Here is a 72,089-nt window from a genome sequence, read left to right on the forward strand (position 1 = left end):
TTTCTGCTCCTTCCACTATATGCGATATCACTCCCCCTAAACCGTAATTACAGGCGTCGCTAACCACAACAATGGGTTTGTATGGATCATAAAACTCTAAAATATTTGCATTGATCAACTCAGTTTTACTGTTTTCGAAGGCTCTGTTGCATTTATCATCCCATACAAATTGTGTTTCTTTTTTTAACAATTTGTATAGCCAGTATAATTTGCTGGACAAATTTGGAACAAATTTCCCATAGTAATTAATAAGCCCTAAAAACGATTTCAATTCTGAAACATTTTTGGGAACCTGCGCATCACGTATTGTTGCTATTTTATCTGGAGATGGCAGTATGCCTTTGTCTGAAATAATATGACCCAAATATGGTAGAGATGAAACGAAGAATTTGCATTTGTTCCAGTTTACCTTGATATTCGCTTTTTCTAATCTATCTAATACTTGAAAAAGTTTTTCCTTACATTCATTCACATTACGTCCTGCGACTAACACATCATCTAAATAGCATGAAACATTTTCCAAACCCACTAAAACTTGGTCCATCACTTGCTGGAAAATTGCAGCGCTAGATGAGGCCCCCTGGGGTAATCGGTTGTAAGTATAGAGACCTTTTATTGTATTTATCACCATGTATTTACGAGATTTCTCTGACAAGGATAGTTGAGTATACGCTCCTTCCAAATCGAGGGCGCAGAAAACTGTGCAGCCCGATAACCCCGCAAAAATATCTTGCGCGACAGGCAAGGGGTAAGTGTTTGGAATTATTATTTTATTGATTGTTACCTTGCAATCAATCACCAATCTAATCTCTTGATTTTTTTTTATCACCGCTATAACAGGTGAGGCCCATTCACTTGTTTTAATTGGTGTGATAATGCCTTCATACTCTAATTTGTTCAAATGTTGGAGAACTTTTTCTCGCAATCTATAGGGAACATCATAATTTTTTTTTAAAATTGGAGTTTCGTCTTTAAGCACTAGGTCGGCCTCAAAACCAATTATTGGCGAGGATAAATTGTCATTAAATACGTTTACATATTTTTGCTTGATATCACTTAAAAGTTCGTCGTTATATATTGAAACACTTAAATTATTGATCGAATTAAAACCAGTAAAATACTGTTTCCAGTCCGGATAAAACACATCAATCCATTTTCTGCCCATGAGTGGAATAAAATTTGAATCATAATCTAACACAACCAAACTCAAAACTTTTTCTATTCCTTTGAATAGCACATGCACTTTAACCTTTCCTAAAACATTCAGTCGGGAACCATTTACAACAACTAATCTCTTTTTGCAATTCACCAGCGACAAATTAAATAACCTGCAGAACATAGTTTTTCCCATTACTGTTACCGAGGAACCACAGTCAATTTCCATTTTAATATATTTTCCCTCTATTTGTAATTTTAGATATAAAGGTTCACTTATTTTATTTATAGAATGTATCTGCATGCATTCAAATTCACCTGAGTCATTTTCGCTGGATGAATCCCTTTTCTGCATTGCCAGTTTGTTGAACATGTTCGTTACTTTGTCATCGCCAAAACTGACGTCCTTCAATTCATCTACAAATTTAACTGAATTACGCTTAATATTTTTCCGTTTAAAACAAGTACGAGTAATATGGCCCTTTATGCCGCAAAAATCGCATATCAAGTTTGCATAACGATTTCTGTGCGATTTTTGTGTGTGATAAGCGCGGTTGAAACTTTCACTTCTGCTTCTACTTCGGAACCTTTTGTTTTCATTATTTTTCCACTGTTCATACTTTTTTTGTACAGCATCTTGTACCTCGTTCACCTCAAATAGATAGCTCAATCTTTCAATGTAGTTAGTGAACGACATGCCGCTTATAAATTGCTCTATAGAGCCAACTAATATTTTATTCGCCATCTATACGGTGTGGATAAATAATACCAAACAAAACGTATATATATACACAATGGAGCAATACAAATTATTCAACACAAAGATGAACAAATGGTGTTGTGAGAAATAGTGTGTGTGTAATTGTAAAAAGAGATTACACTTACCACTTATTACTTTTGATCCAAAAGCAGGGAAACGCTCTCTCTTTCTTCAAATCTGTTTTGCCAGTCTTTGCTAGTGAACTCTCACCGATTGGCAAATGATCGCACACACACAGCTCGAATGACTCGAAACACTGCTCTATATGCTCACTGTTAGAACTTTCAACGTATTGTGTGATTACACCACCACGTTTAAATAATATTATTTAGCCACACGCGGGTCGGCGTCCAAAATGGAGGAAATGGCGTCACTTAGACTTTCTGTCAGCCACTCACTTTTTTTTCTAGATTTCTAGATTTTTTTTTTAACTCAATATATATATATATATATATATATATATATATATATATATATATATATATATATATATATATATATATATATATATATATATATATATATATATATATATATATATATATATATATATATAGATAATTTTTTTTATTGAAGATTCCTTTTTTTTCAGTTGAATTCACTTTTATCAATAACCTTTATTAAACACCACTGATCACTACCTTGTTAAACACCACGGTATCACTTGTTCGGCGAAGACAATTTTTTTTTGCGCACTATTTCATTTGTGCCCATAAAATAATGTTGCGCAAATATTAATCACTAGATCACTAATGACTTTGTCTTTACTTTTAATTTTATACTCGTCGCCAGTTTTTATATATCTATAATACTTTAAAAGGGTTTTCGGATTACTAATAAACACGCGTACAAGTTTAGAGATACAAAATACGAATGAGCCTGCTCATCGTTGTCGAATGCTTTATTCGCACGAATCGAACGCGCTCTCAATTTAGCATTGAGAAAGAGTTCCTCCTCTCAGTCTGGTATGCACCATCTAATTGGTCATTTCAACTGGGTACATTCTTCGCTGCTGGTATACATCGTGCATGTTCGTTTTATACATTGTCATTCGTTCATTTACTTTACTTTTCGAACTGGTTCGAATAGCGTCACTGCGATGATCGTTGGATTCCATTCTTCGCGAAGCATTCTTCATCTAACAAATTCATCATATCTCGTGAGGTAACAGCAATGGGGGAGTGCTGTTTATGTGCAAACTATGGTACTAATGCAGGGGGAAACGGCTTAACTTTCTTGTTTCAAAGACAGCACTAACGATCATCGCGAATTAGGTTTTGACGATGATCGCTGCATGAATATTCGCGTTAAGCTTTTGGGGGTATGTTCAATGCGAATAAGAACTGCAAGGAATAGATCTTCGTGCGAGCGACGAAGCAGCATCGGCTTCGTTCGCACCCGAATATACGGACAAGTCCGAATATCAGAGCGATAATCGAACAAAGGCGAAGGAAAGCGAACGATGATCATTGGCGTTTGTTGCATTTTTGATAGTAGAGCAACATTATTACTATTTCAATAAACTATCGAAAAATCGAATGAAAATTTTTGTGATATTCTCCATTTTCTATCGCTCAAATCGCGTACTTTCGGTTAACTTGTTTTGTGGAAATTTATATGGCTGCAAATATGAATGCCATGCAGGAAATATTTAATGAAATTGACGCTGAAACGGTAAAAAAATTGCGAGGTAAGGGTAAGGAAATAATTTTGAAATCTACTCTTAAATAGAGTTATTCCACTTTTTCTGTAGATGAGTGGAATCTTACCTAGCGTGAAGCGCTAGGCAGACGTAAAAAGTTAATGCTACTTGCTTAACGCCCCGTTTACACTTCTCGGTTGATTTTTCATTAGGGCGTATAAGCAAGTGACAGTTTCTCTTTGTTTGCTTTCACTTCTATTAATTGCCAAGCTACCACCATAATGTAAACGCTTGGCAGCCAGCATGAACATATCTGAATGTTCTAAATTTCATGCTAGCAAGCGATGCTGGTGAAGAAATTCAAGCTGGCGTCGGAATGAAAATATTGTATTTTTCGTACGTACTTCATGTTTTTGTAAGTTAAAAGCAGTGCGGATATACTTATTTTAGTGAAATAGTAACGCAATTCGTTATAATTTAATAATAACTCGACACGAATTTATTTACCATCCTGTGAGCATGGACTGTAAATATAGGTAAATAGCTTTTTTGTGCAGTGTAATATGGAATTCTTATGAAAATATCTGGCATCTCTGCCAAGGCCGACAGAATTCGACGTGAACATTTCGCAAGGTCACATAATCGAATGAGAGATTCTCTTTGTTTACTTTCTCTTCTGTTAATAACTTATTGATTTTTACGTTCAATTACAAAATATTCATGTAGAATAAAAGAAAATATTTCCAGCTTTGTAACAGTATCAGACATGTAACTAACAATTGCAAAATAACACAAGTTGAAAGAGAAAGTAAACAAAGAGAATCTGTTAATTGTGTTTTGCCCTTTTGAAATGTTCATGTCGAATTATTATAATATATTGATGTAGTAATAATTTGTACTGACAATAATATTCACGGTGAAATGGATGAATGGTTTTTTTATAAGTATTGAAGCGTTTACGTGCAACTGTCAGACCAGCTTTAATGAATGGTGAATACACTATTCCTAAAAAGTTTGTTTTAGAGCAAAATACTGTATAAAGTCACGTATATTTGATCTGAATAATAACAATAAAACAACTTTTGGAATGAATGCAGCGATTGAGAGCAGTATGAAACCGTGAGAACATGTTTATATCGACAAAAGCCTTTGTTTTTTAACCATTTTGTATTCCAGGCCGAACAAAAAACCAGAAACATACTGTCGCCTGTGTTTTACATTGAAGAACATAAAACCACTATCTCTGGAAGAAAATTCATTATCACAACATGTTAGCTGGCTTGTGTGGAAACATCTTAGTATACAGCTGAGACCAAACGATTTTCCCTGCGGTCTGTGTTCAATCTGCCTAGAAAAACTTGAGGAATTGCAAATATGTAACAACGATGGACTTTTAGATGAATGGGAGGACGAAGACCTAATGGAATTCAAAAGAACCTGTCGTCGGGCTGATAAAGAAATCCGTAATCAAAGACGTAAGATTAATAAACGTGCGATTTCTGAACAGAGTAAAAAAGTAGATTCGTCGAAGGCTAAGCGAGTTGTCTTGCCATTCCATCAGCTAGATAATGGTCAATACCAATGCAATTTATGTCCACAACAGTTGTTTGATCATATATCGGATTGCATCAAGCATTATCATGAGATACACCCTGATTCCACGTTAAGCAAGGCATCATCTGGAAACGACAATTCGGCAATTAAGGGAAAGCAACTTCCCAAGCACCCATTTGTATGTGTAACTTGTTCGGCTGGTTTCGATCAGATTGACGATCTGATAAAGCATAGGGAATTGCATAAAGGAACTAAACGAGCGGCAGACCAAACGGAGCAATCGCCTGATGCAAGTTTGGTCAGTACTGTTGATTTGGAAAACCCAGTAATGAACGGGGCAAACAATCAGACATTCAAATGTTCTGCTTGTGCATTTTCATTCTATGATATTGATGCTCTAATCGAGCACAGACATACAGCGCATGCTGTTGCAAAGAAGAAATCGAAATCCGCAGAAGATGTTATAGTGAATGAAAATAATTCTGTGGTTGATGATTATAAATGTCCTTATTGTGAACAGCAGTTTACACAATCCAAAGCTTACTACTTTCATATGAATGTGGTGCACGATAAGAACATCTGCGACTGCTGCGGGGAGTCATTTCAATCTGCTTCCACCCTGGTCAAGCATCAGGCTCAACATCGGTCCGTAGAATTCCCATGTGATCTTTGTCCGTATTCTAGATTTTCCACCAGGATGGCTCTTGAGAGTCACATAAATCGTAAGCATAGAGGAAATACTTTCGAAAATGTGGAAACGGACACCTTTGCGTTTGCAGGAACTAGTGACAGCAATAATGTTGGTCTTTATTCCGAATTGTTGGTAACTTGCAGTGGATGCTTTCTAGCCTTTCGATCCGATGAAGAGTTGAGTGCTCATTATGCCGATTGTCCAGCTCAATTATTTTTGGAGGATACATCGAATGTCATGATGGACGATGAGTCTAAAGTTGTTGAAATAAGTGACGATGAATAATGAAGTAAAAAAAAACTTTCGTCTTAAATATTGCCTTTGATGTCATGTCCTTCCCAAAATGTATAGTTCTAAATCTAAGTAAAAATTACATGGACATTAGGTTAAAGTAGTAGATGAACATACTGCAGCATGATTTTCGAACTATTTCCATTTATTGAACCTTTACGTACAATATATTTCACGTCAATCGTCATCCTCAAATTTGATGTGGGTATTCACTTTTTTCATTAGTTTTGTGCGGCCGCGTAGTTTTTCTACCTTGACTTTCTTGTTGAGCTTTTCCTCTCGATCTCGCTTGATTTTATCCCAATAAGTTTTCTCATTTTCGCCACTCAATATCTGAGCACTGTACTCTGCCATGCCGTATTCTTTTACCAGCTGGTTGGCCGAGCTAGGTTTGTCAACTCGTACGAATGTTTCCATATCACCTTCCTTCAGGTCGATATATTTGACATATGTGAACTGTTTCAGTTCCGCTTTGAAATCTTTAATATTGGCGCAAGGAACTCGAAACTTTATGTTCACTATAAGTCCAGGTTCGAACGAGAATAGTGGTTGTTTGTTTTGCTGGTCCTGTTCTTCTAATTTGATAGCTTCTGCTGCTGCCTCTTCGTCCGTCAAAGCACCGTAGAAGTTGACTCGCGGTGAAGACTTGACTGTTTTCGTAATTGATGTCGAATGACTCGGCGTACGACTTTGGCTAGGTTTGCTAAATTTTGTACTGTTACTAAACAATTTTTTCAGCTTCTTTGCTTCCGCTCTTTGTAGATTCAAATATTTATTTCGCAGTCGTCGCCAATCTTTCCTGGAATGAAAATTTAAAATGCACGATTCTAACAAATGTATTATTAGTGTAATTTCAATAACTTACTTTGCCATGATCTTGAGTTCATACACCTTGTCATCCTGTTGGATTTCCTTCTTTATACCACTGGGTCCTCTTCGACGTCTTCGCTTTTTCTTGTTAGTTTCTTCACTCGTCTTATTCTCATCCTTGCCAACAACACTACTTTCATTTTCACTGTGAAATTCTTCGTTACCACTATCTTTGTTGGTATCGGTATCTGAACTATCGCCATCATCTCTTTTGATTCTTTTCGGTGGAGGCTCAAGGAACTCTTTGTTTTCTTTTGTATCGAATTTTTCCTTCTTATCATCTTCCTCATTGTTGTTCGTGTTCGGATCGATGGGTTCCTGCTGTGTTTCTTCTTCTTCTTTTTCCTTATTAAAACTGAGAATACTAACTAGCTTATCTGGTTCTGTGCCTTCGTAAGTTAGAACTCCCCCGAATGCTTGAAATGTTTTCAATGCTTTCTGTACACTGGATTCTTGCTCAAATTCGACAAATCCAAACTCTTTGATTTTTTTCGAAAATCTGAATTTTGGCAAAGACACATACGCCACTTTGCCATAGGCGGAAAAAACATTCCGCACCCAGTCATGATCGGCTTTTGGGGGTAGACATTCCACATAGATGGTGCATTCTTCGCAATTCGGACGTTCCGAGGGTTGAGTTACCCTACGAACCTTACTATGGTCTTCCGACAGTTGTAACAGTTCGGAACATTTCAGAGCTGTTACAATATCCTCCACATTATCGGTAAGTTTCTTGATGCGATTGAATTTAAGAAATTCGGATAAAGCAACAACTGAAATACTAACATAAATTTCAAAATTCCACGGTTAAGAAATTGTACTCACATGGATCATTTTTGATACATTGGCCGAGATATCGATCTTTGGACAAATTGGCATCCGAAAAGTAGAATTCCATCTGTAACCGAATTGCATTATACTTATGTTTCCTTCGATGACGGCCTTTTTTACTGGGCGAATCATTTTTGGTGTCTTGAGTCAACTTTTCAGTGCTGTTAGACGCCGGTTCCATAATTATTTTTTACGTTCCAAATTTTTTGAAAAAAAGCCGCTTCAAACGTTTTGTTTACTATTAAATATAGTCACTGTATTCATAGCTCTGCGGAAACAATGAAAATAGCAGCTTTACAGCTGTCAAAATTTGACATATTATAATGCCGAAGCCAATAGGCGAACGCAGCCAACTTTCCTGCGTTTTCCCTAGTACAGGACCTAACCGACGACACGACCAGGCACTCCGAAGGAAAATCTGAATAAAAAGTGTTCGTGAGCGATTTACCGCCAGTTACCAAAAATATAGCGACCCCTTGATAATGATAAAAATAATTTTCTTGAGCAACACTGTTTAAATTGCTACGAACTTGTTACCAAGGAGCCCCATAATAAATAAACAAACCATTTGAGAAAGTTATATTATTTTAAATTGTGTGCCATTAGTGCCAAATTAATAAAAACGAAAGATTATTCTAAAGAAATCGAGAATGTACGTAGCTGTACAAGGTGCCGCGAGCCATCGGCCGGCGACTCGTCCCTCTGAGGACGTTCAACGTAACTGGTGACTGATTCAGAAACTCTCACATTCTACAAGTTTAACTTTTTGGATTTGCACCATCCGAACTGGGACTGGAACTGGGTGCCCAATATCTAAATCTGACATGACAGACATGCGTCATCTTATATCATCATCATTGCTATCCAGTAGCTCTACCTGTAATGCAGTGTTATTAAACTCATTTATGATGCTGGTCATTCTTTTCAGGAATATCCAATCGAGTTTCGGAAACATCACTATAGCTTAATATATTGTCATCAAACTAGGAATTTCGTGCCAGTTTGCACGGAACGAACGAAAAAATTTATTGTTTCAATGTATCTGAAATGACATTTGACTACTTCAACAGGTTCCAGACGCCTTACGGGAAATCGTAGTTACGTAGACTATTTTCAGCTTGAGAATAAATTATCAAATTATTTGAAGGAAACTTGTCTTTATGGGTGGTTTACAATGTGCACTTAAGAACCTATAATTTTGATCAGATCCTAAGAAGCTTGATTCCCGCACTTTTCAAGTGTCTTTCATGTTCATCAAATTTTACATATGTTTTGCGAAGGTCTCCAAATAACAGAGCAGAAGTAGAGGAGTTTCTCGAATGTCTAAAATATGACAGCGTATTGTTTTACAACATGTACGCTGATCAGCAACGAGGGTTGAACGATTTGGAACAAACTCAGAAGTGCAAATATACAAAGATTTGTGGAACAATTGAAATAGTTTTACCTTCAAAAGTCGTTAGAAAAAGCAAATATGAATTCAGATTATATGTGTATTCGTACCTGTTAACGAAGTACGATTCTGGAATGGATTAAAAAATAAAGCTCAAATATTTAAGTATCTTTGATTTGCTGCACTCGAGTTTCATGCATCTCGTAGAATAGTACGAATATACCGGATCGACTCAGTTTGATCGTTCATATTTCAATACTGAATTTCGATGATTGGACTGATAAAAAGTTTCGGAACAGAGGTACTGCATACAAAAGATCTTGGTCACATACAGCAACCTGATTGCGCTAGTCTTACAACAAATTTTTCATATGTTCGAGCCCCAGCTGAACTAATCGATCCACTACGTCTAGTGATGCTGCAGAACTTGCAACTTGCCGCGAAATAAGGATTTTCCCCTCGAGGCAATTAGTTTTGTTTACATTCCTCAAGTCATCAATAAACGGCTACCAAGGTGTCGTTAATTGTTATTTAAAATCAATAATTCATCAACTTGTGTTTCCAGTTTTAATAATTTTTCAGGTGCTTTCGTTTTGACATTACCAGTTACTGAGGGGTACTTAAATTTGCGATACAGTTTCGATAGACGAGTGGCAGGTCGTGTCGTCGACCTGACGATTGTTAATCCACTTTTAGGACCAATTTCGGACCAGCTCGTGATTGGTTGAAATTGACATTAGCAAGTACAAGTTGTTGAAATCAATATTATTGCAGGGTGATAGAAAAAGTGTTATCAGTATCGTCGGTAACAATGTAGCTTGATATTGGATATTTCATTTTTCGGGTCATCTTTTCAAAATTATTAATTTCAATCGGATTTAAGTTCATTTTGTTTTCAAGTCTTGTCAATGCGGAAAGTATACGAGTACATTTAACAATCACTGGATGATACAAAGAGAAAGCCTGAAATCACGAAGTGTGATATGGACGAGAATATTGATTATGTTGGTTGAGAATAGCACCGAATCTTTGGATACTTCTGTATGTTATTATTTTTCTCAAATAGAATACGTTGAATACTTTAGTTAATAAAGCTGCAAGAATTAATTACCCAAAATTGAGTGTTTTAGAAAAAAATTATTAAGCTGTTTCAACTAAACGTTTTCTTCAAAACAAACATCTGATCAAAATGAATCCAGAGCTATATTTTTGACCGATATAACATTTGTCTAAGTGTTTTCAAATGATAAATAGTTGCATGTTATAAGGGCATATTCAGGAGTGTTTTAGTTCTAGATGCATAATTTATGTCAGTTACAAAATTTAATTCTATATTTTTAACAAGAAAAACTGGCAGCCCCAGCAGTGTTTTACTCGTGTTTCAAATATACAAAAAAATAGAACGGCATCGTAGACCAGTTTTAAATTTGACAGAAGAACTGGTCGAATAAACAAAACTAAAACGGATTACTGGGGATACGTTTGTTTCAGTTTCATTTACAATATAGACCACCCATATGAATCTTGCAGCTGCTGAAAGTTTTCAGAATGAATAATTATCTCTACTGGCAACAGTGATCGCGATGCATTTATTATTTACAGCAGGATAGGTCCTAGGACAGGACCAGACAACTGGCTTCTTTTTCCAGAAAAATATTTCTCTTCTTATTCCGGTTGCTCCCTGCTGTAAATAATAAATGCCTCGCGATCACTGTTGCCAGTAGAGATAATTATTCATTCTGAAAACTTTCTCCCCTTAGGGCATATTCAGGAGTGTTCTAGTTCTAGATGCATAATATATGTCAGTTTTAAAATTTAAATCTAGAAATTATAACAAAATAAACTGGCAGCCCCAGCAGCGTTTTATCTGTGTTTCAAATATAGAAAAAATAGAACGGCAGTGTACACCAGTTTTCAATTCGACAGTAGAACTGGTAGAATAAATAAAATTAAAACGGATTGCTGGGGATACGTTTGTTTCAGTTTGATTTACATTATAGACCACCCATATGAATCTTGCAGCTGCTGAATTTGCTCTTAGAGCAAATTCAGCAGCTGCGAGATTCATATGGGTGGTCTATAATATAACTACACTAAGGTCTCTTTTTACACGGGGGTTACGTACCGTGTTAATAAAATCCGTGTAAAAGTGTTAATTGCGGAAACCGTGCAAAAAAAAAACCGCGTGGAAAATTTGACGTAATAATTCCAAAAACCGTAGATTTGATTATTTATTTGTTTTGTTTTGGATAAAATGTGAAAATGTAACTGTTGTTTCACAAAAAACGGAAATCAAAAAAACAGCCAGAGATTACGAGAAGGGTCCAGTCATACTTGATAAAACACATAGAATGATAAATTAAAATTAGAACACTTAGAAAATGCGTTGTACGACAAGCAAATTAATCTAAATGGCTTATGCCTTCTGTATAATGCATTCAGTTTTCAAAAAACCGATAATACTTTCAAATTTGAACGTTCGACTAAAGAAGTGCTAGTAATACCACCAATAAACACTTTCACTACAAATCAAGCTTAAGAATCAGTTCTTTTCAATTCCGAAGGTGCGATATGTAGTAAACACTAACGATCTTAACAGTCATTTTCAACTAAACTGAGTGGTAAAGACATGGGTATTGCATGAAGATCTATGCACGCATAGACATAATTAAAGAGGAAGAATTCATTGAGATGAATATAAATCAACTTAGAAAAGGTATTACTATTTGAAACGCTCGTATATTTTTTTTACGAAAAACAGTACATTTGGCGTAAAAATTAAGGAAATACAGTACATCGACTTTGAAAATACAGTACATTTTACAGTACGCTTTTTTCTAAAAATAGTGAATAAAAAACAAAAGCAAATAAATTTGATCAGCATCTTACGATAAAAACAGATTGAAAAACTGACATGCGAATACAACTATGTAATGAAAACCGCGGAGATGGGACTGGAACCCGTAGCAAGCCAAATAGTCAATAAAATTTTTTCTTTATTTTGAATCGTCGCACTAAATGATTAAGCACGCACTGATTGTAATAACACTAACAAGTAGATAGTAATTGAATAAAACAATTAAAAATTTACTTATTTTTCACCTGAAAAATATCAATATTAATGTGGCACGCTATACGAAATTGAACAAAGCACGCTGCGAACGGAGCAAAATCTCAAGTACCGTCGCGTACTAGTTTTGCATCGTCGTTTTGAATGATGATTTGAACGTTTTGACACTCATCGACCTATAACTTCGGAACCGGAAGTCGGATCAGGATGAAGTGGCACAGTATATTTAAAGACAATGAGAGCTTTAATTTGAATTATGATTCGTGAAAATCGGCTTAACCGAGTTCCGTTTTTGGAGATTTTCTTTACTATTATCGGTGCTTTCGGAGCCGGAAACCGGAGACTAGTAGTCTCAAAGTAATTTTAAATATTCACTAACTAACAATATCTGCCAGCTAGATGAATTTAGCAGTAAATTTTATAAAAATGTGCACCTTGTATCGCCTGTGAAAAAATACTCAGTTGTAAATTTTCACTAATCACTAATAATTTAACACCAGAACCGGAAGTTGGATCTGGATCAATTTTTCGGGGACTTTTTAAAGAATTTTAAAAACTTTTATTTGTTACTTAGTTTGAAAAATCGGTTAAGAAATTTCCGAGAAAATTGAGCACGCATTTTTTAATAAATTTGCACATATTTCCTTATAATTCCGGAACCGGAAATCGGATCCAAATGAAATACAAGCAAATTGTATGAGGCCATAACACCTTTCATTCGAATCTAAGTTTGTGATAATCGGTTTATCCATCTCTGAGAATATTGAGTGATATTATTTGTCACACACACACACACCCTGGGTCAGTTTGTTTTCTCAAGCGAAAACGACATATAAAATCATTGCAAATAGCAATAACTTTTCGTCTGCTTAGTGGTTTATGTTGAACTGCTAAGTGGCATAACAGTTCAACATAAACTGTTACGCAGTAATGAGTCGAAGACGAAAGCTAATGACAGTGAGCATTGTTTTCGAATCTGATCCGGTAGGCGCAAGAATAAGAGCAGTGCAGGGCAGAGTGATAAAAGAAGTATTGTTATCTTGAGCCGCAGTCATAGACTTAGTTATTTGAATTTGGAGGTAGATTAGAACCTAATTGAAAATCAAATATATTCACCCCGATTCTGCAATCCGACGGATTTGTGATACGAACGAATCTACACTTTCGTTCGAGTTCGAATTTTGCATTCTTTATTCCGTTCGACTTGTATGATTCGATCAACTCTCGTTCGGGAACACTTGAAATTTCGAACACTAATCATCAAAGCTGTCAACACTACTTACACGTTCTATATTATTTATATTATTCATTTTTTGGTAAACGAAACCGTCACACTTGTATAAACAAATTAGAACGATTCTAAACCGAACATAAGTAATACGCACGCAAGTCGATCGAGTAAAGTTCGAAAATTTAACAACTCGAACGAATGATATACGAGTTCATACCCAACTCGAACGGAATGCAGAATGGAAATTACACATTCGATCGGAATATTTCGAATCGATCGACGTACAGAATAGGGGTGATTGTTTGAGTCAAAATTACCAATCACAAATTGAAGTTCTTCAATAATGTAAAAGTAAAAATCAAATGATGAAAATATGCATTGAATGCATAGAAAAGTTTGAATAGAATAAACGAAAAATGGTTCACAGTTCAGATGAGAAACGTATCGTATCACATCAGACGACGTGCAGAATAAGGAATATTTTTGAGTATTATTTTGGATTCAGGGTGTAATTTACCACAAAGTAAAGCACATATTTTGAAATGATATATTCATTAAACATAAAAACAATTGTTCTCTCGTACATGATTCGTTTTTTTTCTTAGGGAACATATGATGTCATCCTGGACTGAACATATTTCATGAAGCTGCATTATCTGTGTTTGCCAAAGCTGTCTCACCTAAACATCTATGTAAAAGAATTGTGGCATTTGCTGTATTTTTCTTGACATAAAACCAAGAAAGTGCTATATAAAGAAAACAATCATATTAGGTTCAATTTCTATTACAAACTAAAACTGATGCATTGGTGTATTTCTTCAGAAATACATTTTGTTGATTAACTTCTGCCATGGTTTTGTTCATTTGAATTGAAAATTAATACGTCTTATAAACTGCCATTACTTGGGAGTGTGAAAGTATTATTCCTCATATTTTTCTAGTACATCATGGTGAACCAAAATACAATTCTTTTCAGTTCAGTGGAAATAATAATTAAAATTTTCTCAGCGGAAATATTTGGGTTTTTACATTGCGGTTTAAAATTCAGCAGTTCAGCATAGTTGTGCAACATTCTGATTCGATATTTGTCGGTAGACCGTTTTGTGTACCATTGCCACAGTCGCTCACATCAAGATCACTGATGTCTTTCTGTATGGAAAGTAGAATCTATAGTCCAATCTCAACAGATTTATTATTTATTTCAACATACCTCCGACAATGCTTGATAATAGCTCTCGTCCAGCATCATCGTACTTTCTTCAATTTTCGGAGAATCAATATTGATTTTCGGTTCAATGGCATCGAAATCCATAAATCGCTCGTGTTCCAATTTGTGCAGTTCCAGTGTGTTAAGCGTGTAGAACGTTTTCTCGCAAGTCTCACATTTGCCTACTGGTTCTTTTTTAACCTTGTATTTGACCGTATAAGTTTTCTCGCATTTTGTTCTATCAAAGGTTATATCGAAATTGTTCTCACGTTCTTCAACTGTGCAGTCAACTTGTATCATTCCATCCTCGTCTTCTCCTTCTAGCTCGGTGTCATCAAAATCCTCTGCGAACCAAGCATTCTGCTTGAGATTCATTTCCGATTCATCAAATGACTGCTCTTGATTGAGATCAATATCTTGTCGGGATCCGGATGTATCCAATTCCAGTGTGGCATGTGTTTTTTCATGTAGTTCTAGAAAATCTGCATTAGTAAAACAACTGTCGCAATCAAAGCATTTATACAGAGACGTTTTCTTAAGTCGCAGTTTCACATTGTACGTTTTAACCATTTTGGTCCTGTCTATGCAGCTCTCGTTACTGCTTTGCAAGCTTGTTATTTTAGCTAGAACTTCTGCCAGCATTTTGTTACCTAGAGCTCTGCAGTTACCTCCACCGTCTGCTAGAGCATTTTCGTCTTGTTGGCTTTGATCCGTCCTCTTTTTTGACCGGTTGCGATACTGACGTACAGGGTTTACCAAGGGTTCCAGGTTCTTCAATGCTTCCAAAGTATATTCACTGCTGGAGTCCATAGTTCACGCGCACAAAGTGCGCGATCACTTGTGACAATTCCAAAGAATAGATAGATGTTGAAAACTATTGAATCAAAACGCACGAGAAGATTTAATTTTAAAATTGGACATTGAAAAATGCTAACTTTGGCGATATACTTTTGGCAGGTAAACAAACCATACACTGACTGTCAAACAGACGGGAAGATTTTTGTTTGTTTCATCCGTTTCGTCACACACCTAGGGATGTCGTAATATCGATCGATTAATCGAGTAATCGATTAATAACCCAGATAATCGAGTAATATTTAATCGATTAGCTTAAAACTAATATTCGATTATTGAGATAATCGAATAATTAAAAAACTACCATAGTAATAATCGAATTACTAATCGAGTAATCGAATAATAACCCAGATAATCGAATAAATTTCAATCGATTAGTTTCAAAATAATACTCGATTATTAAATAATCGAGTAATTCGAAATTTCCGACATCCCTACACACACCTTGAAATATTTCAATCCAAATCAAAAGGCAAGGCTAAAGTCGACGCGTGAAGATGGAATTTTATAGCTTTTTATAGCAAGCATTTTATTAGCAGGGATGCCAGAACAATCCCTCCAAACATTATTGATTAGTATGCTGAAAATTAATATAGGTACTATTCGATTCTCGCATAATCAACAATACTATCTGATACGGTTCAATTTTTTTGAAAATCTTCCGTGTTGTAAGCAAAATAAAGCCTTGGTTTTGTAGACCTTATATTGCGACAGACTTCGCAGCAGATTCATAGCGAAAGAATCATTGCATGGCTGGTGCTACGATTCCACTGACACTAAGAACCCTTCCAGGCCAAAGCTCGAACATACGACAACTTTTATATGGTTTCATATTATAATGCTCTAACCACCTACTGTGATATATGGCCGAATTTAAATGTTTTATTTCGCGTAAGGCAAACTTTATTATTCTAATCCACATTTTGAGTAGCTCTATCTTCTATGAAATATAAAATATATTTTCTTTTGCCAAGTATAGAAGTGTGAATATTCTTCTTAGTGCCTATAGTATTTATTGGAAAAGTCCTAACGTATTTAGTGTTTAGATTTGCATTAATCGATAAAATTGAAATCAACGTTAAATGAATTTAACGAGAGTAACGCATATTATTCATAACATATTTTCCAATTTCTTTTGATACTGACGGTACAACAGTTGGATGAACACGTTGGAACGATTTTGTTCAGTGTTTTGCTAAAAAACAGCAACAGAACAATACTAGTTTCAGTGATAATTGCAAAATAGAGGGTACTGCGATGTAGAAGCTGTGGAGGCATATCTGTGGCCATAGTAATGTGAAAATGGATTATAAATTAAACCATTTCTTTTGTTGTTTTCGTAACAATTTGCTCGAGAAGTTTGGCATTTATGTATGGCATAGAATATACCTGTTCGGTATATTTTTAAATCGGAAAATAGTCAATAAGATTATCCGACTCAGGAGAAAACAATAAATACTTAACAATTAATTTTGACCTCGCCGTGAAAAAATAGCGGAAAAGCTCGACAAAAAAGCAATATTTAACTGAAATCTCGGCGAAAATATTTTTTTTTTTCAAAACATTCGGCGAATTCTCGGTAATTCGAAATGTTATACTGATGTATGGTTTTGGTAAATTACCGTTTCAATCAATCAATCGATCATTTTATTGAAATCAATTAATTGAAGATTTTGGTTTATCAGAATCTTGGTAAACAGCTTTCAGACCACCGGAGTTCGGTAAACTGTCAAAGTAGTCATTTTGCTGCAGTAAAAACTCCGGCAGCATTCGGCTGTTCAAATTTCGGCAAAGGTTTGTATTCCAATATATAAATTATTCAATGAGTTGTGAACAACTCTTTCAGATTGTAGATTGTTGAAATGTAAAATATTTGCCATCAAAATACAATATACTGGAACTCCACAGATCTGATTGTGAATCAAGTTGGGCAATATTGCTATTATAGCAATGCGGTAGCTCGAAACGAATTGGTCACTTTTCATTTACCTTTAGAATGAATGAATCGAGCAAAGACAGCAGATCTCACTCTAGCTTAGATCGTCTATATGAGATTCATACTGGAGCAAATGGGGGTATCGTTACCCTAGACATTATTACCAAAGATAAATAATAAAGACATGTATGTGCTTACAAATATTTAAAAAAATCTGGTCCGTTCCCGGTACCTTCTAAAATGACTGCACTTACCGCTTGGTGGAGCGCGAGATTAATTGCATTGTTATCATTTCGACCAAAGTGTGCCATGAAATCTCAAAATATACAAATGAGCTAACGTATCGAAAGGGTTCTCACGGTTTGACATTTGCATTATGAATGCGATGATGGGAACTCAGCAGTGCAACCAATTTATCACCATTGGTGCCAGTTTCACGGAGGACCGTAGATGTGCGCCAAAAAAAGATTGTGACTATCATGTCTGGAAATTTGTTTGTGTTATTACTATAATTTTTTAGGTGTATAGTTTTAGTGAAATCTGGCATCGCTGTTAGTGGGTTCCAAGCATGGCACTCATTGCATCAAAATGACAGATACGTTTGAAATCAACACAACACGAGGTGAAGCAGAAGCGCAAACAGTATAATTTTGTGAAAGACGGCCAATGAAGCTACAAGCTGAGGCTTTAATAAAACTACAGTTTGAATTAAGTAATTTGGTACCGTTTCCCACTAAATAACGACTAAAAGCATAAAATGGTATGAATAGTTTACACTAACATGTTCGCTCCGCATATCGGGGTTCTACTAAAATACATGCTCTAACCTTATTCGACCGGGTGTATTTATTTCCAGGCGGACGAAGTTAACCCGAAGGCATATCCGCTGGCGGACCAAGCACTAACGTCGAAGATCATGACATTGATTCAGCAAGCCGTCAACTATAAGCAATTGCGTCGGGGAGCTAACGAAGCAACCAAGACTTTGAATCGTGGACTGGCCGAATTCATCGTGATGGCGGCCGATGCGGAACCTTTGGAAATCATTCTTCATTTGCCGTTACTATGCGAGGACAAGAATGTTCCATATGTATTTGTTCGCTCTAAGCAAGCTCTTGGACGTGCCTGTGGAGTCTCACGCCCGATTGTGTCTTGTTCGGTTACGATTAACGAGGGTTCTCAACTAAAGTCACAAATTGTTACAATTCAACAGGAGATCGAGCGATTATTAGTTTGAACATAAACTACTAAGAATTTAAATAAGTAGCTTTAAGAAGAAATAAAAAGTTACAATTAATGAAAGTTATGGTATTGGTATGGTAATTAGTTTGAAAGGTCTTTGTTACCAAGCACGGCATGTTTCGTGTCGGCTTTTGATATTTTTCCATTCCGAACGAAACTAACAATTACAAATCTAATATCAATGCTCTAACAGACTCTCATGCATCTGGCTGATGCGATCAGTCTACAAAAATATCATTCTGATTCTGTGTTTCGTTCGAATCTGATTAGTTCGATTGAATACGATTTTTTTTTAAATTCTGATCGAGCTCGAGTTATCCATAAAAAAGCATCAATAGATCGAAATACAGAGTGGAAATTCTTAGTACGTTAAATTCTTTACAAACGCTAAGACGTTGATGTTGACAATTGTTGGATATTTGACCGCTTAAAAAAATGCGTGAAATGTGGATAAAATATTAAAAATCTTTCTTCGACGGCGAGATCCGTATCTTCCGAGCACACTGGTTCCAGATAAGTGCAGAGAATTTTGAAGTTAGTCGTGTAAAGGGTGAGCACGAAATTTTTGCAACACTTGTAATTAGCTGTAACTGGTTTTCTGCTGGTGTGAAATGAATCAAAAATTTCATTATTTCTTTTGAAGTGTATTATTAATATTTGTTGATTGCGTAGTTGTGTGGTTTGTTACGGGGGAGTAAATGAAGTAGAGAGATAGAATAAATTTTGCACGTCCAAATCTAAAAATCCAAGCTGTCCCATCGACCTTCAGAAAAAAATATGCTGCATATCAGCACAGAAAACAAACATACAGGCTCACATATTATGATCTGTGTGTCAAATTTGCTCATTCAGCTCGGCGAACACTTGCAAATGCCACCGCGATGGACACTATTCTGGGAGTAGCTTTCACATCTCGACACTATTTGGGTGCTACATTCACATAACGATGCTGTTGGTTAAAATTACAAGTTTATTTTTGTTTTATTCCGATCGAATTCTCGTGTGATTTATACGTCAAGAAAATGAATTTGACATTTATACTTACAAGGAAATCGTGTGAGAATTGGTCGAATTGTTTTGCACTAAGGTCTTTTTTTACGCGGGGGACACGTACCGTGTAAAAGAACCGCGTAACTTCAGAAATCCACGTAAAAAACCGCATTACTTCGGAAATTCGTTTAAAAAATCGCGTAACTTCGGAAATCCGTATAAAAAACTCGCAAAACTAAAGAAATTGTTTTTGATGTCAAATGCCTTAATAATGTATGAGACGTCACGATCTGGTGTAATCTAAAAAAAAAAGTGTCAGACTTGAATAAAATCAAAAACTTTCGTTGGTATAAACTACCATCACCTTTTCAAATTGTGAGCAGTTATATCAAGTTGTTTAAGATTTAAATGTGGCAACCCTGCGCGCTATTTTATTAAAGTGTGCACCTCGTTTCATCATCGCCCCACATTATCAGATCCGAATCAATTCCGAATCGGCGAGAAATTTTCATTCGGAATTCCATGTGGAAATCATGTGGAATTCCGAATCAATTCCAACTCCAGTGCAACAACCGATTCCGAATGAATTTCGCCTACAACCGGTTGATTCGGAAATCTGTCGGAATTGAGTGAGAAGATGCGGACTGAATTGTCAATTTTCTTCTTCTTTCCCGAGTTTGCACGTTTTCGTGCTGATTTTCAGTTTATTCTTAAATGGAAACATTACATAACTGAATATACACATTTAAATATTTATGTTTTTCGGATATACAGAACTAGTAAATAATCAGAATTCCAACAAAAACTGTTGAAATTCGCTGGAAATTAATAAAACGGCCTACCTTAGTCAGCATCATCCATTCCTCTAGCTGGAGCGTAGTGAAATGGCTTAAGTCGCCTAAATTTTACACTAACACATTCATAAAATGAGCGAATATTCAATGACATTTACAATGTCACTGTCATCGAGCAGCCAACTCAGGCGAAAATTCTACACCGAACCGATCGAGCACTGAAAAATCATGCAGTCGAGTAAGAATTCATTGCGCATTCCGTCATTTAGATAATGTGGGCGCTTGTGAAAAAATACTCATGCAATTGAAAAATTTTACTAATCGCACTGTAATACCGGAACCAAATGTTGGATCTGGATCAACTTTTCGCATTTTTTTTGAAGAATTTCAAGACCTTTGATTTGCATCTTAGTTTGTAAAAATCTCAAGTTTGTATGTATCGACTGATTTGGAGTTTTATTGGAACAAATGCGGCTTTCTCAGTCAAATAGATATAGGCAAACGATTAGTTTATAAAATTGCCCGACGTTTCGGCCGATTTCGAATTTGTAAAAATCGGTTGAGAAATTTCCGGGAAAATTAAAGGATCATTTTCTCATAGATTTGCATATATTGCCTCGTAATTCCGGAACCGAAAGTCGGATAAAGATTAAATTCAGTAGCGATGCATGGGACCGTAAGATCTTTCATTTGAATCTGAGTTTGTGAAAATCGGCTCAGCCATCTCTGAGAAAATCGAGTGACATTATTTGTCACATGCACACATACATACTCACACATACGCACAGACATTTGCTTAGTTCGTCGAGTTGAGTCGAATGGTATATTACATTCGGCCTTCTAACTGAGTATATCTTGAAAGCTTAGCGCCGTCCGAACAACCTATTGTTGTTTTAGAATATTTCTGTAGTGTTGAAGTCCATGTGATGCAGGCATTTCGCAGAGACGGGATCTTCCCTTGATCGCAACGAATCAGAGCACACACACACACACACACACACACACACACACACACACACACACACACACACACACACACACACACACACACACACATTATTTCCAGATACGAAAAAGCAAAGCCTTGGTATTACATTCCTGTAGTGGAATTTGACCTTCTGTTTCAACATACTTCGCAGCCGATTCAGAGTGTACAGAACCATTGCATGGCTAGTGCTACGACTCTACTGACACTACGAATCCTTCCAGGTTGGGGCTCGAACATTCCAGATACGAACATGGAGTAAATTGCGGATTTTGTGTACGTGATTTGGAACCTTCAACTTTAATAATTTACCTCTTTATTGATGATATATGGCGCATTATTTTAACCCTACCCTCAATTAAACTATTTATACAACATTTATCATTTTTATTCTTGTGCTAATATTGCTATCTAATATATAAACTCTTAAATAAACAACATAAATATTCGAGCATTTTATAACTACAAGATCGAACTGAGATAATTCATTTTATTTTTCTAACTTTATGTTTTGATAAATAGATGCTATTTTCACCAGATGTTTATTACGACCCAGATCCCATTTAACTTATTTGCTTCATTTTTTTGGGTTCAACGATTTAGAGATTTCTTCAAATAAAAATGTTCGGTCCATTTCGTCACAAGCAAACTGAAAACTTTTATTCACGATTACTTCATGTCGATGTGTAAACATTTGAATCAAAAATATTTTTTTAACGGTTATACGGTACAATAATTAATAATTAGTGTTTATTATTCACAACTTCTATGGCTACGCGTGTGTTCTTTATAAAAGTTCAAGAACCAATACATAATGTTTAGAATCACTGTAGGAATGATTGAGCTCGGAGATTTTATCCTTAGTCTAATTGTTCGAAATAAATCTAAGTGCTATCTCTCAAATAATTTATAGTGAATTTGCTTAGCCTGTTTTTCATCACATTTGCGTTATTTTGTCATCGATAGATCGATTTGTCATATTTTTGCTAATTTATGGTGCCTTCCTGAACTCATTTCTTTTTATTTTTCTTATTCTTAATCTCTTCCAGTTGTTTCTTGTAACCATATTTGTTGATTGCGGTGTACTCACCATCACATTTGAGTAACAATTCATACCACTGTTCACCCTGAACGCGAGGGGCATTCACTGTTCCACCGTAACATGGCGGAAGGCATTCCCTAGATATGTGCTTGTACAGTGAGCCCCGATCAGTTCCGTGAAACACGATACGGGTGCGCAGTTTTTCGCGCAAAATTGGTTTGAACAGGGCAAACACGATGTTGAATATCTTTGGTTGGTTAATGATATGAATTCCTTTGATTCGAAGGGGAACGGCGTCCTGTAACCAGTCAACAATGCGTTTCGCGAATGGTGGTGTGAACTGCCAGGCTTGTTGCATCGTAAGACCGTCCATATCGAAGATTACGACAGCGCCGTGAACTTGTGTTTCCGGTTCCAGCATGGCAGCTTCCAGGAACAGCACACTTCCTTTGAACACCTCGTCCAACGTGACTTCTTTGTGTTTCCATGGTTTTCCGAGTTCAAGTAGCAGGATTCGACGTCCTAGTTGATCCCGGTTTGGAAACACTGCCAGGATGTTCTGCTTGAATATGTTAACCTCCCGCGAAGGACTTAAATCGTGGTACATGTCAAAATGTTTAACCTTAAACTGGTAGTACCGTTGAATCTAAACATTATAGGAAATAATGAATTAAACAAGTTCGCAATCCTTCGAAATAAATTATATTTACCAGTTCAAGTGCACTCTTCGGGTAAAACTTGCAGGGCCGTAAGAATCGAACCATCCAGTCGTCATTGTCCAGAGGTACCACCAGGTCATCTTGCCCTGAGTTGAGAAAGTTCAAGTTAAATTAGCTTCAAACATTCTCCATCCATCATGCTATCAATCACAAGTTGAAGAAGTTAAGGTTATAATCATTTATTATTCATTATCGCTGGAAGTGAGATCATTCGTTCGCTTATAATGAAGTGCTGCTCATAAGTGTAGAATTTTCACATTAAATACTGAAAATTCAATTGCTAATACTGATGAGTTTACAAAAGGCCACATCATTCGTCAATTGTGAGTAAAATACGTTTTCTCACATGTGCATGATTACCAAGTGCATCCATTATATAAAATCAACGCCAATTCAAAACACGTGCCAACGGTTAGAAATATGTGTTTGCATATTGAATTTGTACGCACAAGAAAGAACGCTTAATACATAGCTAACATATGAATTTATGTCATTTACTGTTCAAGGATGATGCACCGCACTGCAGAAGCATTTTTTAACATAAATTTAAAGTTGATTTAGACAAAAATATTTCCAGATCCATTGATGTCGTAAATACCGACAAAATCAGGAACTTCCAAGTCAAGATCACTTAATTGTCGAAGGAGCATCAGTAAATCAGTCGTGAACGAAATATCTTGGGATTTGCCCTTGCTATACCGAATAAAAAAATTGTAGAAAAACAATACGATTTGTTGTTACAAAACCTTCCATAATTTTGCTTTGACCATTAAAAAATATTTTAATGTGAAATTTTTTAATGTATTGTTATATTCAATTAATTGTGAACATGCTTTTTACAACAGAATGTACAGGTTGTTAAGTATCGTAACAATTCAAATCATAGCATTTTGCATTGGATAAGGGCTTCCTATTTCATCTCATTTGTAAGGACGTCGCCTTCAAACCCCGAAAAGCCAGTAAAATCGCTATAACTGTTTCATATTACTGCTTCATTCGCCTTGCTCCGCGTTGAGAATTGAATCACATTTCTAGAAAATTTAACTAATATTCATAAAAACACTTATGATGTGTTCACTACTCTGCTCATAATTTCATCTCAATGGATTTTTATCCATCCTATCGTTGGTCCTTTACTCATCCTATAAATTAGTAATGGCGACAGCAATCAAAACAAAATATTCTACTATTATAATCTCAGGTTCAAAATGTGTTCAATTCTTCTTAAAAATGGCCTAATGCCAACTATGAGACAACATACGATATTTTTAGAAACAGTTTGAAATCATTTCAACGTTTAAAATTTTTTCGGTCGTTTCCGTTACCTTTCGCTTTAAATTAAAAATTTTACTGTAAAGTTAATTTGATGAACCTTGAATAAAAACAACAAAGTAATTGTTACTATTTAGACATTAGCCCTTCTTAAAACAAAATGCAGAACCAGAGATGCCATTTATACAGATTCATCTGTATTGTGTAGATTTTTGCGTTCGCATACTGATCACATGAAGAGAAAGTCCAATTGATTGGACGAAACTAATCATGCTTCGCTCTACTTAGCCACCACGGTATTCACTTACAGTTCCATATATTCATATGCAGGGTAGTTTAATTGGTAAAACAATTTCCCCGGTTAGGAGTTAGCTACGGGTTCGAGTCCCGTCTCTGCGGTAACATTTTCGCGGTTTTCATTACATCATTGTGTTCACATGTCAGTTTTCCAACCCGTTAGATAGTTTTCATTTCATATTTTTGAAGACTTTTATTGCTTGTCGGGTAATTTTCGAAGTTTTAAATAGTAATCATGTTTTGAGACGAATCTATTAGTAGATATTCAGAAACATGACGAACTGTAAATCTTGAGACGAAAATGTGTCCTCAATTGAAAAATTGAGTTTATTTTAAATGAAAAAACGATCACCGAAGAACTTAAAACCATTTTTTTCAATAGGAAAGTGTGACAATAGCTTTTATAATAATTTTAAAACATTTCACAGTTTGCTTCAGGAAGGTTGTAAAATATTATTCATGTTCAAAGTAATGAGGTGAAGGGATGAGATGGAAATAGGAGCTCAGATGAAATAGGGAGCCGTTACCTTTTATATTTTTTCTTGGAAAACAATGTTTGCATATTGTTTGAAACACCACGTTTACAATAAAATCAATTGTGAATCGTAGAAACAATATATTGAATCGTTGAAAATGAAAAAAATCTTATCAAGATACAATAAAATTGTGAATCAATTGTTTATGCTGTAAAATCAATGGTTTATTTTTTCACGGGATGCTCGGCCACAGTGAATGTTACGATTCTACGCCATTGTTGCAAAACGCAAAAACAGTTTTCTTTACTGTCGTTGAGCGGAAATTTAAAAGAGCAAAATTAGTTTGTTTGGTAAATAAACTGACTTTTTTTTTCTTAAAAATTCATCTACCAGTAGCGGAGAAAACTGCTCTTGTGTTTTTCAACAATGGTTGTGTTCCTAAGATAGAAGTAGAACCTTAACATTTGCATTTTCCTAAATACACTTTTCAAATTTCGCTACAGGCGTTTGTAATCTTACGTGTATGTCGTTTCCATTTTAGTATATAGTGAGTTTTAGAGATGGAAATTGCCGATTTGAGATGACACTGGCTCAGACCTCATGTTATGCATACAGCAGCTATATAAGATCTCGCAAAAGTTTGACAGTTCCCTGCAGATTCGTACTATACTATCAGTTTAGTGTCACTCAAATTTATATATGAGCTCTCCAAATGGTAAATTACAAATGGAAAGCATTTACCTCAAGCAGGTATGTACCCAGAGGGAGGCCCGAGGGGCCATGGCCCCTCCCGAAATCAGAAACAGAAATAAAAGATACGAAGCGAACAGTGTCAAAACTAAATAAATTGGAGGTTAAATCCGGAGCACAATAAAGATAATAATAATAAAAAAAAACACTAAATTGTACTGGATGACGAAAAGAGAATGTGCGCGAACTTATCATAGTTGGGCAAGATTCTGCAGAAGAGAAAGTTATCCTACCGCTGGATCCCGCACATACTTATTTAGGGTTAAAAAGACTAACGCTAGTGCACTTCAAATACATGTTTGGCTGGATTCAGTATTATACGTTAATATTATATATCGTTCATTTATACCCAGTGTTAACGTAGTTACGGTTGTTCGCCGGGTTATTATTATACGTTAAAGAACAAACTGATTACTCGACAATGGATTGAAGTCGTGCTTTGAAGCAGCACGAGTGCCTTGGAGGGAGGTCCAATGGGTCGGTAAGATTATGATGCTGGTTTTCTGGGATTTTCATAGTATATTTTTTGAGGACTGCCTCAATGCAAGTAAAAGCGTGCATTAAGGGCTGAGGACAGTACCGTAAAGTGGTAGGTTTTTTGCTATTTTCCCGTTTTAAATTAAATTTTCTTGGAAACGGTGCAGAGTATAGAAAAACCCACCTGACAATGTCTTTGAAATTTAGTTGAGAATATTCTGTGAAATTTTCATAATGATTCATTGAGTTTAGCGGTCGAGTTGCATTTTTTCTGACTGAAGAACTGCTGAAAATTGGAACGCTCGAAAATGCATACCTCTACTTGTTCAACGAATATCTCGGCTTTGAAGGCTTGTATCATAAATCTACCGTGACAAAGTTGAGATAATTTAATTTAGATGCGATTAGTACATAAAAACATATATGGTATAGTGATAAAAATAAAGTCTTGTATTTTTCTGTGAAACAAAGTCAGTTTCAATGCATCCGCCATTTTTTTCGCTTTGGTTTCCTGATAGCATTCTAAAAAAGGAGAGAGAAATAAAATTGGCTCGACAAGGCTGCCAAACACACAGACGTTTCATTGTATATAAACACATTTTTTGTTTCGCATTCAATCTTTGTGAAAGTTGAATATTTTTTCATTGTTCATTGGAATCTATGTAATGTTCAAGTTTATGTGATAAAATTTTTCATCAAAATAATAACATGTATGCTGGCAACCCGGTACAGTTTGCTCATATACGCGAGAGTACAAGAGAAATACGATGCCCAAAGGGGAATTGAGCAAGCCACGTGGTCGATTTAAAACTCAACACGCGACTCTCTGTCCTCAGACCTTAACATAATGGAGCGAATAAAAACCGAAATCGCGGTGAAAGGGCCTTATATACATTTCACAACTTTATAGTAATCCATAGTTTCTCACCTTTTAATCTACTTTATATCTAGGCAGCTAATAGTTAAGTATACGTAGGTATAATTAATAATCAACGGTAAAGGTAGCCAATAAGTTCAATTTCAACACTAAATTTATTTCCGAAGTGGATGTATCGCAGTGACGTATTGTACTGACTCAGACTATTGTCTTCGATCGTCTTCACACGCATGGCGCGGTGAGTCATACAAAGTCACCTTCAAAGATGATAACGATCCTCCGGTGATATACTGTGCGGTCTAATCGTTATTTTCCTTTTGATAGGGTAGAAGGTAATCGTTGCTCGGCGTAGCGCAATTAACACCAACCGTGATGGCAAAAACATTGAAGCAACTGCGTTGAGCAGTGTGCGCGTTCAAAAGACGGTACCCCGCCGCGTCGAAAACAGAAATCGTGCGGCACTTTGTGAACATCGGAAACGCCCGTATTGGCATCTACAATATCTTGGCACTATTAGACAACAATCAGAGCATCGAAAGAAAGCCCGATTCCGGACAACCGACGATCCTGAGTGAAAAGAAGCTTCGAAGGAAACTGAAAAGGAATACCGAGAGAAAAGTGGCTACATCGCTGCATGCGTTTGGCCGGGAGATAGGAACAACCGGCCAAATAATGAAAAAGTACCTAGAGAACATGAACATACAGGGTCCGCCATCTAACTTTTTTTTTGTACTAGCGGTTATTTCGACATTGGTAACCTTAATGTCACTTCTGATTTGACAAAAACGTAGTTTTATCCTTCCGCTGAACGGAAATGGTTGTGTATACGCTTGAGGAACGCGTGAAAATAGTGCAGTTTTACTTTGAAAATCAGCTTGAAGAAGACGCCGATTTTTGCCAAAAAATCATCTTCTCGGATGAGGCACATTTTCATCTCGGCGGGTATGTTAATAAGCAAAATTGTCGCATCTGAAGGACGCGGAAAACCCGCACGTTATCATGGAGAAGCCGATGCATTCTCAGAGAGTGACGGTTTGGTGCGGATTTTGGTCTGGCGGCATCATTGGGGTATTTTTCTTCGAAAATGAGGCAGGTGCCGCCGCCACGGTCAATGGCGAGCGCTACCGCGTCATGATTAGCGATTGGTTCTTCCCGTTACTTGAAGAGGAAGACTTGGACACCATTTGGTTCCAACAAGACAGCGCTCCGTGCCACACAGCCAACGCTACGATCGATCTTCTGCGCACAGTCTTCGAAGATCGAATTATCAGTCGAAATTCGGATGTCGTTTGGCCCCCTGGGAGCTGTGATTCGACGCCGTTAGACTATTACCTTTGGGGGGCTGTCAAAGATAACTGTTGTGTGGATTAGCCAGAGACAATTCAAGCCTTGAAGGACAACATTCTTACAGCCATAGCTGAAATAAAGCTGCATACAATCGAAAATGTACTAAAAAACTGGACCGACCGTATGGCGTACTGCACAGCCAGCCGAGGCAGCCATTTGAATGAAATTATATTCCACAAATAACCGGAAGTATTGTATTTTAATATGAAAAAAGTAAATTTTGAAATCGGATTAACCGTTTGTATTTTATTGCATGTTTGAAAAAAAAGTTACATGGCGGACCCTGTCAGGAAGCGGAAGTCGCGTCTACTGGTTTCAAAGCTGCAGACAATGACGCAGCGGCAGCGGTTGAACAAGATGGACGACGAGATCTTTTTCACCCTGGATGACAACGACTGACAGAGCACTTAGTATTTCACTTCTTCTACGAAGAAAGTGAGGTCCGAGGTAAAGTTCATCTAACACACACCAAGCTCCCCAAGAAAGTGCTGTTGTTGCTGACAATCAGCGAGAAAAGGGTGTCAAAGCCGCTTTTCTTTCGCTCTTGACTGCCTGTGAACAGGGAAATTAATAGTACAAAATGCCTGCCGGAAGTTCCGTCTTTCATCAAGAAACACCTTTTGAGGGTAAAGACGCGATGTTCTGGTTGAATCTCGCGTCGAACCAATACACGAAGCGATCGTTGGAGGAGTCGACGAACCTGCCCAACGTCTTTCAGATGCGTCCCATAGAGAATTGCTGGGTCAATGTGAAGCGTAAGATCTACTTCAACAATGTTGTCGCGAAAACTGAGATGGAATTGATGAATAAAACTCAAAAAAACATGCCTACACACGTGTTTTTATAGGAAATTTATCAAAAGTAATTATCTATCTTAGCTTTTTCATCAACAAATTTGAACGAACTTAATTTTTACTCAGCTTTTTGAATTAGGTTCTGATAGATTGGGTGGCCTTTGCTGAGATCTTCGGAAAGTATTGCAAAAACACCAAATTGCTAGTGCAACAGTCAGCAGCAGACTGAGGCTCGGTTTACATTAACTAAGTACAGTTACTAATGAACTTCAATGTTGGATTTCTGATAATAATTGATAGTATATTAATATAATAACCAACGTCTGTTGATATCTGAAGCAATACTGACAATCCTAACTACAGCCTACTGTGATGGAAATGTGCACGATACAAAATTCATCGTGAGCGTGTCGAGCGTGTACTTGTACTAAATTGATTCGAAACTGGTTTGAAGTATGTTTCGACATGTATGTAGGTACAATGTATCAGGTGCAAGGCAAACTGTTTTCAAAACAAATATTTTTTTTTTTCATTGTCAGCGTTGACAAGTTTCGGTCGGAAATAGTTGTTTTACGTTCTAACCTAGACTTTGTTATAAATCACCATCATAGTTGAAACACTTCATTGGAATTGAAGAGTAATATTTTATTGAAAGACCTTTCCGTTTGACAGCAAGCAAATTGTTCTATAGGACTAAACCAATCCATATATCACTCGGTCAAAGCAAAGCGACGAACCTGATTTCGAGTTTGATGCTTCTGAGTGTGCACTCACCTTTCAGTAGCTCTCTTAATTCTGCGATGGCTTTGGCTTTGATTTCGGGCGTTTCACGAAGCTCATTTTCTGCTACCTCCTTGCCGAAGGGTGTTAACTCTTCCAGCTCAAACCTCAGTGTGTAGTCTCCCAGCTGCACCGAGGGCAGCTCGTCCACCTCCGCAAGCATCGTCGGAACCCCTGAAGAGAGCAAGAAATAGATCCGTTAGTGATGTCAGTTTTTAGCCTATTTATGATTGGATGGCAAATTTCTGGAAAAAAGTACTTACTCATTTTGTTTGGCTTTGCTTTTTCTTTGTTTCTGATTGATAGAAAATTAAAAAAAATGCATTTATTTAAACCTAATATATTGGACTTTGCCGCGAAATCGAGTGCTTCCAATAAAAACTCGCTCAATGCGTAGAATCTACCAGAAACACAATGAACTTCCATCAGGTGAACCTGGCCATACTACATGAAGTAATGGGTGATAATTAGATTAAGTGCCTAAGTGCAACCGACTAGTACGCTATTAAATAGCAGGAACTGATCACACTGATCACGTGTCGGTTGAGTTCCGCGTTAAGTATTACCTGCCGGGAAGTGTTAAGAATTCACTGTTATCGTTCGTTCCCACGATTAACTATATAGGTATCTGATCACATACGTTGGGTACACCTGGATTGTTACGAAATCTTGCAGGAAGTAACTATTTTGCTTGAACACGCCGTATTGAATCAAAAAACCTGCTTATCTGTATCAAAATTAGTTGACCAAGACCAGGACATTTAAGACTCAAAATAAAAGTTTGGTTAATAGTATATAAAATACACAACAAACTATTTTCGTTTTACTGGTGATCTAGTTCCGCATTCGTGTTCAAGTAAAATTCCAGCAATTGTTTTTCAAAACATCTCCTGATGAGTTCACACGTTGGTAAATTGCTCACATATTACTAGTTATCTTAAACGTCTAATCAATTGCCTTACATGGGATCAACTAATCGGGTACTGAAACTTCATCAGTTTAAACTGCACCTAATTAAGTGCAATCCCGGCTACACTGTTTTAGCGAACCACCCATTTCAAAGCAACCAATGTGCTGTAAAATGAATTTTGTAATTTAACATTGAATATTTTCAGCTCAATAACAACAGGTGTTGAATATGAAGATGATTAATTAGTTGTTTTGAAGTAATACACTATTTAAAAATAGTTCCACCACCCATAATAGGGATCGCAAATTAATCACTTTTTCCATCACAATGAGATTATTCGTATAAGTAATTTCACATAAGCCGTCTTCGCTCGAGAAATCTGTAACCAGCTCAGAGTAGCTTCATCAAAGAATGAAATTGAAACAGGATTGTTGTTTTAATTTATGAACGACTGAATGCAAAAGTCGGATAAGTGGAACTTGTATTTTTAAATGTGAAAACCGGATAAAAACGTTGAGAGCAAAAATTGAACTCGGAGTTATTTATCAATATTTTTGTATATCTCGAGTCACTGGACTAATTACACAAAAGAAAAATTAGACATTCTGTTAATCAATTTGATGCTAAATGAAACGATAATTCAGATCCATTATAACATTAACAATGAAACCATTGCGTTGTCTAGCACTCATTTAGAAATCATGTGATCATGATCTCTCGAATTTCATGTTTGCGCTGTAGCCCTCCATCAGCACGATCATGTCACGTGAGTGAGACGAAGATTGCAAAAAAAAATGTGCAAACTTTTTATTTTGACACAGACAGTATATATTGCAAATCACTGTCCAAACGTTGAACGTTTGCGAATTGATAGCAATCATCATAAATTATAGACAAATTACCGATATCGTTTTGCTTCATAAAGCCACGGTTTCAAAATGTTCTAAACGAACAAAAAATGTGATTCCGTCGCTTTAGTGAAGCGTTAAGGACGCCGAGCGTTGACCAGAACTGGGATCGACAGAGTGGCTCGGATTTATGATTTATTACCGAGATTATGGTCCGAAAAGAAATAACTCGCACTTTAAGTAAATTTAAGTATATTTTTGATTGTAGATAATTCTACGCCGAGTTATCGTGTAGTTCATCGCGCAACGTGATTCTTAAAAAAGGGTTTTGAGGAATGCTTTGTTACCACCTTATATTTCAATATTAATATACGGAAATTGAACTAGTGATTCTTAAAATAGTGCTTTATAATGTAAAAAAAGTTTAAAAAAATTCGCATAAGCTGTTTCTCCGTCAAAAGTTGCCCTGGTTATTAGGATAATTAGGATAATTAGTCAGCTCAATGAAATTTGTTCTTGAATCTGTGCCGGATGGCAATATAACAATACAGAATTTAACTAAAGACTGTCCCAGAAAGTATGGACGCAACCAAAAACCGCTGCCATTTCGCAATGGTTCAGAATCTGTCAATTTTTATGGCTGCGTCCTGTTGTTTACACTCTTCTCTAACCACTTGTGCAGTTGTTTATTCGTTTTCATTAGTTTGTTACGAAATGCGTGGACTTTCAGCAGAACAACGTTGAAAAATTGTGTACAAATGGTGAACAGAACGCGGACTGTCACCGAGAAAGATAGCAAAAATGGAAGGAGTAAGTGAAAAAGCCGTGCGAAATGCAATCAGGAAGTTCAGTGAGGATAAACCACAAACGGGTCGAAAAAAAAAAGGTCCTGCTATCCCTCAGTTGGATAAACATATACTGAAGGCGTTCGAGCAAAAGAAGGAGGTTTCAGTTCGGGATGTGGCCAAAAAAGTGGGCACTTCGAAGTCAAATGTTCTTCGTGCTAAAGAACGTTTGAATCTTCGAACCTATAAGAAGCAGAAACAACCAAAACGTAGTCCGAAATAAGAAGCATCGATCAGGCCGAGGGTTCGAAAGCTGTACAATACGATTCTTGCTGGAAATCTGAACTGCATAATCATGGACGACGAAACCTACGTGAAACACGATTACAAATCCTTGCCGGGACCACAATATTATACGGTGCGAGAAGGGTAAGTGTTAAACCAGTCCGAGACATGAAGTCGAACAATTTGGTAAGAAAGCTATGGTCTGACAAGCAATTTGTAGCTGCGGTAAGATTTCGAAACTCTTCATCACCACTGCTTCAATGAACAGCGAAATATACATCAAGGAATGTTTACAAAAACGACTTCTACCCATGATTCGAAGCCACATGGATCCTGTTGTCTTCTGGCCAGATCTTATTTTTTGCCACTACTCGAAATCAACGATAGAATGGTATACTACCAAAAATGTCATTTTCGTCCCAAAAGACATGAATCCACCAAATTGCCCACAACTTCGACCAATTGAGGAATTTTGGGCATTAACGAAGGCACATCTTAGGAAACATGTCTCGGCAGCCGAAACCATTCAACAAAAAGATTGGAAAAAAGTGTTAAAACTTGTCGCCAAGAAGTCTGTACGGAATTTTATGAGGAACGTTCGCAAGAAGGTGCGCCAGCTAGTCTACAATGGTTTAGTAGCAAATGTTGAGAATAATATTCTGTTGTTTTAGTATAATATTATCAGTATATCAAATAAAATTTGAATATCTAACACTTGAGAATTATTTACAGCGAAATCAAAGTGCGTGCATACTTTCTGGTACAGTTTTTAATATTTCTAAAATTTGATATATAATTCCTGCAGAGATACTTCAAAAGTTTACATGTGAAGCTCAAAAGTTTTTCTCTTAAATGAATTGATCGCGTTGCAATTGCAAGTTGATTTAGAGTAGCGACGTGTAGCGATTTTGCTCGTCCATCGCGAAAATCCAAACTACTCGCATGCAAACCAAAGCCTTGGTATTACTTTACTTTTGTGGAATTCGACCTTCTGTTTCAACAGACTTCGAAACCGATTCTTAGAACCATTGCATGGCTAGTGCTACGATCCTACTGACACTAAGAATTCTTCCTGGTCGAGGCACGAGCATACTACAACTGGCTTGTAAGACCCGCACTCTATGCACGCAAAGTAGTCTAAATTGATTAGTGTGGTAAAGCTGGGTTGAAGTCGAACGCCGGATGTCGCAAAATTGTCAAAAAGAGTGGCCATCTGTTATCAGTAGAACCTCAACTTCTCCATCCAAGATTTTGCTAGGAAGCTGGGAGGGCCATCTACAACCGTGCTTAGAATTACAAAAACTGTGCAAAACTGTGATAAATCCATATCGTGCAATAAGAAAATCAAGTTGTTCTGCCGCGCAATCAGCAAATGAAGTTCGATTGCAGGGTACAGAAAGATGAAACCTACATCAAGACATTCAAATTCAAAAAGAGTCTCCCATACAGAAATATTCAACTGCTACTGGAAGAGAGATTTTCAAACAACACGATCTAAAAAAAAATACAGAGCGATATTTAAATCTCGACCGGAATCATCAACCAAATAATTTATGTACCGGAGCGTTTGGACAAACTTTTATTTCCTTTTCTCAAGCAGTCCAAGTACTCATGAAAGCATCATGGAACGGTATTCCACGAACAACGCCCTGCTCGAGGAAATTAAACCTCCTCCTTTAATGGCAGAAAAGCTTCATTCTAGCACCAAAAATTCTTATTACCCAATATCTGCAATCTGAAAGCTCATCTGTTTGAAATCAATTCATCGTTCAGAATACACACTAGCCATAAATAAGCATTACTATAGCCGTATATTTTGCCAAAGTCGGCCTTACTTCAGTCTCAAGAGCGATTGAAATGTTAATTAACGATTATTTTCTGTCGTAATGCGGCATTAGTATGTGCTTATTGGTTACCTGGGTTAAGCAGAAGCGACAGGCTGTTTTCATTGAGTTTCAAACTGACAAGATGCAGTTCTTCTGATAAGGGGAAGTTACCAAGGAGGCCGTACAAAACATGATCTAAAGATCCGAACAATCGCATTTGTTGAGAAGAAAGCATGAGTGAATATTTTGTCTATGCTCTGTATAAATTGAACTTGGAATACAGCCTTGATCTGAATTTTGTTCAACTGACTTTTCATCATTTTCATCAAAGTTTTTAATTGCTCACTTTCAATGTATTTCTTATAAATCTCATAAGAATTTAACGACTCACTCCTCCCCAAAACTCAAAAAATTATTAGGGGAGACAGGGGTTATACCGGACACGTGGTTACACAGCTTAAATATCTTATAAACCTGTGAAAACCCAGTTTTAAGGGATGTTTTTTTTTTCAATTTCCAAAAAGTGTCCTATTTAGCCCCGGTCTTTCCTTTATTATGAAAACCCACCAGAAATTTTTTTCTGGGTATGCGCCTTTCTTCATGGTTGCATTTATGCTTGTAAAAAAGGGGGTACATAATAAAAGTAGAGTACTGGTAGCAGTGCGGTAAAATTTCATTTTCAATCGAATAATATAAGATGAAAATGAAATTTATGGCCACTGACCGTCAGCGTATCCCTACTAATTCATTTGACTTATGCTGCCAATTCCAAGTGAAGCTCCCAGCATTCATCGTCAGTTGAATAATCGTACCTAGTCATTCGAAGTTTTGCTTGCTCAGTTTCAAGTGCCAAGTAGTCTAGCTGCTTCATAGTCTTCGCTCTTGGTAGTAAGCAAATTCGATCGAATAGAATTATAAATGGAGTAAAGTGTTAAAAATGAAAACTTAAGAAGGAAACAATTAATTAATGTGTATTCTGGGATTGATATTTCAGCTGTCTGATTAGTCTTTCATCTATTATCTTGAACCAATTCGAATGTTTACATAAACCTCATTTGAAGGCCGCTCTCACACTATTGAAAGAGATATTTTGTTAATTCAAGAGATCAACTGACGGTGGTTAAACTAAGCCTCGATTGAAGAGAAACGAGTGATGACTGAATGCTGCCCGTTCGGGCCGTCAGCAAACATTGTATGTGTCAGAGAGTGAAGTTTACTGCATTAGAGAGATCGTCAATGTGTTCCACATTCAGTTTCAATTGAATTGAATGAAGTTTTACAGCACTGACTGGTAGTAAATACTTGGCACAGTGCAGTACTAGTGTCTCATGAAAATACATTTTTCTAAAATTCACTCATAGTATTCTTTCTATCCATACGATGCTAATACAAATGTGTGTTTATTTACCAACGAAAGAATGGGCCGTATGAATAAAACGTAGCAGGCTTGAATTTCGGTAGTAAATGCTACGTGTGGATCACGTTCCTGTCAAAACATGCTACAAACTATGTATTTACTACAAGTTTTCGGTAGGTAGCTCTAGAGGTTGCTACTCGTATGTTTGCGGATAAAGTGAAGTACAGAAATTAAAAAAGTGGCATTTTTACAGATGTAAGTACGTTTCTTGCTTTGTTTACTTTTCCGACTCCAATTCGATACGGCATGCAATAAATGCTCAAATTCGAAGGCAGCATTAACTACATGTTCGAACTTGTTTTTTATTCATACCAAACCGCGTTATACTCTGTGGACATTGTTTTTGAGAAGATACTACAAACAACAGACTTTACTACATTTTATTCATACGGCCCAATGTTATATTTTAATCGCGAACACATAATTTAGATAGCATCTAGATGACATAATAGCAAACAAGCCGAGCGTGGCGGTTAATGAAGTACGTGATTGAAGCGGCGAATAAACAACAATAATTATCTATTGATTCCCTGCGCTACGTAAATATAGAGGGCGTGAACACCATGAAATGCTGTATCATTGCATATCGTCATTGATGATTGGTGATTCACGATTAACACAGCAAGCGATGCTGCGTTTGCTGGAAACAAAGATTAGATCTCATCGTAACTTTCTTATGTATTTTCCCCGTTTGTTGTCACGTTCGTTTATTTTGAAATGGAACAGAAGGATGATATTATACATATGCTATTATAATAAAAATTCTTTTGTCATTCAAATAACATTTTCCTCATTGAGCTAATTGTTGAAACAATTCTATATAGTGGACTTATTTTTTTAACAAAACGTTGGTGGTGTGATGTTCATAATGACATCAAGTGCATCCACGTAATTATCTTTTTCTCTGAAGCGACTTTCGTTATAAAGATTTACATTCACTTCACTCGATTGTCACCGTGAAGTGATACCGATAATAAGGGCCTGTAAAAAATCACTGTCCTTATGATCAGATCACTGCACTCTGTGAACGAGCGAAGCTTCTTCAAACAGCATATTAATTAGTCATCAGAGCAGTCCCATCTAGTCTATCAGATTCGACCTGGCTCTAGGATATGTTTATTCGCAGGTTTTGATTGTCACAATTTCTTTCATCTGTCTTTTTTCAATCTGTTCCTCGTTGGGTTTTGACACACAGTTAAAAATTAAATATTCATACAACAATAGATTCAGTGATTTTTACAAAAATTACAATTCGTTTCAAAAAGTTTCAAAAAAAACAAAACCGTTATTTTACAGAGGGCATAAAAATAGAATGTCTCACTTTGAGCAATCATACCATTGGAAAGACTCAATATGTTTACATACAAATTACACTTATTACAATTAAGTTTCAGGAACAATCAATCAATCAACAATAAATTCAGTTAACCGGAGAAACTCTCTTCAACAAAAAATTATTAATTTATATGCAAATATTCTGACCAGTAATGCTGAATGAACTAGGTATTTAAAGTGGAAACATCTGGTAATCCAATAGCTTTTGACAGAATTGTCAGAACGAGGCCAACTTTTAACGGAAAATTATCATGTCAGAGGAGGCACATTTCAAGTTAAATGGATGCGTTTAAAAAGCAAAATTATCGGTTCAATGCCACTGAAAACCCTCCACTAATTGAGGAACAGGCTCTATACGACCAAAAAGTTACAGTTTGGTATGGTGGTTGTGCATGTATGGTGATTGGTCCCTATTTTTTCCAAGACAGTGATGGAGCTACGAAAACTGTTAATGGCGATCGTTATCGAGCCATGATAAATGAATTATGATGCCCATTGTTCGTGAAAATTATTTGAATGACTGCTGGTTTCAACAGCCCAAGTAGCAAATACAACTTATTGAATTTTCAAGATGTTTTACAATTGATTTAGAAATGTTATTTACATTAAATATGTTTAGCAATATAAATTAAAATTGGTTGTGCAACTTATCACTGTTAAGTTTCACAATACTACCGAAAAAATCACTGTAGAACAACTTTAAGTACATCTAAAACAATTGTGCAGTAAATCGCCAACTTGTTAATGCTTCACTAGAAGCTCTACAAAAAATTTCACATCGTCATGTAAAACGGGAGTAACTATAACAATTGTGCAACTTATCAAAAATTTTCCAAACGGCTGTCATAATTGTACCGGACACAATATACGTCGAAATTGCTATAAATCTCTTGTGGAAGAAAAATTAGTGAAATAATTGATGCTCTCCGCAAGGCAAAAAATGCTAAATCGAATTGATAACCTTGCTGTAAAAAATATATTTCTGCAGAGTCCGCATTGTTTTGGCTGCCTCATAAATTTTTAGATCAGTGTGCGCAGTTTTCTTCAGTTTTAGAAAAACATTGATATCATAAATGTTGCAAAAATACAGCGTCATATACGCAATGAAAACAAAAATCAATCAGATAATTTGTATTCGGTTTTCATCTCGCGGAAAAAAAAACCAGACCTGACATCACTTTTCAAAGATATTGAACGAAAAGTTAATTTCATCATAGTTACTACCATAGTTATATATAACCGCTTGTGCAACTTGTTTTTGTAACTCCAGCACACGGACTTGCCAAATAATACCTACAGTGCGTATCACAAAAGTCGGGCCCTCTAAGATAAATGACTATACTGTATTGTTGTTTAATTCAACTAGAAGATTTAAACTGATAAAAAAAACAAAACGCAGAGAATTTCTTTCCGAAATATTAACATGTTAAAGTTTCCTGTTATTTAGATAATATATGTCATTACGTTGGGTGAACCATTTTCTATTCAACTCACTGTTACCATCGATGCCATATTTGAAAATATTCAAGAAAAATTCATTTCGAGATTTTTCAGGTTTAATTACACATTAGTTTGATCAAAATCGTCTGAGAATTTTAAAGAATGTTTGAATACACGTATTTTAAACATCATTCCGATGATTCTCATTAAATATAATAGACTGTTATTTTCACAGAAATTTGTGTACAATCATCAAAACACGTTAATCTAAAGGCGCTTGAAAATTTCGGGCGTACGAATACATGCTTCACCATAAAAATGCAGTTCGTTGTCGATTTTTCATTTACAAAAACACAAAGGATTAATTCTACTATATGTAGCATCACTATTTTTCATGTGCAGATTATTTTACAAGATCCATGTTTGTGTTGAGAGCAGTTGTATTGAAAATCAAATGTGAAACTTATTTATGAGAAATTATGTTTGTTATGTTTTTGTAAACGTCATTCCATTTCTTGTTTACATTACGTAGTACATTGCAAGAGTTTCACAATTATTTTTTCGCTAATTTTATTATTGCCTTTTTGATGGGATCGACGCATGAGTTTTTGTATCAGTTGCACAATCGTTGTGAATAAATGTTCGTAATAACGGATGAATTTGAAGGTATGTCGCACAACACAGAAAAATTGCGCTTTTTCCATAACATAACAGTTACTAGAATAGTGATATAAACTAACTTGATAAATTGCACAATCAGTAGAAATATACAGGGCAGCAACTTAACATGCTACTTGGGAGGACGGTGCAACATGCCATACACCTCGACTAACAATTGATTTGTTACGATCAGTATTCCCCGGACGAGTCATATCGAAAAACGGTAACTTTGACCCGATTTGACGCCACCAGACTTTTTTATGTGGGGCTATTTTAAATCCAATGTATACGCTGATAAGCCAAAAACCAAAGCTTAACTCAAAGTCAACATACGCCGCCATATCGACCGATACATTGGCCAAACCGACGGAAATCACCGAAAAAAGGGCGCATTTTGTACTTAAGGCCAAAGGTGACAATTTACACGATTTTCTAAAAATAGCTGTAACATATTTCTCGGAACCAAAATATATTACAATCGAAATGAAAATAAATAAAAATGTTTTTGCTTCCACTTCAAATGGCCCACCCTATACTAATTTGAACTAGTTGTACCACCAAGATGAAATCACTTTGAAGATCAAGAAAAAAAATATGGAAATGATCTTGAAGTGTGTTTCCTTGTTTTAGTACAAATGAGTTGCACAGACTCACAAATAGAGAACCATTAGATGTAATGTCACACAGTATTATAAGTGAATTCTGATAAAAATCGATGCAATAGATTCTCTTTTTGTATTAGTTAGTAAGTTCCTCGCCTTACAAATAGGTATACAATTTCTTCTACCAACAAAAAGAGAATTACGGAAGCAACAATTTATGAACAAATATTCTGACCAGTGGTGCTTTATGCAGTGATCGTATTTTTTTCATCAGGAGTGAAATCGTCTCAAAGGATTCAGAATGAAATGTTGAACAGGTCTTCAGGTGTCCTCTCTGGTCCAGTACAAATGACTTGAACAGACTCACTGCATTCTACTGGCACAGCACAGGTTTAATTTAAGCTCAGGTCATAGCACTGATTCGACCTTCTGAAAAACGTTCTAATTAAATCACTTCTAATCGGCATCAGCGGACACAACCGTGTTGTAGTGGCTGGAGACTTGCAATGCACTCAACTAGATATAGGCGTTATGAAGCCAACGTAATTATTAATAACACACAAACAGATATTTTAGTTGGCCTTTGACACTTTCGGTTCAGAATATGAAAGCATTCGATTTCGCTGCTATTATTTAATTAAGACAACTAACATGTTTGGGAACCACTTGATCCGATCACCGAAGATGAATAAACACTTCAAACGCCGATTCACGACAAACAATCAGTTTTTTATTTCGGCTTTGTTCATTCAGGCTAGTACTTTGTAAATGAAACACTTTTTCTAATAGTAGAACACCGCGTCTGATACTGGCAACCGTTAGCCACGGACTAGTATAGAATATTGATCACAGGTAAAGTTTTATTATTACTAAAGTTCTCTCGGGCAGGTTAATACTCTCCCAGATAATTACCGCGAGACACATCGCGTCGCGACGTCGCATCTGTATGCATTTCAACAACGAACGGAACGAAAGGGGTCGAAGTGGGGACGTTTGTTTTGGTCCGTTGTGGCTTGATGATCGTTTTAAAATTTGTGCAACATCATGACGCATGACACGCAATATTTTAAACAGACATGTTGGTCCTGCAATTTACACTAAACTGGAAATTATACACTTTTTATTTGGTGATTGCTTATTTGAATAATTATCGGAAACGAAATTTTTTTTATGAGGGAGACATCTAGCGGTAATCTGGAGAAACCCAAAATCGCGCATTCTCTTAGGATACCTTTTATTGATGATTCTTCTGATTCAAACATATAAAGAAAGTTCAAAAATTCTTTTAGCTAGGTTAATATACATCACAGATGTACATGCACATACAAGTGCAATGCGAAGGTCTTATCGCAATCATGGAAACGGTCATGCGGAAAAATGTTCAATAAATCCATTTAAGGAATCCACGCACAGAGCACATCAGGTCGTTCTTCGCTCGTATAACTGAATATGCAGGTCAAGCCAGTGTGCCATCCTTGGACACGTCAGGGATGGCTGGTACGATTGCTAAGAAACATTATTTATTTATGTTGACTTCGTTGCTACTCACACACAACAGATGCGAAACGTGTTTTATGGCTGTCTTGACGATGTTTCCGTGTCGGTAATTATTATTGCATGTATCAACTCCAAAATGCAAATGTATTACAAGCGGTGCTGTTACATTTGTAGAACATGAGCGCTCCCAGTTTGTTTTGACCGGGATATCAAATGTGCGCTGTGATTCAAGTAGTAATAGGTCGATTGTACCTGTTTTCGCTTGATTCACATTTCTTGAAAATTTAACTAATATTCATGAAACAGCTAAAAACACTTATGATGTGTTCACTACTCTGCTAATAATTTCATCTCAATGGATTTTTATGCATCCTATCGTTGGTCCTTTATTCATCCTATAAATTAGTAATGGCGACAGCAATCAAAACAAAATATTCCACTATTACACTCTCAGGTTCAAAATGTCAGAATTCTTCTTAAAAACGGCCTAATGCCAACTGTCAGCTTTTTCAAATGATCATCCGAATGAATTCGAATGAATGAATTCATTTCAAGTTGGGTGGCAATTTGCCAATAATACTATCGTGAATTTGAAATTCAACAATGATGCACTCTTAGGAAAACCGCAATTTCGCTTGACGTAAATTCAAGTATTTCGTAATTTTTCGGTAATAACACAATATTACATCTACTAACATGTAAACATAAATTTTGTGTGTGTGTAAGCTTCAACTGAATTAACTGTTAAGTTAATGATTTTTTGACTTATCTTCACATGCTTTGTATTGTTAATGTAAGTGAATCGCGACGCTCCTTGTATGTGCATCTATAAATATGTAACATTTTCTAAGTGTGTGGTTAATAATTATTTAAACATATTGAATTGGAACGCTCGACCTTTAAAATCGAGTGTAGATGAATTTTATAATTTTCTCAACGTTCACAAAACTCATATTGCTATTGTGACAGAAACATTTCTTAAACCAAATGTCAAATTGAAAAGCAATTCACATTATCGATTATCGGTTCATCGATTTGACAGGTTTACTTGAATGGGTGGTGGAGTTGCCTTTATTGTCGGCAATATCATAAAACATCGTATTTTACCTTCTTTCAATACTTGAAGTTATTGAAAGCTTGTTAATCGAAGTTGAAACCATTCATGGAATTTATTTTATCATATTTTAAATTCCAATGCACCGGTTAACAATTAAATTTCTTTAAAGGCGATTCGCAAAAACTTACAAGATATCGACCGAAATTTTTCGTAATAGGGGACTTGAATGCAAAGCATGTCCAGTGGAATTGTAGGCAAAATAACAGTAATGGTAAAATACTTCATAATCAACTCTCAGCTGATTACTTTACAGTTCTTCATCCCAGTAATCCGACTTGCTTCTCTTCCGTGAAAAATCCCTCTACAATTGATCTGGTTCTAACAGATCAAAGTCACATTTGTAACAGATCGGCTGAAAAGTTCGTATCGTTTCTATGAGAGGGCGCCACTAGAATTAAATCCATACCATTTTCAGTTAGTACCAACCTTCAAAAGATACGTGTATACATTTTACAGCTGTCTGATTATTAGTTTGTGGGATATTGCATTTTGAGTGAAGCTACTTTTGTTATTGTGAAAAAAATGGAAAAAAGGAATTTAGTGTGTTGATGAAATACTACTTTTTGATGAAAAAAAGTGCCGCCGATGCCAAAAAATGGCTTGATGAGTGTTATCCAGACTCTGCACCGGGCGAAGCAACAATTCGTAAGTGGTTTGCAAAATTTCGTACTGGTCATATGAGCACCGAAGACGATGAACGCAGTGGACGTCCAAAAGAGGCTGTTACCGATACAAACGTGAAAAAAATCCACAAAATGATTTTCAATGACCGTAAAGTGAAGTTGATCGAGATAGCTGACACCCTAAAGATATCAAAGGAAGCTCGCTGCTAAAAAATTTAGAAGCAATGAAGAATCGCTGAAACTGAGGCCTATTTTGAGACAAAGGACAAATCGTACTACAAAAATGGTATCGAAAAGTTGGAAGATCGCTATAATCGCTGTATCGCCTCTGATGGCAATTATGTTGAATAATAAAAACGAATTTCGGCAAAAAAATGTGTGTTTCTATTAAACGATACGAATTTTTTAGCCGAACTGTTATACATTGATAATTATGAACATTTTAGAACTTTGCATAACATTACATAACACATTTTCTTTACAAAAACTCGAACTAATGGAGCGCCGAATCGTTGGATGCTACAAAAATTGAAAAAAAAACACGACTTGACTGTGGTATGGGAATAATTTTATAATTTTTAGGAATTTCAAAACCAATATATATCGAAATAAAAGTAGTATAAAATATAACCTTATAAATTAGTTTGAAAAAATCATTTTATTCTTAAAAACAACAACGCACAAGTAAAACATTTGTTTTTTTTCATCAAAATGTCGTTCGAAACAAACTAACCCACTGAGTAAAATTGATTCTCATGTTTTATAGTTTCAAGCAGCAATGTTTTCTATATCAAACCAGATTTTCTTTTGTCACTATTTTGACAAACAAAAATCGTTGCGTGAAACCCAAATTCGGTTATATTTACAATTTTTTATCGGCGTGTAGATAGAGCGAAACGGAGTTATTTTTTTTGGAATATTGGTTTCAAGAAAAAATCACAGCTGTAAAAGGAGATCGCAATCCGTAATGTTGGATGAACAAAAATTACAAAATGACAAATTTTGAAGTAATTTGAATAGAAAGAACGCAATATGATTTTTTTTACTCTGGCGGTCTTTAACCTGAATCGCGTCTCGGGCCATAGAAAACGTTTTCTAATGCTATATATGCGAAGTTGGGAATCGAATCCAGGCAGACTGCGTTAAGGATCAAATATGAACCAAGTTTACTTGAGTTGGTAATTTGTGTATTACGTACATTTTATTTGGTATGTCATACATAGACCTGTGTTTTTATATGCAGTTCGACCAGTTTATCAAAATAGCTTGTACGATTGAGTTTAACACAATTCTTTTAGCAATAATTTATTCTCAAACGATGAATGCTAAGCCTGACTTTTTGGATGAAATATCAGTTTTGATCAATTTTTCACCAATGTTTGATGGAAAATTGCTTACATTCTATGAATGTAGATTTTAATTCCCTAATAAAAAAGCTGGCTACACTGCTTCAAGTTGTATTAGATCGCGCTACACAAAATAAACAAAACTTAATATTTTCTGTTAAAAAGTAGTTTCCCGGAAAAATAAATAGTTTTACGACAACCTTCCACATCCATTGCCTTTCGCGTGTTAGCTGAAACTGAAATAATTTTTCTCGAGCAGTTTTCTGAAAAACGAAATAGTTTTAGACTAAGATTTTCGCTTTTTTTGAATGAACTGATTTGTTTATTTTTCAACTATATTCAAATCAGGAAAAGAACCACAGGAATTTGTTTTTACGCACACATTGTTGACATTACTCATACGCTTGCAAGGTGTCTTGCTCCTAAAAGATATCGACTTATCTGTCATATTATGACCGCCCCCTCTAGAACTATCTGATCTATAAGATCAGATCCAGATAAGAATTAATGCATATTTAAAACATTCAATTTATTTCAGATTCAAGTCAACGTAAATCTGATAATTGGTATTGAGTCAATTATTAAGTGCTATTATCTTCACCCTCCTGCTGATGATATACATATGTGATGTTGAGGGAAGTATCCCAACAAATTAATCGGACTTCCTCATTGTATTATTGTGTAATGAAGTAGAATATTACGACATTCTCGATAGCACATTCAGTTAGGAAATTATACCCAATCGTGAATAATCACGGTGTGTTCAAGCTGTTGATTTGTCGAATTAACCCATTCACCACCCCGAACTGAGAGACAGACATTGTTTGCACCTTATTCGGTAATTAAATCATAAAGCCCTTAATAACACCAATTACTGCAGCTCTGAGCAAATCCGAGGGTCACTTTATTATAAGTGCATTTCATCAGATTTTACTTATCATGGTCGGTAGATTCAACCGTAGATCGAAAGGGGAACAATATGGCTGTTGGTTAATTCGCACACTTCGGTACAAGTCAACAATTATATTTAAGTCATCGATTACCCACGCCTGGGTTAGTGTTGTCGTAAAATTACTAGTTACTCACTGTTCGCCGTTCGTCATTGTTCATGAGGTGATGGTTAGGCAAACAATGCAGCGAGTGAAAGACTGACTGTTCATGAACTTTTTTTATAGCCGCCGTAGGTGTTGGGAGTTAGCGCTTTTTATGAGACGCTGTGCGATGAAGCTCCAACAAAAACAATATCTTAACACTGAATCGTACGGAAGGTCATTTCACAGTATCGGTCTTGATTCGAGTTCGTGCACTTCGTGACCTTCGCCCTTCAAGGGATGCAGAAACGTTCAATAGCCTGAAATTGTAGGATTCGTGCGAGTCGTTATTGAAACTTTGAGACCAGAAACTGGAAAATGACTGTCCTAAATCCGTACTTGCTTTGAGCGACGGTTAACAGCTGAGATGACTTGAAAAGATTCACTGGATTCTGTAACACTTGTGTTGATAGTTTTTATTAAAAGGGGTAATACACATTGAAAAAAATTTGTTGAATAAATTAATGTATTTAGATTTTTTTTACTGAAGACATCATTTGAGTATCAAATCAATTTTGAATTTCTCTCCGAAGAATTCATTCCAATAAATAAACAAACGCAGCAAGCATATGTTTTTATGATGAAATTGTTGTGGGTATTGAAAGCTCTCGAAAACGTCAAACGAATGTATACATATTAGTTGTTAATTGACAGGTAAATCGGTGATGTTTTCTTTTCATGGGCCCGCGTAGGACAAAACAAGACTAAGACAGCTGGAAAGTACAAGTCTTCCAATACCCATTTCTTCGCACCGTTTGTCCAGTAACATAGATCGAGTATCAAATTCACTCGGATCTGTCAATGGGACACAGAATTGAGAACAACTAGATCTTCTGCCAAGTAATAATGGAATAGTCATGAGCGCATACCGTTTATTTAGACCAGGGTCATCGTAACAGTAACATTGAACATTCAAGTAATTACTAATTATCAAATAATTTTCATCGAGCAATACACATCACTCGAAACACATGAACAGTGTGAAAACATGCGTGGGAATGTGCGGGAAAGTCTATGCTATATGAAGCCGTGGCTGTCTGGTTGCTCACTGTAACCTGCTGCCATTCATTGGAATCAATTCTCACAATCTGAATGAAAATAATTATCATTTCGATTTAGTTACCGAACACTGACTCATTCTAACAATCTGCTTGAAGTAGATAATGGTACAGATAGAGCAATTTCAATTCTTGCAATGGTAGAACAGTACTTTTTAGTAGTGATGGTCGTGTACAGAGCTAATAAAAGTCATTTTCATTGACTAAAAATAGACGAAAATGACGAGAAATTAATGTTACTCTCAACTTCGCTTCGCTATGAGAACGAAATCCAAGTCCAGTCAATGACATAAGCGGAACAGTAACTTCAAAATTGTGTTCTTTCTTTCATTGACACTTTCAGTCATTTGCTGTTTTCATTGAAAATGCCATAGTATGCAGTGTCGGTATTCTACCGAAGCTTTGAGAATCGAAAATGACAGAGAAAGGTTTCACAATGACTTTTACCTGTTGGTGCACGAATTTGTAGTAGTTTTGGTTTCCAAACAGGTTCTTAGATGTAATTGCTTCGATTTGTCATATTTCAGTCACTCCTTATAGCCAAGCGTCACCGATTTTCAATACATCGATGAAAGAATGAGGATTGAAATTCTGCTGATGCTCCCTGCAGACGTTAGTTTGGTTTCGTATTGTCATAGAGGAAAGAGTGACGTTGGCAATTATACTCTTTCATTTTTTCAATGAGAAACGAAAATGCTTCGTCTCTCTTCGTTTGCTGTGGTGTCGGTCATTTACGAATGAGACAGTAAAATATTGAAAATGAGGTTGTTGGAATGGTTTCTTTCATTGAGAATGCGTGACAATTTTAAACACTGGTCGTGTATAGAGATTCTTATACCCGAACCCGAACCCGAACCCGTGAGCAGTAAAAATTTTACTATGACGATGGTGTATTCCCGGTGTGAAAAAATCGATGGTAAACAGTGAGTCCTTCAAGTGTAAGTAGTTTGTGAGTCCTTCAAGTGTAAGTAGTTTGAAATTTCGCGAGAACTTTTTTTAGTTACAATGTTTCACTACAAAGCAAAATGAATTGTGATTTTGATTGAAATTAATCTGTCAACTAGGCCCGTTTTGTTAGCCTCACAAAACCACACCCACGATGTTATCGGTAGCTGGTGGTTTTTACAATCATTGAACTTCTATGCAATATTTTTGAAAAAAATTTTCATTTTTTCATGGTAAGAATCCTAATGATTTATATGAAAATTTGAGAAAATATCCAACCAATATGTAAAATAACAGTTCTCTGATAACTAAATGTGATATGAGTACTCAACTAAATTTTATCTATGAATCACGTAACGTCTACTGGATTATACATTAAATAGTTTCCATTAAAACCTGCGTGAAAACGGGTCAGGTTTCAGCATATTAGAGCTAAGGCAGTGTGTCTTATTGAATAACACATGGATCAATAAGTCCCGAGACTAACAATGGAAACAACATTTTTTTGCAAATTTTTTTTATTCATGAACATAATCACCTTTTAGGGTGATACAATGGTTCCAACGTTATTCCAATTTTTCAATACCATGTTTATAAAAAAAATTATCTTTCGCTTCAAAATAAGCTTCAGTTTCAGCGATTACCTCCTCATTTGAGTCAAATTTTTTTCCCTGGAGCATTTTTTTAAGATCAGCAAAGAGCCAGTAGTCACTGGGGGCTAAATCTGGCAAGTATCGGGGGTGGGGAATCAGATCAAAGCCCAATTCGTTCAATTTCGCCATTGTTTTCATCGACTTGTGGCAGGGTGCATTTTGTTCCATCGAAAGCAATCGCGGCACCCACTTGGAAAAAACCTTTTTCATGCTCAATTTTTCATGAAGGATAGTAAATACACTTCCATATGATATCTGTGTCATCTCAGCAATTTCACGGAGCTTCACTTTACTCACATTTTCCGGTGTAACGGCTTCCACAGGTCTACCCGAGCGTTCCGCGTCATTTGTGTCGGTACGACCACGTTTAAACTCGGCGAATCACCGCCAAATCGTTGCTTTTGATGGACAAGAGTCCGGATAACATTTTTCAATCCATTGTTTTGCTTGCACGGTGTTTTTACCCATTAAAAAACAATGTTTTATCAGAACACGAAACTCGGTTTTTTCCATTTTTTAAACAAACTACAAAACGACTTTACTCCAACCTCGATAACTCAGCTGTTTCTGGTCGGATCGACTTAAAATTTTGACCCGTTTCAAGCAAAGGTTAGTACTCTAGAAAGACGTGGTTACTGGTTTACTACGCCATCTCTGCTTTAGTCTCGGGACTTATTGATCCATGTGTTACGTGATTGTGTCAAAAAAGCAAGAGCGAGTGTCGGAATGATTCAGCGTATCAAGAGACGAAATCACCTGAAGACCTACAAGAAGTAGAAAATCTCGAAACAAAGTGTAGAACAGAAGAAGCGAGCAGCAACAAGGGCCCGGAAATTGTATTCGCGTCTTTGGCAGTGTCCGGATGCATGCGTTTTGATGGACGATGAGACTTATGTAAAGGAGGACTCAAAAACCGCTGTAGTTTCACAATACTTTACTGCCGTCGTTGGGAAGGATGCGAGCGATGCGGACAGGTCGATCCAAGTGGTGAAATTCAGTCGAAAAGTACTGGTATGGCAAGCAATATGTTCCTGTTGTTTGTAGTCAACCATTTATTACACTACCGGAACTAATAATACTGAAATCTATCGATCTGAGTGTCTCCAAAAGAGATTTCTGCCTCCATATAAGAAGCAAAGTACACCTCTACTGTTTTGGCCGGATTTAGGGTCGGCTCACTATGCAAAAACACTCTGAATTGGCTTGCGTAAAAGGGTATAAATTTCGTTGAGAAAAATATCAATCCACCAAATTGCCCACAGTTTCGACCTATCGAACGTTACTGGGCAATCGTGAAGAGGGTTTTCAAGAAGACTGGTAAGGCAGCTGGGAACATACAGGAGTTCAAAAAAATTTGGGATCAAGCGTCCGGAACTTGATGAAGAGCGTTCGATCAAAAGTTCATAAATTCGTGAAGGAATAACTTAAATTTCATCCGGTTTTCATTATGCTCAAGTTTAACCTCGTATAATAAAGTATCAATTTTCAGTTTGAATAAAATATCGTTTTTAATCATAATTTGAAAGAAAAATTTGTGGATAACTTATTTTCGATACACTCCTTAAGTTTGTGAAACTCGGTTCAACCATCTTCGAGGAAATTAAGTGATATAAATTTCACATGCTTGGTGCATATCATCCTGTAATTCCGGAACCAGAATTCGGATCTAATTGATATTCAGGAACGTTGTATGGGACTTTGGGACCTTTCATTTGAATCTAAGTTTGTGAAAATCGGTTCAGCCATCTCCGAGAAAAGTGAGTGACATTATTTTCACATTTTTGGTGCATATCACCCTGTAATTCCGACACCGGAAGTCGGATCCAAATGAAATTCAGGAACTTTGTATGCGACTGTGAGACCTTCCATTTGAATCTACGTTCGTGAAAATCGGTTAAGCCATCTCCCAAAAAAGTGAGTGACAATATTTGTCACACACACATACACACATATACAGACAGACATTTGCTCAGTTCGTCGAATGGTATATGACATTCGGCACTCCCAGCCTCGGTTCAAAAGTCGGGTTTTGCAGTGATTGTATAGCCTTTCTATATGAGAAAGGCAAAAACACTATTGTTTGTGAATAATGGAACGATGGCGAAAATGAGTAAACCTAACGAATAAAAGGGACTGCCTGCAACATGTAAAAATATTGTTGTTATTGATTTCAAACGTACTCGTTTTCGATTTTCGGTACTAAAAATTTAAACTTTGCCTAAGGAACAAATGCAGCTCGAGCTAAAGCAGGTGTATTTGTTTCAATTAAATGAAACGAATAATGTTAGCTACAGGCAATTCTATAAGAAGTGTAAAGCAATTTGATTTGCTAAAGATAACTAAGGATGAACCAAAGAACGCTCTCCAGCAACTATTCTTACGATTCAATCAGTGCAATCAAAGAGTGACGGATATCATCTCACCAACAAAAAACCGGCATGGTTCATTTAACATAGAATAGACACCAGTGCGAGAGCGAATTTCACTCGATAACCCGTCTGAGCATCACGGGTTAGCACGCTGCTGTGGGGATTCGCTCTGAAGCAACAAACGGTCGCTCATTCTCGTTTTGCGATCCGATTCTATACGGGCAGTGGATAGTTGTCATAACATTATTTTACTATTGCTGCTTATTCTAACTATGTCCATATAACCTTTGTCTAAGTTGTGTCTATGAAAATGTCTGCTAACGCTCCACACAAGAGTTTTGAAATATTGTAACCTAAAATGAGAATCATCAAGTCGAATCATCAGTTCGATTTTCTGCGACAATTGTCAACTTGCGATTCTCACACAGCGTCGATCATCGCAAAATTGTATCTGTTTTAGTAAGGGCCGTGAAATACTCAGAGTGTGAGATGGAGCGAAGAAATGTAGAAAAATTCTCTCACATTATCGGCAATCACCAACACTGAAGACCATAACAATATGCACTATGTGTAGCATGAAAACATCGAGTGCAACATACTAGTGCATGTAGAGGATTTTGCTTTAGAAGTTCGTTCAATCACTAACGACGAATATATTCGAAGAGCGATGCCCTAGTACGCAGTAAATATTTCCGTCACAAAGGAAATTCGAAAAAAAATTACCCTGGTATTTTTAATGGGGTACGTTTTTAGTCGATTGCGTTTAAAGAAGTCTATACATTCTCGTATGACTTTCGAACAGAACACAAGGATTTCATGTAAAACACTTATCACCTACGACCATCAACTGGTCACATGCCAATATCTCTAAAAACAACAAGGATCAGCCCCATGTGCTTGTTCGAGCCATTGATGTGGAACAAGGCAACCAAAATTTCTAATGATCTACAATCAAACAGTTCAATCAATCGTCGCACTTTTGAATCCGCTATTGCACGAGAGTCTGCCTAGATTTATCTTGATTAGGAATCAACACCGAACATTGTTTGTTTTATACCGACGAAATTACACCAATATCCCAAATGTATGCAATTATATCTTGCTTGCGATACGGATTTTGATATTGAAGCTTCTCTTCGTCAAGCTTGTGTTCAAGTTTTGTATGCAAGCAGTGATTTTCATAGCGTTAAATTTCTCTACCATTCTGCGATTTCGGTTGAATTGATAAATTAGAAATTAATTATAAGCACTCAAAATTTACCCTGAGGTAGTTGTCAATTTCTCAGGCGAAACGACATAACATGGAATTTCATCCGAGCTTGCATGACACAAGATCAGAGCATAACAATTAAAGCTTCAAATCGTTTTATGGCACTTTTTGTCTTGCTGTCAAGCAACAACCTACCTCTAGCATGCTACGCATAGGACTGAAACGTTGGCTATAATTTTGCTTCTATTTATAGATTCGCGTGCTTCCAACAGCTTCGCTTTTGCATCGATTGACCAATCAGAGCGATGCTTTCCATTTGATATATCGCTTACGTTCTCAAAACCGTCGTCTATGGCAGGGAAATCCGATATGCCGGAGATTTTTAGCAGACAAAATAGGACACTGCTCGCTAGTAATCAAAATTTCAATAATTTATAATTGAAAATACGTGGCTTGATACAAATCGAATCTTAGAAATATTTTCAATCAAATAATGAAATAATATTAATAATTTATGCAAAATATACTGAGCTGTAAGTGTTTAAAAACTGACCACATTTCTACGTGTATTTTTCCTTGAGTTTCTAATTTGCACCCCTATATAGAAAATAAAGATGTGATCCACATCAAAACCTGTTCACTATGGTAAGCCTTGAGGGAAACTGCATAAGAAGATACACAAGGTCAATCAAGCTACTTCTCTATCGGTCCAAAGTAACCTCTTATACAAAAATTTTCAACCATAATACCATCTCATCTACGAAACCCTTATCGGAAAATAATCTACACCAAGACACGCCTGATCTAACGAACAACGAAAAGTATGCCGGAAAAAAATTCTTCCAATGATGCCACGTGAAGGTCCCCGAAATGAACTATTATGCAGAAAAGGAAAAAAAATCGCAAAACCAAACTTTTATCAGTGAGTACAATTTGACATGATTCGAAATTTCAGATAATGAACAGAAACAATTCAAACTTGAACAACACTAAGTTTCGATTTTGTACTTACCTATAAATTCGATGACACTGCAGAGTCGTCAAATACCTTCTCGTTTATCAGATGTTGTTGCAATCCAGATTCACCACCCATAAAAGCAACAAACTAGTTTAATCTCCACCGAAATATTTCACCACACTGTAATGAAGCTGGTAAGCCTTTCAGCAATATACTAATTAATTATACTATTAGCTATCGCACTCGATGTGGAAACTGAAAACAATCGTTCTTTCCGGTGCCACTTCTGGAGCAAAACTAAACATCAGCAAGTTATTCTATGTTGTATTAATGCACTTCCTCTGCGCTTGAGGGAATGAGAACGTAAACAAATGATTCAGAGTGTGATCGACGCACTGTTCATAATTTGCCGTACTGCATAGTGTTTGCAAGTAATTGCGAATCTTTGAGCACTATATAGAAATAACAGCGATAATGTTGAAAAACGCCCTGTGATTGATGCAAGAAAAAAAAACAAATGGAAATCGGTTCACAATGGTCGTCGTGTCCCTTTTTTTGCGATGCCGATAATCAGAGCGACTATACTGATTATACTAGTTCACTAGTCGCCAGTTGACCTCTTCCTATTGCTATCACCATTCACTACGGTCACTATTTATTTATATACTCGCTATCACACTAGTAGAACGAACACGTCCTGACTTAGAATAGTTTCCGATGGGACAGTGCAATTTCACCATTGTAAGACACGAAGAATTATTTACAGTTGCGTTGTTACGATTTCTGGTGTCTTTTTTTATTCACTGATAATCGTTTGCCATTTGCACAATTAGCTGGCCCTAATCATGATAGTTCTTTGTTCGCCAACTATTAACGCATCATATTGTATGATACGAATGTACTAGTTAAGCAATTCACTTCTCTTGTTATCGGTAGCGCCGACACTTAGATTCAGAACACTTGCGGACCAGATGGGTGCAGAATAACACTTCCAGTGCATGTAATCGCAATAACATTACGATGACTGTTTGCTGATAGGTAAGGAAATACAATGCAAAAGCGGTTCTATCATGTATACAATAAACATAGATGTACTACTTCTAGTATCAAAGCATGTTATCGTTTAACTAGAGAACTCATACTATTGATATTATCTGTTCCATGGCCAGACGGAAAGCATGCTCTTGCTTTTCGCCTTGCATGCCCATGCAATTTTCCACAGAGAGAATTGAGAACGAAGAGAGACATCTCGTGGTCTTCAAATGAATGGTAAACACGTAAATTGACGTGTGGGTGGGATCTTCACTCAGTCGGAATTCACTAACATCATGTCTTTCTAGTACGGATAATTTGTTCCAACACAGAGAGACAATTAAAGGGCAAGGTTAACTTTCCTCTTAGTTGAATCAGTGGTAAACAATCGTTCATTAATCCCTTCTTCGCGAATCCCAGTCAGTGCTTGCTATGACGCTTAAGACACTGCTTACTTTTATGACCATGCAAACTGTTGCATTCATGTCATTTTGACACAACTAGAACTGGTAAGGAAACGATAGATGAAATGACGTTATATTTTCCTTGTACAAACCCAATGCTGCGGAGATATTGCAAATGATTTCGATAAGCCAACAAAACTGCTAGACATTTTTAATTCAATCCCTGGTTGTTCAAAATAGTATAGGTAAATGGTTTTTCAATCTTACTAGGAACAGTTATTAAATGAAATTGAAGTGATAGGATGGGGTTGTAAATTTGAAAGTATTGTAGTTTGAATTACGGTAAATAGCATAAACATCCAATATATGTGCAAATATACTATAATCAGTAACAACTAACTTGCCCATTAGCAGCTCGATTCACTTAACATATGAACAAACGCTCCGTGAGCGGTGAGTTATTTTTCATAAGCGCCTGTAACCTCCTATCCGTAACTGCATTGGAATCTATTGAGGACAATTAGAGCAATCATATGGCTTTAGAATACCGGCATTGCCAGAAAATAAAATTTTCATTCATGCGAAGGCTATCGTTCTGATCATGGGGGTAACCAGACTACAAACTTTTCGTTCGTCTTCCAATTGTCGATTTAACTTGGACTGAACAGCAATCGCAACTTTTCCATTTTGCCACCATCGGCGTCATCTCAAGTGAGGTGTGACCATGTCAAACAGGAAGTATCGATCAAGACACGATTGAAATTTTTATCTAAATGAAATTGTATGCTACAAAATTAACGAGTGAATAGAATTTAGACAAAATTGTTGATTCATTGTAGTGACATATTCTATAAATTATATCAAATCTTTTTAAAGCACCAAACAAAGGTCAATGAATTTCACGCGCGTATAGGTTGTTTATTATTTCCACTTTATTATTTACAACGAAAAATGTCAAATTGGTAATATTGGTTGATGTGGGCAGCCGGCTACCCAGAAAAAATTATTAATTTTTCAACCAAACTAGCATTTTTCATTTTTATTTAATATACCGATCTATGTTATCTCTGTTGTTAACATTGTAATATTAACGAATCTTCGCAATAGTTGATTTTTATCATTCAATTTATAATTTTGATAAACAAGCAATATCCAAGTAATAATTTTTGTTACGCTAGCTTATTTGTGACTAGTTTGCAAACAGAAATTTCAGTGATTGTTACTAACATCTAACCACTTGCGTGACTCAAAGAGCGCAGTTTCTACTAGTTGCTAAGTCGGCTAAACATAAGTTGTCATTACGTTGTTATGCCATACTGAAATAACTTATTATTCTATAACTTGAAATTAACTTGTTTTTAAGTGAACTAGTTGAAACTTTGTCACTATCGACAACTGTCGAGCGAAATTCAATTTTAATAAACTGTTTTTTTTGCGCCTTCAATCGAAATATGTTTATGAAGATAAACAACATAAACAGTGTAACACAAAAAACATGTTCGTGCTCTTGGTGCAACATAAATGGGCTAAGTGGTATCAGAACTAGTTACGAGTTGCTACTATTGAAATGAAATAAACTTATTTTCAACTAAGTTTGGATTAAGTAACGATAGCTTATAAATTTTATTGGAAACCTAAATAACTATTTCGGAAGTAGTTATGTTATGAAGAAACATTGCTGTCACGTTGTTTTAACTAGTATAACATTGTTGCAACATAATTTGGACTATGTCGTCGTATCAGAACAAGTTGCGGATTGCTACTTGAGTTACAAGGAAGAAGAAAAAAAGTACGGGTGTGTAATGTCAGAGACAAAACTGGATGTCGTGAATACGAATAAAACTGACAGCGCGGAACATTTTTCTCGATCTTCACACAGGGAAAAGTGCACGAAGCAAATTATTTTGGATTTTCACTAAACTGATGATTTTCACCTTCGATTTGCAAAGAAGTAATCTTAATCGCTCTTTAGATAACATTTAGAGAAATTAGAATGGCAAATTTTATATAATTTTGTCTACTTTTCGTTTTCTTTCTCTCCAATGCAAACGACCAGAAGCTCCGTTGCATGATGCAATCGCTCTTGTTTGAGTTGAAACTAGCTTTGCGTACAAACCGCAACACATCCGCTCGCAGTGCCAAATGATGCGAAACTGGTCTAATGCGTCTTCTCGCCTTGACGACCGGAAGGCAAATGAGAACTACGACCTGAGGCGTTTGAGGTTTGTTTAACCACGAAGAAGGCTCGCTCTCCGATGCCGCTGTTCGAATGCGTCTTCTCGCCCCGACGTCAGTTTCCATCCAACGCACAAGAAAAAATGATCGATTTTCGACTACGGTTCCCCTTTTATAACGTTCAGTTGAAGATATGTGCCTACCTCAAAATCGTCGTCCTTGCGCGAAAGTAAAGAGTTTTCCGCGTAGTTTTCAAATTTTGAGAAACCTAATTTTTGAGTTATTTGTGGTTATCTCACACTGTTCAAAATATTATCCTAAATTCCTGATCATATTTTTGATGAAATAGTGAAAGAATTATGTTGCTGCCTTTAATACAAGTCGAGATATTTACGATTAAGTTCTGCCAATTCTTCCATATGGCTAATTTTGAAAAGGCGCTCCGTAGTAAAGTAAGTCGTATTCACGACAAAAACACACAAAAAAAAGCTTTTCTCAGAAGCTAGCCGGAAATTTTTGTATTAAATGATGTTTAATGAAGATATAATTTTGTAAAATAGAGTAATCAGATCTTAAACGTCGAAAAAATCTGTAACTGAAGGGAAAAAGAAACTCCTGCAATTGTTGCCTTTTACGACATGGAAGCAGCAACCCAGTGGATCTATTCTTGATAAGGTTTTTTTTTCCTAGTGACTCCCAGCCCTTTATGTGCCAAATTAGGTATAAAGACAAATTCTTGAATTGTTATCTAAAACAGGTGGAAACCAGGCAAGATGAGCTCCACAAAATACCTTTTACGATTGTTTTCACATCCCTCGCACGACAAAAAAGTTGAGGTAATGAATTTTTTAAATCAAGATTGTTCACATCTTGTCAAAAGCACTCTGTCATCGTCAATTCCAAGAATTTCAAAACGAAATCGAGATTGAATTGATTACGAATCGTTTGGTAATAAAATTTTTATTAATCTGTCAAAATCTACTATACAGTTCTTTATTCGCTGTAAACGCTAACGGGTGGGTCAGTAAATTCATTTTTTTCTGAATACTTATTTGATCGAGAATTTAAAGGAAATTTTCATAGAGAAAGGCTATGTAATCATTGTCAATATCGACTTTTCAACCGAATATCACCATTCGATTCGGCTCGACGAACTGAGCAATCGGATCTTCACAAACTTAGATTCAAATGAAAGGTCCTATGGTTCCATACAATTTTCCTGAATTTAATTTTGATCCGACTTCCGGTTTCGGAATTACAGAGTGATATGCACCAACAAAGTGAAGATAATGTCACTCAATTTTGTCGGAGAAAACTATACCGATTTCTACAAAATTAGATTCAAATGAAAAGATTTGCGGTTTCATACAAAGCTCCTAAATTTCATTTGGATCCGATATTCGATTTCGAGATTTTTCTCTCCGCTCAATTTTCTCTGAGATAGCTGAACCGATTTTAACAAGAGTAGGCTCGTTTGGAGTCTACTACTGATACATACGGTACAGGCATGAAGTTCAACTGGTCATCAGATACCATAAGAATATCCCGATTCTGATCCGAATTCCGGTACTAGACATTGGGTGCTTAGAGTAAAAATGTCAATTTGGAGAGTATTTTTTTCATAAGTAACCAGGTGATGAGTAGAGACTGTAAATTGGCTAATAGATAACTCTCGATTACAAATCAATACAGTCTATGGCCAAAAAACTCATCTCAAAACTTCATAAAATCAAACTCAAATTAACAGGACTGATAGTCTCATAGAAATATCCAAGTCCGCTTTCGGTTCTAACATTACAAGGCGATAATTGTGAAATGTCTTCTAAGTTGAACTCAAAACAGTTCCACCCGTTTGTAACGGTCATTTATTTCAAACCGCCATTTAAATCAAAGACGTAGAACACTTGGAAATTCTTTTGAATCGGGTTTCAAACCGTTAAAATTATCTGATGGTTGAATGATTCGAATTTCACTACACCGGCATCCAGTTTTCGGCTTCGAAAATATCGGAAAAAATGGTCAAAATCTATCAAATGAAGCTCTCTTTATTTTCTCATATATGATTGAATCGATTTTCAAAGTCTACGTAGTCTCACTTTCTTTTATTCGCAAAAAATAATGTTCCATCAGCTTAGCTTTATCCGAGGTAAGACAGATTCGAAATAGAGAAAAATACACCTCATAGGCTGAACTAAAGCCTTTTCAGTAAAATTCTTCATCTCAATCACTTTACGGAGAAAACCCGTTTTCTTTCCTATTCCTCATCCGTTAAATACGTATGAGAATCATTGTATCTCATTTCCGCTTGTGTATCTTTAATAACTGAGAATTTATTGCACCACCCCGTGAACGACTTTTGATGTTAAGAACAATATAACAAAGATAATAACATAAATTGTTCATAGTTCGATAGTTATTTTCCGACATTGAACAAAAAACTTACAAAACAATTATAATTTTTAATCTTGAGTAAAAATTACTTCTGTGTAATATCTTTTATAGTAAAATAAAATAGTTCAATAAGAAGTTTCAATACATGGTCAAATGAATAAGTTCTTCTTACGTTATCTGTATTTCAATCAAATCCAAACAACTTTCCATCCGCCAAACTTTGAATCGGACCGTAGTTAAACTTGACTACTCGATAAAAAATAATTCGATAGTTATTATGTCAAATTTAAACCAAAAGTTAAAATCATTCGCAAAATGGTGGCCTAAATGCACGAACATTAGAATTTTCTCGGCCATCTTTGATTGTCTCACCAGGTATGAAAATGAACGGGTAAAACATCAACTTGAACATTTAATTTAAATAACGTGGGCAGAGTACTGCCTATTGTTTTTGATCTATTTTGTTTTAAAAATTTCCAAATTTTGGACTATCCAATTTATCGAAGCTTGGTAATTTTTTTATGCATCATACTTCGCGATTATTCCGTATAACTTTGTAGTTTTGAAAACTGTTTTGGTAGCAGAAATATTTTTCTGAAACAAAAAAGAACTAATTTTGCAAAAGATTTCCAGAGTGGCGAATGGCATCATTCTCAATTTCGGATGCAATATCGCGATAAAACCAGTGTAATTGTTGTCACGAATTACACAGTTAATGATTTTTTTTATCAAAACGCGTAGCTAAGAAAAGTTTAAAAAAATGTTGGAATTTTGGAATTTCTTTTCCGACTCTAATGCTTTCCGATCCCCGAGGGTTACGTACCGCATAACTTAGAAAATCAGCGTGAAAAGCATCATTTAAAAAAATCTACATAAAACAAAACACTTAACTTTGCAGATTAGCATGAAAAACACGTCTTTGAACAATAGCATGATAAAATATTTCAGTACTAAAAATCTGTTTCATGCACATATCGTATAGAAAACTAATAAAAAACAGCAGAAATTGAAAAATTTGTTTACTAGCAACAGTCTCTTCTTAATTTTCGTTTGTTTATTCAGCTATGTTTTTGTTTTTTGAAATCACCAATAAAGTAAAATTGCCGTTTTAGAAAAAGGGCATTTCTTGTATTGCATGGGATTTTCAAGATATATACAGCCGTTCTACGCATAATTGTCCCATATCGCATGGAATCTCCCATATATATGGAACAACAGTTTACAATTGAATCAAAATATGATGACAACCCAAGGGGAGGACGCTTAGAACAATGTGCCAATCATACATTAACACAATGCGTTGGCGCATTTATCAATATTGGCACTTTCGTTTTCATACAGTTGCACAGTTGCGGCATATTAAGAGCTCAGTTTTGACAAGAAGCTGTTTCATGGGGAACAGCGTGGCACACTTAGACTCACAGTATAGCACGTGTTTTTTTAGAGGCACAATATAGTTTGTGTTTAGCGACTCTCCCCTTGTGACAACCGCAATAAACTGATTTATCATAACATTCATGTGCAAGAATTAGCTCTACCATTTAGTGAACAAGGAGCTCCGATTTCTGCAAATAAACAAAAATTTCCAAAATTCCGGATCTATTTTCTAAACATTCCTTGCAATTCTTCTTTTATACGGTTCGAGAACCACATTCACTTGCACACGATGAAAATGCGTTTTCAATCTACTGGAAAACTGATCAACTTTGTTCTGATAACCTCGCGGCGTTACAATCCAAATTTCTAATATAGAGACACTTGGAAACTTGGTATCATTCGACTAACCACACCTGACTGTCCAAAGTTACTAGTACAGCTGATTGTTGAACGATTCTCAACGCTACTAAATACTAAATGGGAGTCGTATAAACAATGAATCACTTTACATTATATTATACATAGTACATTGTATGAACCTATACTGATAAGCTTTAGACAATCGTTTCGCCACCGATATAAGACGTAGGTGCCATTTACTTACACTATTACCCGGTGAGTTATGCCTACACCTAATTTATGAGAAAAGATCGTAGGTCATTCCCAGAGAGCACGCGTCATTATCCAGCCACTAATGCGCTAGCTTAATCATTCATTTTAGTAAAACGGGTATATTTTCCGCCCATATGTGGCATTGGAACACTACTGTTTGACTTGGAAAAGCAGTACGGAAAGCGCAAATAAAAATACCAACGGTGATATGACATTGTCTGCACTAAAACTCGTTTGAGTCATTACCTAAAACGATTCTTGATTGATCAGTTAGAAAACGTTGAGTGCAACACGCAACGTAGCTTTGAAAGTATTTACAATAATTAACTGAAGACACCGCTACAGCACGATAGTTACTGTATGCGGTTTCTACAGTAATCCAGGCACTTCCGCCCAAAGCTTAGGGCTAGTTACTGCGTACACACGAGAGCCCGCCAAGGACGCCATCTAATAGTAATAGCGCAGTTGGATATTAGTGTCAATTTCCCATAATGTTTTAGTGAATAATAATTCGTTGGCGTGCTCACAGTTGTATAAAAAAATGTTTTTCTATAAACTTGAACTTTTCGATTGAGACAACTTCACTAACGCGAGATAATATTGATAATTTAGCCCCTTCTTATGTAACGTCGTTCTCGAATAATGACAAATCTGATTCAAAAAGAAACTATTGATGTTTTCGCTCTGGATCTGAAACTGACTCAGGTTTGTATTTTGTTTACATGAAAACTCTTTCAATCAAACCTGACTTCAAACAATGGGTTGATATTTTTCCCAGCCTCCTTCGATATTATTGGTAAGAGGCAGAAGGTATAATGATTTTCTTATAAACGCAGACCGCATACTTTTTCTTTGATGTTAGGATGTTGCAAATATCACCTATCCCGAATTGATTTGCGAAGACCGCTAGTACGACGGAACTGGTCCGTAAAATAACTAATCTATCACTTTTGTGCGTCGTACACTTTTCCACACTAAGCACTGTAAAACTATATCCTCAAGCACGAGCAGTCTAGAACGATGACTCAAATGATACTGCGAGGAGTTAATGAGTTGTGATAAGTCAATCGATTTTCACAGTCACTGACGTGTTTACTTCTAATCACCCTTCGTCATACGCTTAAGAAGGGGGGTCAAGCGTACATAAACACTTTCCTCACGTCCGAAAGGTACACATAATCAGCTATTGCATCACTCGCACCGGTCTACTAATTATTCATTCTGGGTCATTGCTATGTACTTCAATCACAACCCAGCGCTGACTGCTGAGTCGTGGTGAACTTTGAGTTTTTCTTCATCGCACTTCAAAATAACCAATTTCGTTTGTGCCGCTTCAATGCCGTACCGGCCGCCAATGATTCTTTTCGCGAAGGTATTATTCATCCATGCGATCAATCTGCATTACCAGCTTGTACATCACAAAATTCTTCTCTAAGCTTCGGACGTTCCAAACACAAACTGGCGTCAACCGAGGATGAGTAAATTATACACACAGCGTTGTTGTGAACCGATCGGAGATACTGTAAGAAACGCACTCGGACTCATCATCATCACTCGCTAGAAACTGAGTTGCGCTCTGGCCTTGCTAGCAGCGCCGTTGATGGCCATTCTGTCGTATTGTGTGCGAGTTGCACCACCCTACGCAAACTTTGCCTACCGAAAGTTCAAACACAAATTCAAAAATCTTAGCAGTAAGCAAATTGCCTACACTAGCATAAAACGTTGAACTACACGAGTATGCTCTTATAATCGGTATAAAGACATAAAGAAAGCCCGACTCGACTGCCTGGTATTGAGCAGTGTCGCGAAACTTTAATCATAATACACGCTTAGTATACTAACTCCGGACGGTAGTAGTAGCACCCCAGCTCAGTGCACCGGTTGTCTCGAAAGGCGCAAATCGGTTCGGAAACAGCAAAAAATAAATACGAATGGTTTAATGCATATATGCAAGAGTAGTTGAAAACAAGTTTCTATAGAAATCAATACAGACGCATCATAACTGAGTCGGATACTTCTGGGGATCCACTGGTCAGCAACAGCAAGAGTGCAGGTTCAACGATTGTCAAAAGTTCATTCGTTCCATGAACTTTGAAAGTTTTCACAGTCATTCTGTTTCATGATGATGTTTTTATTCGCATTCGAATGAGTTTAGTATAATTCGATGTTTATGAGAAGACACTAATTAATATGCATTACTAAAGTGCGTATTTCAAGCCTCAAACGAATGAGATTGGACTGACATATTGCATTAAATTCGTTGGATTACTCAGTATGGATTACATCTGTTATTCTGCAATCTGTTAAGCAATAAAATTGATCTTTAGTCTTTCACATGAAGAAAGGTTAGAGCCCCGACCTGGAAGGATTCTTAGAGTCAGTAGGATCCATAGTGTACTAGCCATGCAATGATTCTGTACCCTATGAATCGGCTGCGAAGTCTGTTGAAACAGAAAGGCCAAATTCCACAAAAGGAATGTAAAGCCCCAAGACTTTGCTTTCTCGGGACTTTCATACACTGAGCTTCGATTTTCATGAACTTTGATTCAAATGGAAAGTCTTGTGGTACAAAATTCCTGAATTTTATTTTTATATCACCCTCATTCTTGTTTACGTCCGTATCGTCCGTGTTGCGAATCAACCGTTCGAATACATTGAAAACAGTTTGACCGATTTCCAACAGCTTTCATTTCGATTGTAAAGGTGATTTGCAATCAATTGATATATTTTTTGTACATAAAGACTGTCCCAGAAAGTATAGACGCAACCAAAAACCGCTGCCATTTCGCAATGGTTCAGAATCAGTAAATTTTTATGGCTGCGTCCAGTTGTTTACACTTTTCTCTAACCACTTGTGCAGTTGTTTATTCGTTTTCATTAGTTTGTTTCGAAATGCGTGGACTTTCAGCAGAACAACTTCGACAAATTGTGTACAAATGGTGCACAGAACGCGGACTGTCACTGAGAAAGATAGCAAAAATGGAAGGAGTAAGTGAAAAAGCCGCGCGAAATGCAATCAGGAAGTTCGGTGAGGATAACACCTTTGAGGATAAACCGAAAACGGGTCGAAAAAAAGGCCCTGCTAACCCTCAGTTGGTTAAACGTATACTGGAGGCGTTCGAACAAAAAAAAGGAGGTTTCAGTTCAGGATGTGGCCAAAAAAGTGGGCACTTCGAAGTCAAATGTTCTTCATGCTAAAGAACGTTTGAATCTTCGAACCCATGAGAAGCAGAAACAACCAAAACGTAGTCCGAAACAAGAAGCATCGATCAGGCCGAGGGTTTGAAAGCCGTACAATACGATTCTTGCTGGAAATTTGAACTGCATAATCATGGACGACGAAACCTACGTAAAACTCGAATACAAATCCTTGCCGGGACCACAATATTATACGGTGCGAGAAGAGCAAGTGTTAAACCTGTCCGAGACATCGATTGAAGTCGAAAAATTTGGTAAGAAAGCTATGATCTGGCAAGCAATTTATAGCTGCGGTGAGATTTCGAAACCCTTCATCACCACTGCTTCAATGAACAGCGAAATATACATCAAGGAATGTTTACAGAAACGACTTCTACCCATGATTCGAAGCCACAAGGATCCTGTTGTCTTCTGGCCAGATCTTGCTTCTTGCCACTACTCGAAATCAACGGTTGAATGGTATACTACCAAAAATGTCACTTTCATCCCAAAATACATGAATCCACCAAATTGCCCACAACTTCGACCAATTGAGGAATTTTGGGCATTAACGAAGGCACATCTTAGGAAACATGTCTCGGCAGCCGAAACCATTCAACAGTTCGAAAAAGATTGGAAAAAGGTGTCAAAACTTGTCGCCAAGAAGTCTGTACGGATTTTAATGAGTCTAGTCTACAATGGTTAAGTAACAAATGTTGAGAATAATATTCTGTTGTTGCAGTCTAATATTATCAGTATATTGAATAAAATTTGAATATCTAACACTTGTGAATTATTTACAGCGAAATCAAAGTGCGTCCATACTTTCTGGGACGGTCTGTAAAACATTTAGAAAGCATAGCAGTCATAGTAAAATGCTTGTTTTCTTTTCTGGCGAGCCTTCAAATATATCCCATGTAGCATGTTAAGTTGCTGCCCTGTATTTTCTACTGATTGTGCAACACACACACACACACACACACACACACACACACACACACACACACACACACAAATGTTCATGCATTTTGTTAGCAGTTGACCAAATAATCTCACTTTAATCATAGCGGTTCACAGTTTTCGGTTTCGGAAGTAGGAGGAATAGAGGTAAAAAGGCGAGTTAGTAATATCAAAGACTCAACCGGATCGACGTTAATACGAATAATTTCCTCCAATTTGATGCAGATGCAATGAACAGTAAAATATATCACACAACTAGCCGATCCTGAAGTCACCAGAGTCCATTCAAACCACATACATGCATGCTCTTGAACGCAAATCGGCTGAATGTTGGTTTTATCTGCACTCGTTTGGTTCGAAGTTCGCCCCAGTGTTGGAAAACTAATGATCAGAAAGAGTTCATTTCATTACTACTCGTAAATAATCAGTCCATAAGGTTTTCTCAAGAAACTCTGGGACAGAAAAAAATCATTTTCAAGATTTTCATTCAACAAACAAGCATCCACAAAGCTTTGTAGCTCGAAGTTCACAAGTGTTTTTTTTTGTGTCGCAGAAATATCATTAAAGAGATAATCGAAAGAAAGAAGAGTTTCAGATGATATTTTGGTGCTGAATTTCCACTACTATTCAGTTCGATAACGAAGTGATACGTGCAAGATTATAGTTTCATCAATAAAAACATCTCTACTGAATAAATTCGCAACTGAGAAATAATGACTGTGATACTTTCGATGCACGTAGGGTGGTCAGTATGAATAACAATAGTTTTTTTTTCCATAGTCCAAATAGTCATTATAGCGACAAAAGACTGTTTTAATTCCAGCTGGTTGATTACGCTGCACTATTTAGATTAACCCGATGAGACGATATTTAGCATGAATTTGATTCGAAAAAGCAACAGGAGCGCAGCATTTTGCATGTCTCGGACACCTGCAGTGTTTGAATGGCGCGAAATGGTGTAGTGAACATATGTTCTCCTATTACCACAGACTAACAGACATGACAGTATTCTTATGAAAATCATTTTTCGTGATGCACAAGTTCCACCTATATTGTACTGCGCGAACTATTTACTATCGGTACAGCCCTTGTGTTACGTAAAAGTTTTTTTACTAGTTGGTTTCCCCTTGTTTGTCAACACCGATCAGCTGCTTGCAGGGTTGCCTGATTTCATCAGAATATTTTTTTAGCGATGTTGGAAGGTAAACATTTATATTTCTCAACGTTGTTCATCTAGACTATTTTGGATTGTGTTGGTAATTTTCTCCCGAAATTAAGTGGCGGCATACCAGAAGCAAGAAAATATTGTAACAAAACGGGTTCGATTTTGAACTGCGTTGGAGGATGAGAAGTAGGCACAATTCTGTATATAGTTTTGGCAATATGTATTAAATCTGTATCTTGCATGAAATTCGCATGGAGGTATACAAATCAATACTGTTCGAGAATCATATCAGCTATTTTCAATGTGCGAATTTTTTTCTTGAATATCATCGAGGAGAATGTTTGTTAGTAAACTTTTCACGACTGTTTTTTTTGCCATTTGATATCAGTTTCAGTGAGAATCGCGTGAGAAACTGTTCTTCACAAATAATATAAAAACTCTTCAGGCCTGTGGTAAAAACAGTTCCAATTCGGAGGTCTCTTAATTTTCAGAACGTTGAAGCAAAATCTTCAGGTAAAATCTGAATATTATCACCATTTTTTAGTTCAAAGCTCGTCACTTGACCAGCGAAAGAACCGGTAATAGTGGACTACTATTACTGGTTCAATATTTCCAAACGTAGCTCACTTCGGAGATAACTGAGCTATAATAGTCTCATACAAAACTTCTAAATTTTATCCGGATCCGACTTCCTGTTCCGAAATAACAAGGTGACAAGGGCTAAAGACCAATCCAATTCAAGAATCATTCTAGATTTTGGCATTTATAACTCATTTCGACTATTTTCTCAGAGAATTGAAAAAAAAAAATAGATTGAAATTTTATGGATTCAAAGGCTGCTTAATTGTAGCCGCATTCGACTTTCGGATCTGGAATTAGAAATGAAATAGTGTTTCAAATTTTTGATTTCCTCCTATTTTGTTTTCTTTCAGGAGTCAAACAAACGTATTTTGAAGAATAACACAGTGTTTTATATGAGAGTATCGGGACTCGAACATACTCATTACACCACAAGGTAGATCAAAACCACTGAGGTTTCTACAGGTGGTGTAAAAAAACATATCACATTGGATTAAAATAGGTTTTCGGCATATCCGACGGTTTGAAGTTTCAAACACTCATCACCATGTAATTCCGGAATCGGAAGGCGAATATTGATAAGTTTGGTTTGGGACATTCCGGGGTCCGAGAAAAGCCGAAGTTGGTTTGGCCATAAATTTACATAGCCCTTTAATTGGGTTAGTTTTGAGCTCAATTTAAAATTTATTTGAATCGCCGCTTCTTGCGACAGTTTGAGATTTTAAGCACTCATGATTTTATACTTCCGGCACTGGAAGTGTATCATTTGAATTAGGTTTTATGAAAAACGGTTCATCCGTCTCGGAGGAAATTGAGCGCATATTTTTGCCGCAAACACACACATAAACGAACACACAACGCTTTTAGTGTGAAATTCGAAGAACAACGAACACGAAATTCAATGATATAGGTTATGTTCGTCGTAATTTATATTTGTTTTGTATCCGATGAAATTTGTGTTCAAGTTGCATGCTATTATATTTACAGCGTTAAATTTCGCATGTGAATATGTTACGAAGAATCGTGGTCGTAATATGGTTTTGCCAATCTACGATTTTGTTAAAAGCGATAAAGTTTTTCTCATAATAAAGCGAATTCTTGTTACTAAAATTGGAAAATAATCATTAGCATTCAGGGACTACTTTTGAAATTCGAAGTTTGTTCAACGTCAATAAGCGTATGCGAGCAAATTACAGTAGTAACAGTGAGAAATCAAGTTTTATTTGATTTATGGTGGCAACAATTTTCATCTGACCTCTCTTATTAGTGACTGAAGCATTAGAAATAATTTCGCTTAAATTTATAGATTCGAGTGCTTTCACAAGTTTCACTTATCGAGCATCCTTCGTATGTTAATGGGCTTCCTGAACGGAAGACATTTTTTGTATTCTGTCTGTCGTTCATTTTGGATCGATAACATGTGAAAGCTTTGGAATGCTTCAATCCTTCTACGGACCAAGTTATTTTTTTTTTCATTGACACGCGTGAAGAAGATTCTTACTATATCCAAAGAATAGGTAAAAGGACTAATAATTTCTTTTGTTGAAAAAGCTGTCGCATATTGATCATAAAAAGTGTCTTTTATTAAAGTTTTTAGATACTAATTGTTTAATTGTAGCCTTAGCTAAAACCGTACTGGCTCTTGCATAGAAATGGACAATCAACGTGGAATGAACGCAAGGCTACTATGAGGTAAACTGAAGGTACTATTTCACAAAACACCAAACGATATTTGTTTTTTGTTTGCTTACTAATCCTACCGTCAAATCATACTACTATTGATCACATTTTTTTTAAACCAACCGACCAGCAAATCGGCAATCATTTTTCCGAGAAATGTTACGTTTTCTATGTTATTTTTATAAGAAAAAAAGTTATAATTAATCAACAGTTTTAGCTCACTAATTCACATTCAATATCCTTATGTTCCGGTCTTCTCCAAGCTGAGATTAGTAATTCCATGAAACTCACCGTTGAGCTCCCTGAGCGCCGATTAGGGTTTTCCAGCGACATTTTGATTTGGTTTAATCTTCTCATAGAAGAAATCTTGCATAATGCTTTTCCCTGGCGTGTGCAACTTCATCTGGGCAAAATGAAACTGTTCTAGTGCGAACTCGTACAACTCGTTCTCCATCTGCCAGATGTTGGACTGTTGTATTTTAGCTACTGTCTCTGGCAAAGGGTCAACTTTGGACTTAGTTTTTCGCAAATGCGATTTGTTAGATTTAGAAAAATAATCCGAGGCACCTCTGAACAGCCTAAAGACGACAATCAATATGTTCAATATGTTGAATAGTAATGTACTGTGTACCTTACCTGGGTATTGCTAGCTCCAGAAGTTCTATAAACTCATCCATTTCTTCAGTTACCCCGACAAGAAAGTACTCATTTACAAGATTTCTTTTCGCTTCTTCTAAAGCCCACGTGCTTCCCGGTTTCCAGCATTCTGCAGCATGACCACAGAAAAACGGGATTTGAAGCCACATATTGACAGGATCACAATCAGGCTTTCGTCGTGTCACACATTCGTCAAAAGTCATCGTATCTCCTGCTCGATGGCGCACCAGATGTGGTCGGTAATCGTCTCCATAACGGAGAAAATAGTAGTATGAAACCAAACGATCCAATGGCTTTCGGACCAGATTTATGTACAACGGTTTTGCTGCTGGAACTCCTACCTTCGAAAAGTCTAAATATGCTAGGTGACCGTGGTAGAAAGCAGGTTTCATTGCTCCCCAAGCTGTTACGTTTCGTACAAACCGTATTTGATTTGGTAGGGACATTACGTGCATGTTGGCCGTAATGTTGATGTGAAGCACGTGGAATGCATTCTTTCGGCAAAGATCGTAAGTAAGGTTCACGAAACTTGTACTGCCAGTCTTTGGAACTCGATTGTAAATAACAACCAACTGCTCATCGAAATTTACTAATCTCAGTGCTGGGTCCTCTTGGTGACTCATCGTTTGCCAGTGTCGAGCATTAGTTTGCAGGAGTTGATCAGGATTGACTATTAGGAAAACGCAAGATTTTAGAATAATAGTTAACATACAATGTTATAACTATGTTACCTGGTTCATAATGAGCAGTCTTCCGTTCTTCGGTATCATAGTTTGATGCAAACCAATGAAACAGAACAATAAAAATTAACCCAGCAGCAATCAATATTAGGAGGAAAAAATATTTCGTTGTTATCATCGCCGCCGCACCTAACTTGGCGATTTGTTTTTCTTCCTTTCGCTATAATTTATGACTAGCGTTGTTTTCGCTACAGTGAAGATAACCGGTGCGGATCTTTCGTTGATCACATTATACACATTGATAAGTTCAAAGTTGAATGCAACGAACAGTGTTATGTGCACGGATTAGCACGAAAACATATGTAGTTAAAACAGCGATAGATAGCAATTTATGATTTCAATTTATGTATTTTTGTATGCATTTTGAAATAAACGTCATCTATCAGTGCTGCCAGGTAGTAATAATACCTTTTTGAACTGGTATAAAACGTATAATATCAACACTACAGTGCCTGTAAGATGAGTGACGACATCTCATCCATAATGTTATAGTATGTTCACATTAGCGCTGATATCAAGTGATATACGGATATACATGATATCCGATGATATCATGTGCGATATCACTTGATATCCCATACAATTTGATGTCAATGCGTATTATCATTTTGGCATGATATCCGGGATATCATGTACGATATCATGTCGAGTTGTCAAAAATCGCAACTAGCAACACGGAAAATGGCATTGAACGCACTCATTTATGAACGTCACTTCGAGAGTGACAATAAACAATCATTATAATTTCGAATTTTTCAACGAATATTGGCGTTCGGAGACCATAAAATGCAAGACTTCAATCATTGATTTAATTTTAATAGAGAAAGGTAATATTATTGATCTTATTTCTAATGAGAACATTCAATATGACAACTTGATTGTCAAACGATATCATTTCGATCATATGTGAACACTTCGACATGATATGCATATCATCTCGGTGTATCAAGTGATATCAGCGCTAATGTGAACATGGTATTAGCCGGAATGTGAAAGAATTAATTGGAAATGTTTGTAGTTAATTAATTCGAAAATTCTGCGATCTACAATTAAGTATAGGGCTTTCTATACCTAGTGGGGAATAAATGAATTAAGAGACGTGTGTTTAACGTTTAGTGATTGAAACAACGCCATTTTGCTCGACGTAAGATGGCTGGGGTTTGCTAATTTGTGCTGAAAATAAAATAAGCCTCATACCCAGAACAACGTGTGAAGTTGTAACTTATCCGGATGAAAAATATTGTAGAAACACCATACGATTTATTGTTTCAAAACCGTCCAAAACTTGTCCATGGCCATTAAACTTGAATTTTATTGCTGTAACTGGAATCAGTTTTATTTGTATATCAGTATATGTCATTATATTCTTACAAAAATATCAATAAATTGTGAACAACCTGTTTACAACAGATTGTGTAGGTTATTAAATATTTGAGTAACAATTAGAATCCCTAATTTTCTTTATCTTGTTCTTCTGGAAACCAATAGTGTACAATTGGCGTATACCATACATGCAATAAATACAATATACAATATACCATACATGCAATAAATACAATTGTAGAGCATTACAGCAAAGATACATGCAAGACAGAGTGGTCTGCCAATTTTCATGTATCGTTAGACCTCTCGATGATCTCGGTCTACCGTCAGTTTATGTTCAATTTTTATTTGAAACAAAATAACAAGCATTTGATCGCTTCATGTGTCGTAACAATGACTGAACTGAATAATATTGTTAATATTAGGGGAAGGTGTTCGGTTGCCGGCACCCCATCGTAACTTTTGACAGAAAGCAGATAGTAATAATAGCAGAAAGTGTAATAGCAGCAAGTTC

At 36.4% G+C, this 72,089-nt stretch overlaps 6 protein-coding genes across 8 annotated transcripts; 2 read left to right on the forward strand and 4 right to left on the reverse strand.

Annotated features, from left to right (window-relative positions):
• The first annotated feature begins 4,512 nt into the window (after positions 1-4,512).
• Positions 4,513-6,160, forward strand: LOC131431519 (zinc finger protein 271-like). Its single transcript, XM_058597297.1, has 2 exons — positions 4,513-4,676; positions 4,734-6,160. The coding sequence occupies exons 1-2, from the start codon at positions 4,645-4,647 to the stop codon at positions 6,085-6,087; spliced, it is 1,386 nt and encodes a 461-aa protein (XP_058453280.1). The 5' UTR covers positions 4,513-4,644; the 3' UTR covers positions 6,088-6,160.
• Positions 6,161-6,168: 8 nt separating this feature from the next.
• LOC131431518 (la-related protein 7) lies at positions 6,169-8,049 on the reverse strand. Its single transcript, XM_058597296.1, has 3 exons — positions 7,789-8,049; positions 6,959-7,736; positions 6,169-6,892 (listed from the first exon to the last, which is right to left on the reverse strand). Exons 1-3 carry the CDS (start codon positions 7,973-7,975, stop codon positions 6,271-6,273), a joined length of 1,587 nt encoding a protein of 528 aa, XP_058453279.1. The 5' UTR covers positions 7,976-8,049; the 3' UTR covers positions 6,169-6,270.
• Positions 8,050-14,029: 5,980 nt separating this feature from the next.
• LOC131431520 (uncharacterized) lies at positions 14,030-15,725 on the reverse strand. Of its 2 annotated transcripts, XM_058597299.1 has the most exons (3): positions 15,644-15,725; positions 14,699-15,569; positions 14,030-14,637 (listed from the first exon to the last, which is right to left on the reverse strand). In XM_058597299.1, exons 2-3 carry the CDS (start codon positions 15,503-15,505, stop codon positions 14,533-14,535), a joined length of 912 nt encoding a protein of 303 aa, XP_058453282.1. In that variant the 5' UTR covers positions 15,506-15,569; positions 15,644-15,725; the 3' UTR covers positions 14,030-14,532. The 2 variants fall into 2 exon arrangements, with proteins under 2 accessions (XP_058453282.1, XP_058453281.1); XM_058597298.1 differs by having other exon boundaries at positions 14,699-15,677.
• A 2,350-nt stretch (positions 15,726-18,075) lies between these two features.
• On the forward strand, positions 18,076-18,788 carry LOC131427808 (NHP2-like protein 1 homolog). The gene is made up of 2 exons (XM_058591333.1): positions 18,076-18,246; positions 18,343-18,788. Exons 1-2 carry the CDS (start codon positions 18,244-18,246, stop codon positions 18,721-18,723), a joined length of 384 nt encoding a protein of 127 aa, XP_058447316.1. The 5' UTR covers positions 18,076-18,243; the 3' UTR covers positions 18,724-18,788.
• Positions 18,789-21,790: 3,002 nt separating this feature from the next.
• Positions 21,791-55,812, reverse strand: LOC131431521 (retinaldehyde-binding protein 1). 2 transcript variants are annotated; one of them, XM_058597300.1, is made up of 5 exons: positions 41,088-41,278; positions 30,592-30,623; positions 30,323-30,502; positions 23,250-23,344; positions 21,791-23,185 (listed from the first exon to the last, which is right to left on the reverse strand). In XM_058597300.1, the coding sequence occupies exons 2-5, from the start codon at positions 30,593-30,595 to the stop codon at positions 22,508-22,510; spliced, it is 957 nt and encodes a 318-aa protein (XP_058453283.1). In that variant the 5' UTR covers positions 30,596-30,623; positions 41,088-41,278; the 3' UTR covers positions 21,791-22,507. The 2 variants fall into 2 exon arrangements, with proteins under 2 accessions (XP_058453283.1, XP_058453284.1); XM_058597301.1 differs by lacking the exons at positions 30,592-30,623; positions 41,088-41,278 and adding an exon at positions 53,358-55,812.
• Positions 55,813-68,736: 12,924 nt separating this feature from the next.
• LOC131431522 (heparin sulfate O-sulfotransferase) lies at positions 68,737-70,628 on the reverse strand. Its single transcript, XM_058597302.1, has 3 exons — positions 70,244-70,628; positions 69,492-70,182; positions 68,737-69,433 (listed from the first exon to the last, which is right to left on the reverse strand). Exons 1-3 carry the CDS (start codon positions 70,368-70,370, stop codon positions 69,169-69,171), a joined length of 1,083 nt encoding a protein of 360 aa, XP_058453285.1. The 5' UTR covers positions 70,371-70,628; the 3' UTR covers positions 68,737-69,168.
• Positions 70,629-72,089: the final 1,461 nt, after the last annotated feature.

This window comes from Malaya genurostris, chromosome 2 (genome assembly GCF_030247185.1).
Source record: "Malaya genurostris strain Urasoe2022 chromosome 2, Malgen_1.1, whole genome shotgun sequence".
In the NCBI taxonomy this organism is placed as follows: Eukaryota; Metazoa; Arthropoda; class Insecta; order Diptera; family Culicidae; genus Malaya; species Malaya genurostris.

Coding starts and splice junctions, on each gene's coding strand:
- LOC131431518 (XM_058597296.1), bottom strand. CDS start 7,975: ATGGAACCGGCGTCTAACAGCACTGAAAAGTTGACTCAAGACACCAAA. Junction 7,737..7,788: donor ATGTATCAAAAATGATCCAT/GTGAGTACAATT, acceptor TTAGTATTTCAG/TTGTTGCTTTATCCGAATTT. Junction 6,893..6,958: donor GAACTCAAGATCATGGCAAA/GTAAGTTATTGA, acceptor TTTTCATTCCAG/GAAAGATTGGCGACGACTGC.
- LOC131431521 (XM_058597300.1), bottom strand. Junction 23,345..30,322: donor ATTAAGAGAGCTACTGAAAG/GTGAGTGCACAC, acceptor TTCTCAACTCAG/GGCAAGATGACCTGGTGGTA. Junction 23,186..23,249: donor CGAAGAGTGCACTTGAACTG/GTAAATATAATT, acceptor TATAATGTTTAG/ATTCAACGGTACTACCAGTT.
- LOC131431519 (XM_058597297.1), top strand. CDS start 4,645: ATGAATGCAGCGATTGAGAGCAGTATGAAACC. Junction 4,677..4,733: donor ATTGAGAGCAGTATGAAACC/GTGAGAACATGT, acceptor TTTGTATTCCAG/GCCGAACAAAAAACCAGAAA.
- LOC131431522 (XM_058597302.1), bottom strand. CDS start 70,370: ATGATAACAACGAAATATTTTTTCCTCCTAATATTGATTGCTGCTGGG. Junction 70,183..70,243: donor GACTGCTCATTATGAACCAG/GTAACATAGTTA, acceptor TTTTCCTAATAG/TCAATCCTGATCAACTCCTG. Junction 69,434..69,491: donor CTGGAGCTAGCAATACCCAG/GTAAGGTACACA, acceptor TGTCGTCTTTAG/GCTGTTCAGAGGTGCCTCGG.
- LOC131431520 (XM_058597299.1), bottom strand. CDS start 15,505: ATGGACTCCAGCAGTGAATATACTTTGGAAGCATTGAAGAACCTGGAA. Junction 14,638..14,698: donor ATTATCAAGCATTGTCGGAG/GTATGTTGAAAT, acceptor CTTTCCATACAG/AAAGACATCAGTGATCTTGA.